At 31.5% G+C, this 72,089-nt stretch overlaps 5 protein-coding genes, 1 long non-coding RNA gene and 1 other non-coding gene across 26 annotated transcripts in view; 5 read left to right on the plus strand and 2 right to left on the minus strand.

Annotated features, from left to right (window-relative positions):
* Window positions 1–16,321: 16,321 nt before the first annotated feature.
* Window positions 16,322–16,395, plus strand: TRNAI-AAU. The gene has a single exon. It is a non-coding gene; the product is annotated as a tRNA-Ile (tRNA).
* Window positions 16,396–24,271: 7,876 nt separating this feature from the next.
* On the plus strand, window positions 24,272–29,789 carry LOC114178113 (zinc finger BED domain-containing protein DAYSLEEPER-like). Of its 2 annotated transcripts, none has more exons than XM_028063830.1 (2): window positions 24,272–24,554; window positions 25,615–29,789. In XM_028063830.1, the coding sequence occupies exon 2, from the start codon at window positions 25,647–25,649 to the stop codon at window positions 29,337–29,339; it is 3,693 nt and encodes a 1,230-aa protein (XP_027919631.1). In that variant the 5' UTR covers window positions 24,272–24,554; window positions 25,615–25,646; the 3' UTR covers window positions 29,340–29,789. The 2 variants fall into 2 exon arrangements, with proteins under 2 accessions (XP_027919631.1, XP_027919632.1); XM_028063831.1 differs by having other exon boundaries at window positions 24,274–24,554; window positions 25,624–29,789.
* A 2,398-nt stretch (window positions 29,790–32,187) lies between these two features.
* Window positions 32,188–40,662, plus strand: LOC114178419. 11 transcript variants are annotated; one of them, XM_028064306.1, is made up of 10 exons: window positions 32,193–32,284; window positions 32,387–32,452; window positions 34,900–35,169; window positions 35,537–35,628; window positions 35,752–35,878; window positions 36,144–36,257; window positions 38,559–38,757; window positions 38,871–38,916; window positions 39,709–39,784; window positions 40,289–40,662. In XM_028064306.1, exons 4-10 carry the CDS (start codon window positions 35,566–35,568, stop codon window positions 40,504–40,506), a joined length of 843 nt encoding a protein of 280 aa, XP_027920107.1. In that variant the 5' UTR covers window positions 32,193–32,284; window positions 32,387–32,452; window positions 34,900–35,169; window positions 35,537–35,565; the 3' UTR covers window positions 40,507–40,662. The 11 variants fall into 11 exon arrangements, with proteins under 11 accessions (XP_027920109.1, XP_027920102.1, XP_027920107.1 ...); XM_028064302.1 differs by having other exon boundaries at window positions 34,900–34,998; window positions 35,544–35,628; XM_028064301.1 differs by having other exon boundaries at window positions 32,189–32,452; window positions 34,900–34,998; window positions 35,544–35,628.
* Window positions 40,663–41,212: 550 nt separating this feature from the next.
* LOC114178417 (probable galactinol--sucrose galactosyltransferase 6) lies at window positions 41,213–44,148 on the minus strand. Of its 2 annotated transcripts, none has more exons than XM_028064300.1 (3): window positions 43,949–44,148; window positions 43,788–43,827; window positions 41,213–43,704 (listed from the first exon to the last, which is right to left on the minus strand). In XM_028064300.1, exon 3 carries the CDS (start codon window positions 43,678–43,680, stop codon window positions 41,428–41,430), a length of 2,253 nt encoding a protein of 750 aa, XP_027920101.1. In that variant the 5' UTR covers window positions 43,681–43,704; window positions 43,788–43,827; window positions 43,949–44,148; the 3' UTR covers window positions 41,213–41,427. The 2 variants fall into 2 exon arrangements, with proteins under 2 accessions (XP_027920101.1, XP_027920100.1); XM_028064299.1 differs by having other exon boundaries at window positions 43,788–43,843; window positions 43,949–44,143.
* Window positions 44,149–44,816: 668 nt separating this feature from the next.
* Window positions 44,817–46,602, plus strand: LOC114178420. Of its 2 annotated transcripts, XR_003603322.1 has the most exons (3): window positions 44,899–44,913; window positions 45,001–45,113; window positions 46,257–46,602. It is a non-coding gene; the product is annotated as an uncharacterized LOC114178420 (long non-coding RNA). The 2 variants fall into 2 exon arrangements; XR_003603321.1 differs by having other exon boundaries at window positions 44,817–45,113.
* A 2,188-nt stretch (window positions 46,603–48,790) lies between these two features.
* Window positions 48,791–56,491, minus strand: LOC114176218. Of its 5 annotated transcripts, none has more exons than XM_028061175.1 (10): window positions 56,138–56,491; window positions 55,962–56,029; window positions 55,825–55,886; window positions 55,569–55,718; window positions 54,717–54,893; window positions 52,846–53,058; window positions 50,785–52,475; window positions 50,197–50,271; window positions 50,039–50,108; window positions 48,793–49,698 (listed from the first exon to the last, which is right to left on the minus strand). In XM_028061175.1, exons 1-10 carry the CDS (start codon window positions 56,335–56,337, stop codon window positions 49,015–49,017), a joined length of 3,390 nt encoding a protein of 1,129 aa, XP_027916976.1. In that variant the 5' UTR covers window positions 56,338–56,491; the 3' UTR covers window positions 48,793–49,014. The 5 variants fall into 5 exon arrangements, 4 of the variants coding, with proteins under 4 accessions (XP_027916977.1, XP_027916976.1, XP_027916978.1 ...); XR_003602979.1 differs by having other exon boundaries at window positions 49,491–49,698; window positions 49,828–50,108; XM_028061176.1 differs by lacking the exon at window positions 52,846–53,058 and having other exon boundaries at window positions 48,791–49,698.
* Window positions 56,492–67,376: 10,885 nt separating this feature from the next.
* The window catches only part of LOC114177591 (CCR4-NOT transcription complex subunit 10), a 6,678-nt gene continuing 1,965 nt past the window's right edge, over window positions 67,377–72,089 (plus strand). For 2 of the 3 annotated variants that reach the window (XR_003603153.1, XM_028062995.1), the window contains exons 1-6: window positions 67,377–67,891; window positions 68,845–68,931; window positions 69,791–69,982; window positions 70,094–70,180; window positions 70,278–70,349; window positions 71,587–72,089. The exon at window positions 71,587–72,089 is cut by the window's right edge. Coding sequence is in view for 2 of the 3 variants with exons in the window: in XM_028062995.1 (XP_027918796.1) it covers window positions 67,688–67,891; window positions 68,845–68,931; window positions 69,791–69,982; window positions 70,094–70,180; window positions 70,278–70,349; window positions 71,587–72,089 (1,145 nt within the window). In the remaining variant the exon portion in view is untranslated. The remainder of the gene's footprint in view (window positions 67,892–68,844; window positions 68,932–69,790; window positions 69,983–70,093; window positions 70,181–70,277; window positions 70,350–71,586) is intronic. The other variant, XM_028062996.1, reaches the window with a different exon arrangement.

Below are 72,089 nucleotides of genomic sequence, written 5' to 3' on the forward strand. Positions count from 1 at the left end.
AATTCTTTTGTATAAAATTTTGTTCGAATGAGTTTTAAACTTAAATAATGAATCTATTTTATGATTTGTTAGCAAAAAGAAAGGCGGGACAAAAATATTTTAATTTTCATAAAAATAAAAATTTGAGTTAACATCAATAAAATATATATAATTAATTTTTAAAATAGTTGTTAAATGTAAAATTAGAAAAATAAAATATTTATAAAATAATAATTAAAGATGAAATTAAAATAATAAAATATTAATATAAAAAAAAATATATATATATATATATATATATATATTATAGATAAAAAATATTCACTTTGAGATACGGTAGATTGTGATCATTGGTTACACAATACTTGAACTAAAAAAAATGAAGATAATATTTTGTCAACGTAAACTTAAATTAAACTAATTGAACAAAGGCTAGAAAACTACATAAGAAAATAATGAGGGGAAATACTGAGAAGAAAATTACCTTGGGTTTTCTTCTCTCTTGAGCTAAAATATGTGAAGCTCATTTAACCCTTGGCTGAAAATGAGTGAGAGAGTGAGAAGAAAGATGAGAAAAGTTTGGACTTGTATTGTATAGGCGTGTGCATAGCAGACCCATTTCTTGCTAATTGTTACACCAAACTACAAACTTACTCTTACAACTTGCCGTCATTATTTTCTGACCGTCTCTACTAATGCTTCATTTGCATGCTAGTTAACCATTCATTTTTATTTTTTTATGCCAATACTTTTTTATTTTTCCCTATTAACGTAAATATATTTTATTCACATTTAAATAATATAATTTTACGTTCAAAATATCATTTGAAACAAAGAAATATATTTTTTTTTTTGCAAATTTGCTTACTCATACAGTTAACAAATTTTCCAAGTGACACATTATCGGACAATTAATATTAGTAAAAATACATACGTAAGCATGTTCACCTTTTGTTATGATGATTTATATAATTTTACTAAAATAAATTTAAAAAATTGTCAAATAAAAATATAATTAAATTTAAAAAAAATTACTTAAAAGAATAAAATTGATAAAGTAATTATTGTAATTTAAAAAAAAATTGTTATTTAAAGGATAAAAGTGGAAAAAGAATTGTGTGCATTATAGGTAATATAGATATAGTTAACGATATTAAATTTATATATATATATATATATATATAGTTAAATATGTTTTTTATTCTTTAACTCTCGGTGGAAATTGGAAATAATTCCTTCTCGAAATTGTAGACTGATTTAGTCCATCAACTTTGAAAATACTTGTATTTGGTCATTTTAACCAAACTTTTTTAAGTTTATTTAACGTTTTAAACGTATTTCATGATAGTATTTGAGTTGTTTACGTGGTTTAACTCACTTTCGCTTTATTGTTTACTTAAAAACGCGTTTAAAACGTCAAATGAACTTAACAAGATTTGGTTAAATTTGGTTAAAAGAATTAAATTCAACCATTTATTAAAGATAAGAGACTAAATTGGACTAAAATTTCGGATAAGTACTAAAATTTTATATATTTAATTATTATTATTAATAATATATATATATATATATATATATATAATTTAGTATTCAAATTCTTGAATGTTTTTCCTTATAAAAATTATAGTTTTAAAATTGTATTTGATATGAAACTGAGTTTAAATTAGTTTTTCTAATATCATCTCTTATAATAAGTTCTAAAAAATTAATATGAAATATTTCACCTATAATTTAAAAGAATTAATATGAAAACAAATGAAAAAGTAATTTTGTATTTTTGTTATCCTAAAGGATATATTTCCTTTTATCACTTTACAAAAACTGAATCTACTATTTTATTTTTCATCAATATATCTTTTTAAACAAAAATTAAGACCGAAAAATAATTTATCAAAATCTAATAAAAAATTAAGAGACATAATTACTAAAAAGAATATGATAATCAAGTAACAAATAAGAAATAGTTATGAAAAAACATATAATACATAATTTTTTTATATTCATAAAAAAATAAATATAAAAAAAACTCATAAGATGAAAAAAAATCTAAATATCAAACTAATATTTTTCTATCAGGAGAAGGTTGAGAGTTAATTTTTTTATCTTAGAAGACAACGGATAAGAACTAAGAGCGAGAGATTGAATTTATATATAACTTTCTATTTCTTTTTTAAAACAAAGAACAAAAAGAAGAGATGCAAGAATAATAAATGAATACAATATGTGAGAGACTTAAGATGAGAATACAACAAAAGTATCTCAATAAATTTTATTATTCTTTGTTTTTTATTAATATTATATTTTATAAAAAAATAAAAATCAATTTTAAAAATATTTCAAAAAAAATTAAAATAACTTAGGAGGGTCATGGCTTTTGCTGACCTTCTAAAGTCTGCCAATATATATGGTTTATTGGGTTCATATGATTTTACAACATAACTATTTGATTCTTTGATCGATAATCTTTATAGGAAATACATCATAGACATAGTTATTTTGAGTTTGAATAGGATTGGTGATAGGTCTAATCTTCTTCGGGAGTTCAAAAGATTCCACAGATTTGTGTGATAATGACCTAAACTTTAAGGTTCTACCAATTTTTGTAATCGATAAAACCTTCAACAAAATATGATTTATAGCTTTAATGTCCGACACTCTTCTTCACTTATCATAATAATTATTTTGTTTATTTTCTGAAGCATTGATTTTTTTCTCATATCATTCTAACTATTTTTTAACATTTTTGTATCACATTTAAAGTAAGTAAAATATATAGTTATTTTGCTTAAGCAATGGACACCTTGTCTTTAAAACTTCATTAGTCCATGTGTATCATAATGGAATTCCAAGTCATTTCTCCTTCCTTGTACGAACCAAAATTAATTAATTCATAACTTAAAATCTGATTACTTCAATAATGACTCAACTTAAGTCCTTTTGAAAGTGTTCATTTGTGCTTTCAAAGGATTGCTATAGTTCTTCCTTATTTGCTGAACTTTTTTTTTTTATCTTAAAAGAGTCATCCACACCCTATGTAGACTCTTCATCTTCCATCTACCATTCTTCTTGAACCCATTTAGGACTAATTAGCCCTTTGTTTAGCATCTTCAATTTACTTTCATAACTATTCATAACTATCCTTTGTTATAATTTAGGAGTGTGCCTAACATTATTCTCAGGTCACTACAAGAAATCATGTGATCATAGTTCCACTTAAATACACAAAAAATGAGAAGATCGACTCTAATGAGTCTAATGTGCATCAAATTTTAACCCATTCCATATACATTGAAGTTATCTAACTTTTGCGTGTACAAAAGCAACGGATTCAAAAAAATGATGGTTTAACCTATTTAAAGATGGACTTTTAAACACACAAAAAAACGGCGGTTTAACCCACCTAAAAAATGACATCTTTTAAAGTTATTTAAAAATAAATAAAATTATTGTATCGGTTCAGCTAACATTTTATAAGGTTAATAAAAAAAACACAAATTGATAAAGAAAATTACTTATCAGTTAGTGATAATCTAGTCTAGAGTTTCCAAACTCATCAATAATAATAAAATTACCCAAAATTGAAAAAAAAAACAGATTGAGTATGTTAGCTACACATTAAATACTTTAACAAAAGTATGTTGATAAATATTTTATTATAAATTTACAAAATCTTAAATTGTTTATTGTAGATTATTTTAAATCAGTTTTTTTCTTTTCGAAACTCTTTTTTCCTATCATATATTGTCTATTTAATTCTTATTTTATATCGTGCAAATAAAACAAAGTAACAACTTATGGTGCACCGATACTTTAAAATATTTTATCGATACTTATCAATAAAATATCTAATTTATGAAATCTCAATAGACTACAATTTTTATTTTGAATAATGACTAATTTTAATGACAAAAAATAATTAGTTACTATAGTGACAATTTTATAAACTAAACATTATCGACAACTAAAATAGTTGAAAAAATTATAATTGGTCCCTAAATTGATAACGATAATAATTTCTATTATGAATTGGTTTCTAGATTGTTCACTAACATTAGTTACAAAGATTTTAATTTGAATTCACAAAGTAACAATCATATATTTATCTTATTTTTAAAAATTATTATACACCTTTTAATATTCATATATCACGTGTCATATCATAATATTCTTAAAATAAATTCGATATCTGCGATACATGTATATGTATCGTATCCGTGTACTATTAGGAATGGCAACGGGGCGGGCGGGGACGGGTTTCACTATCCCATACCCATTCCCGTAAAAAATATTCATCCCCATCCCCATACCCAAACCCAACGGGTATCAAACTTTTGTCCTATCCTCATCCCCATCGGGTAGCGGGTGTAATCTCGTACCTATACCTATACCCCGTTTTCTTACTACTTTAATATTAATTTTAGTTAATTTTTATAAAATATTACGGTAAATGAAACATAATATTATTAAATATTTAATATTAGGAGTATGGTTGTTTCTTCGATATCAAACACTTTGAAATAAATTATAATTGTTTACATTTTAGATTATAATACCAAATAAAATTTGATGAGAATCAAAACATTTATTAAATTTGAAAACATTAATGAAACATAGTTGATAAATTTTAAAAATATAAAAGGAAAAAAATATTTTTAAAAAAATATAAAAGGAAAAAAATATTTAAATTAAAATATATTTTAAATGTTTGTTTACTTCAATTTTTTAAATTATAATGAATCTATTTTTTATACACTAATAAAAGTTATAATACATCACTTGATTAAAATGACGCAAAAAATAAATAATAAACATAATAATAAAATTTTAATATAGATATTGTATCTTTTGAATCACAATATATGTTGGATGGTGGTAAAAGAATATTCATGGCAATTACATTAAATTTGTATATTGTAGTAAATAAAAATTATTTATACAACTATAGTGAAAAAATTAAAGTATGATTGTAATGAGTTAGAAAATAAAAAATAATTAGATAAAATTTATCGAAATAATATTCTACATGATGAAAATAAACAAAAATAGAAATATTAAAAAAAATAACAAGTGTGTGTCTTATAAACAATTTGGAGACTATTGGAAGGAATTGCACAAAGAAAAACAAATGTATAATTAAGGGATGATAAGACGAAAAATATCTTAGAGATCTAAGAAAATTTTTCAAATATCAACATATATACTCAATGGTTGAGAAATAACAAAAATTGTTTTAGCGAAATAAAAGAGTTCTTCAAATGAAAACAAAAATTAATAATAATAAGTAAAGACTTTTTTTTCTATATTGCCTAGTAAATGAAATGTTTATCCTATTAAACACTTAAATTTAGAGTATTAAACATTCTCATGTGAAAGGAAAATATACAATAAATAAAAATATTAAAAAATAATAGAAATATTCAAATGTTAGACATAAATTTTTTTAATTGACATACATCATTTTAACATAATTACATAAAGGTTATGATAAGATAAAAAATATATTGGAGATGCGAATGAGTTTCATGACAAACCAAATATTTAGAAGAAATAAAAAAATAGAAAGAATATATATATATATATATATATATATATATATAGGGTTACTTAATTAATTGTGAATATTTTAATAATTTAAAGGAGGATGGAGATATAGCGGGGACGAGTATTATGGTGGGGATATATTCATCCTCATCCCCATCCCCATACCCAATCGAAAAAATCGGAGATTCCCCATACCCATACCCAGTTAATGCGGAATTCCCCGTCAAAATGGAGACGGGTTCGGGTAATACTCACGGGGACGGGTTTATTTGTCATCTCTATGTACTATCTTATAAGTAATAACACATACTACTTTATTTACCTTTGGTAACCGTTTCTTGTTCATATCTGCTATGCAATTACGCGATTTAAGGTGGGTGTGAAAGAAGCAACACATGATATTGTGTCATATTATTATTTATAAATATTAGTTCTTGAAAAACAAAAAAGATATTAAAAAAAATATCTTTAATTCTTTCCTTATTTTTATACTCTTTCAAAAGCTTTAATGTTCACAAGATTTAAAAATTATATTTTTCTATACTAAATTTGATGTGATGAGTTATTTTATCTTAGCATTATTACAAAACATACAAAACATGATTTTTACGTATATTTATGATTTTTTAGTAGTTCAATGTGAACGTAGGTACACGTAGATTCAAAACTTAAATTTATGATTCACATTAGATAAAATATCCAACTTAAATTTGTATATGCGATATCATTTTCGCATTATCTATCTATCTATATCTTCTATCTATAATAATAAAGAGGATTCCTCTTTTTTATCCACATTTCATAATATCCGTTTTATCCTTAATTATTTTATAAATAAAATAATTTTTTTTTTTGTCCATATTTCATAATACCCGTTTTACCCTTAATTATTTTAAAAAATAATTATTTTATAAATAATTTACTTTTGATCATTTTTCTAGAAATTTATTTTGTCTTAAACTATTATTTAAATTTTCTTTTTACATATCTTATTTTTTTAATTTTATATTTAACAACTATTTTAAAAATTATATATTTGTTATTGATCTTAACTTAAATTTCTTGAAAATTAAAAAATGTGAATATACAACGTCTGTGTATTCGTTAGTTTTTTAAAATTTAATTGACTTTGTTTTAATTTAAAACTTAAAATATAGCAAAATATTAGTGTTGATTTATATGTAATTAATTATGAGACATTCATGTATTATTGTGATTGAGATTCAAAAAATAATAACGTTTAATTTAAATGGTATTGTAAATATCTAACCACCTATCGACAAATGCATTTAAACCCAAAAAGTTTCAATACAATTGGAAAAAGATCACAATCACTGTCAAACACTCATAACCACTAATTCAAATCACAAAAATGATCTCATAAATGTTTACAAACACTCATACAACAACATCATCATAGTTGTCGTTGTCCTCAACAAAGAAATGAGAAAGAAAAGTAGGAGAAATCACAAGAAAAAAACTGTGAGAGTCCTAATTTAAACAATTTTATGTTAAAGTATAATAGATTTGACATAAAATTCAACATTTAATTATATTCTATGTTAATTCGATATAAATAACAAGTTTTATATTGAATTCCTAACAATTTGACATAAAAAAGAAATTGTTTACAAAAATAGTGCCGCACATGTTTTTTCATTATTTTTCTGTAAATATAATACAAAATGTAATTTTACACCAATGAAGAGTACAATAGACTCCTTTCTCTCTATAAGAATCATAATCTGCATGCATCAATCCTTAATGATATTAATTATTATTATTTTGTAACAAAGTCTATAAATTAATTCTGAAGACCATTGCTACTAATTTAGAATTCTTTCTTGACATGGAGATGTTGTTCTCCGGTGTCCCTCTCAAGATTACCTGAAAGATAAGACACCAGAAAGATATGAAATTTGAAGAGGCGCGTGGAAAAGACGTGAAGTGGGTGCGGGTATAGGAGGGGGAAGACAGTTATAAAGAAATGGAAAAGGAGAGGAAATAAGGCCTGAAACGAGGAACAAAAATTTCGGGATCATATGGCGGCACATGGGGTATAACCCCACTCCACTGCGTCTGCGTGTTGCTGCACACACCTCCACCAGCCATGACTCCGTCTCAGCCTAAAACAACCACCCAACCCCAACCCCAGGGAGAACTAAAATAAAACACAAGTACGCGTGTTTCTTTTTGGGACCCAAATCAACTTTTTTTTCATCTCTTTCCCTTGTTTTTGCCATATCTACCACACTCCACTTTTCCCGCACCTTCACACTCTCCTTTTTCTCTGTCTCTGCTCCTAACCGTCGACGGACAGCAAACAAAAAATAAAATTTTAAAAAATAGTCTGAATTTGTTATGATAGTTTATTTTGAATAATTACGGAAGAATCACAAAATAAGACGATGTATAAAAAAAATTAAATTTTGGATTCGAGGATCGGTTAACTATCAGTCAGGTAGGTATTAGCATCCAAAAAGTCCTTTTTAAAACATACCTTTTAGTAAAAGTGTAAAAAGGATGTGATTTTTTAAAATATTTATTTTTTTGAAAATAATAATAAATGAATTTACAAAAAAAATAATTTTTTTTATTCAATCAGGATTAATGATCGCTCCTACATATCTCCATTCACTAGGGATGGCAATGCGGGCCGGCCCGCCCCGTTTAGGCCCGCCCCGCATAAGGCCCGCACACCGCGGGCCGGCCCGCCCCGCCCCGCACATTTTATGCGGGCCACATACTCTGGCCCGCCCCGCATAAAGGTTGGCCCGCGGGCCCGCGGGCTGGCCCGCATTTTTTTTTTTTTAAATTTTTAAATTTATTTTTTTTTATGATAAAACTTTCAATGTTTAAAAATTGGGAAACTTTAAGAAGTTCACAAAATTAAGTAAAGACTTTGGGGAATTAGATGATAAATTGATAATTCAACATGTTCATCATATTCATACTATGACATACACAATGTATTCTTTAAATTTTAGCACATTAAGAATTACATAATACTTGTCTTTTCCAATTATACAAGAATTTGAAATGTTAATGCAAGAGTCCATAAAAGAAGTAATTAATATACACAAGTGCAAGTTTTTTTTTTTTTTTTTAAATTTTATGCGGGCTTGCGGGCCGGCCCGCGCGGGCCGCGGGCTAGCCCGTGCGGGCCGCGGGCCTATGCGGGCCGAGCCCGCGCGGGCCTGCGGGCTCATTATCCTGGCCCGCCCCGCGTTTTTTATGCGGGCCTGCGGGCCGGGCCCGCGGGCCAGGCCCAAATTGCCATCCCTACCATTCACAATGGAGAATCAGATTACGTAAAAAAAAAAAAAAAACTATTTGAGAACAGATTTGATTTTTATTTGGTGAATTTTAAAAAAATAAATTATGTTTTTTTGGTATTTTTAATTATTTAGAGATGACTGTCATGCGACGTAAGCGAACCTCATAGACACAAAAATGAAACAAAGAAAATATTTTTTTTTTAATTCTTTATATTTTTTTTATATTTTTTTAGAAAAAAAATTAAAAAATTGGTGTCACACGACGCGAGCGGTCGGACAAACACTACAAGAAATGAAGAAAATTATTCTTTATAATTTTTAGAATAAAATATTTATGTATAATAGAAAATCATATCGCTTAAGCAAAAGGCCATAGTTAGGTGTAAAACAAAAACGTGTTCAATATTAAAATATAATATAAGAAAAAAGGAATGAATAAATAAAAATAATAATGACACTGACATATCTTCTTCACCTCTCAAATCCTCTTCTCTTGTATCAATCTCACTCTCTCATTTTGTATTATAACTACCTTTTCTCTTCTTTTTTTCTTGCTTCCTTTTCTATTTTTATTTTTGTCAAAGGAGATAAAAAGGATGTGTGTTTGTGTGGGGGGTAACGAGAAGTAGAGAGGAAGTCTAGAGAATATTTTTTTTTTCAATCCTCTTTTTCGTATGACAAACTTTATATTTATATTCACACCTTGCAATATCAATACACAATATCAATCATCAATAGTACTATTGATTCTAATTATTAGAAAAAATATTACTTCTAATTATTAGAAGAGTGTGTGGTAATTAAAAATAAATTGGCTTTCCTTTCTTTCTTTTTTTCAACTATTCTTCTTCTTTTTTGCTAAAATTAAAGTTTGAAAATCTTGGAAGAAAATTTTATTTCATCTTTTTTTTAATTATCATTAACTAAAAATCATTTTTTTAAAAATTTTATTTTAAAATAAATTTATTCATTCAACGAACTTGTGTGTTGACACTAACTTTTAAATTATACATTTACTTATTCACAAATATTGTAACTTGTTAAAGTTTTTATATAAGAATATCTCTATTTGAAAGAGAGATGACAAGATCTCCCATTAAACACCAATTTTAATGTTTTTCCAATTCAACATAGCAAAAAAAAAAAAATTGATATATTTAATCAAGTGTTTATTCTTTTCTTCACCTATACCTTTGTTGCATAACAAAAAGAATCGAACACGATGACCGCATCATCAATGTATTCAAAATTGACTTATCATTGAGTTTTTAAAATTTTATGAAGAAAATACCTATGTCAGTGTTGAGTAGTTTAACGAAAGAAGAACATTTAGAAGTTAGCTTAACATATATAAATTTGCGACAACTTAATTTATAATGTCATAGTCAAATAAGCATACATGTCGAACTTAACTTTCTTTTCGTTCGTGATTAAATTTAAAATGGTCTCTTTACTTTAAAATACATAAGAACAAATATTTATATTTGAAAATTATATGTATAGTTGTCAATTTAACTCACTCCATATGACTTGACTCTGACTCACGTGAATTGGGACCAAAAAAGTTCAAGGGTTAAAAAGCTTCTCATTGAAGAGTCGACTCGATCGAATTTCGATCAAGGTTGACTTAGTCCAGACTGGTCTGTCATAACCTTTGGTTCGAGTTGACCTATATTGACCTTCAGTCATGGCCAACCTATTTTAACTTTTGGTTTGACTCGGGATGACCTTTCTTGACCTTAGACCCGATTCGACCTGTCTTAATTTTTGGCCCGTCTCCACCTTGGTCCCGGGTCAACCCAACTTGACCCTCAGTGCGAGACAGCCTGTCTTAAATTTTCATTCAAAACGTCTCGTCTTGACCTTTGACCTAGGCCAACCTGTCTTGACCTTTTGGCCCAAGACCGTCTGACTCGATATATGACCCAAGCTAAAGTTATTGTTTTTAAGAGTTAATTAAAGTATTGTAATGGAGCAAAACACACCTTAACTCCTCCTTCAATTGCCCCCCCCCCCCCCCTCTAAAAGGAGACCTATCTAAGTGTAGGTTAGAGATTACCCTTGTAAGTTGACAAGTCTAGATATATACTTCAACTTATTTACAATTTCTTAGACACTTTTACAAATACATGGGCAATCAATAATTTTGAAATTTACTCCACAAATTGGACATTGAAAATTTACATGTTTCAATTTGAAGGATGTTAGAAATAACTATACATTAGAAACCAAAACATCAATACATTTCATCAAATTTATAGTGTTGCCTTGAAATGTATTTGGTGGGGTAATTTTGGTTGAATAAACGTCTAATCATATATAGGACACTAAGAAGGAAAATGGAATTGTCATCATGGATAAGCTTATTTAAAATGGAGGTGTAATTATAGTACATAAGTTTCAACGTAACTCATTGAGTAAAAAAAAAGTATGACACATTAGATCTTAGTCTTTGAGTGAGCATTTGTGCACATTATTTTATGGTAAGATGGGTTCTAACTCATGCGTCAATCTCACATATTATAGGTTCGAATTGGGTTGGATTGAAAAAAAATCAATTTTTTAAAACGTGGGTTAAATTTAATTCAACTCAATTAACCTTCGGATTGAATAGGTTCGAATGAGGTTGATGGTAGGTGATTCGTACCTTATCAACAATAACTCTTTATTATTTTTTTACCATCTTTTATGAGTTTTTTTATTACATTTATTTAATATTTTTAATTATTTATTTTGACAATTTAATCTTTTTAAATATTATAATATTGTTAAATAATGTTTGAATAATTTAAATATTTAAGCTATTTGTTTGACAAGTTAAGTTATGTAGGTTGAGAGTTTAATTTTTAAGTATTATCTTATTATATTGTTTGGTGAAATAGATGGACTTTGATTGAACTATTATTAACAGATAAAATAAGTTAATTCTCCTTAATTGTAGTATAATAAACATGTAAGATAAGTTGATAGAAAAAAACATTCTTAAGTGAGTCAACATACTAATCTATCAAATGAATGGTCATGGGTTACAATATTTTACTAATTAAAAAGTATGACGTTTTGACTCATTTTAAGCTTATATGTGATGAGATAATTAACTCATTTTAGCGTTCCTAGTTAAAAAAATGTTCATTAATTTTTTCTTTAGAAAATATCTATTTTTTAATAGCTTTTAAACTCTTCTTTTTTATCTAGGGATTATTACTTAAAGATTCCGAAGTTAAATCCAATATAACCATCTTCGTTAATATTTAACATATATGATTGAGTAAATAAAAAACAGGATATAAATGCTTGTAAATAATATAATATATTTTAAAATACTAGGAATTTATTTTTTAATTGAGATTTAATATGGGGATCGAAATAAAGATAATATGTTGAAAGGGATTGACAATTAATTATACATGTAAATAAGAATTTATTAAATAGAAATGTATTTTAAAATACTAGGAATTCATTTTTTTAATTGAGATTTAATATGGGGATCGAAATAAAGATAATATGTTGAAAGGGATTGGCAATTAATTATACATGTAAATAAGAATTTATTAAATAGAAATGTATTTAACATATTACATTTTTATTATTATTAACTTAATTTTTCTTTCATGTCTAGGTAGCTAGTGGGAAAATAAATTGGAAAGATAATGTGGATCTACTAAACTATGCATGAAAAAAAAATGTAAGGAATATAAAGGCCCACTTAATCCCCAAAATATTATTCCCTCTCTGCATGATTTATAAAAGGACAATAATACTTTAATCCATTTTTTTTATCCACTTTTAATCTATCACTTCAATTATCATTAGATCATCACATCACATCACTAAAAAGAATCAAAATAAATGATCTAATGGTGATCAAAGTAATAGGTTAAAAGTGGTTCAAAAAAATGAGTTAAAATATCATTTTCCTTTAAAAAATATATATTAGTTAATTTTATAATTTTTGTGCAATTTAATTTTTCTTTATTTATTATTAGTGAAATATTATATATACTTATGATTTGATTAATGAATAACAAGAAAATAATTTAAAAGTTCAAAGTTAATTTAGTATATTAATAATATTTAAAAGACATAGTTTCATTTATTGGTATAGAAAATTCTTATAAGAATATACTACTATGATGGTAATATGTTATGCTTAACCAGTGTAGTCCGTCGCATTTTGAACTTATGATGTGCTTGAATAAGTAATTTCAAATTCAATCATTATTTTCTTCTCTTTTTTTTTTTCGCGTAAACAGTCAAATATTGACCATTTGACCTTTTATTCAAAACTATGTTATTATTATCATCCAAAAAGCATTTAGTCCTCGCTGACCTATTAAATAACAATTTTTTTCATCAACTCCAACATGTACGGCGAAATTATTTAAGTGAAATAGAACGGAAATAAAATTATATAATTAATTTATTTTTGAAATAAAAAATTATTTTATATACATTGTTTTTGTAAACTTAATAAATTTCATATAACTTAAAAGTCTAGATATTCCTTACTCCTTTTATTTTAAAATATGTGTGACAGAAATTTACGCTTTAAAATAAATAATATTTTAAGAACGCGATAGTCATTATTCATAATGATCTGTCGGAGTAACTTGAGTCTGATCGAAAATATATATATATATATATATATATATATATATATATATATATATATATATATGTGTGTGTGTGTGTGTGTGTTATACAAAATAAACCTACAACTTATATTTGTTATATTAAACGAATAAAATAATTTAAATTTTTTTAGAAAGGCATATAACTTTTTATCCGTTGTTCTCTATTACGGCATACCCTTCCTTCCATGTATATCTTCAAAAATTACAAACATTAGTCTCATACGTTGCAACAGACTAACCATGCTTTTAAATAATAGCTAATTGTAGTAAATTTTTACATAAAGAATAAGTTTAAATGTTTTTTTTTATTAAGTAAATATGAGAAAATTGAAAAATATATATAAAAAAAATTGACAAATTCTTAGGATTTTTGTTTAGAAATAGAATTATAATTTCTTATATAAATTATTTATAACCCATTGGTATTTTTTTTTTCTGATAAAGCTTTCAAAATATTCCACAATAAATTAGGAACGATAATTTATGTTAGTGACGAAATTTTTTTTTCTCCTCTTATTATAGTTACATATTTATTTTTAGGGTTAAATATGTTTTTAGTCCCTCAACTTTGATCCAAAATTGGAATTCGTACCTGGTTAAAACTTTAATAAATTTTGGTCCCTAAACTTTAAAAATGAATGAATATAGTCCTTTTAACCCAATTTTTTTGTTAACTATTCTTTAGGTTTCGAACGCATTTCTCAGTAAATATTGAACTGAGAATGTGTCAAACGGCGTAAACAACTACAATATTAACATGAAACACATTCTACATGTTGAAAGAAGTCAACATAATTGGGTTAAAAGGACTATATTCATTTATTTTTAAAGTGTAAGGACTAAAATTTTTCAAAGTTTCGACCAGGAACGAATTTCAATTTTTGACCAAAGTTCAAAGATTAAAAACATACTTAACCCTTATTTTTATCTACCCCATTCTTCGACGATTTTTAATTCTATCACTATAGGATGCTAATTCACTAATTTAACAAAAAATAAATAAAATAGACATGATAATAAAATGAGGCTAGACTCTCTTTGTTCCTATCCTCAAAAGATATCCGAAAGGTTTAAATTTAAAAATGATGAGAATTTATATATTCTTTTATTAAATTTCAATTTTTGTAAACCTATAATTTTTTGAATTAAAAATTTACATAAAATAAAATAAAAATGAATTTGAAGCTTAATTAATTTTGAGTGTGTTGAGTTGGCAGTGATTGATTAGATTAGAGATTTTGAATGAGAGTGGTTAGTGTGGTGGGTTCCTCTTGTTTGCTTAAGTACATCTAATTAGCTGGCAATCACTCCTTTTGCCCAATCTTACTTTCCCTGCTTTTCCTTTTCCTCCTTTCATCTCATAAATCTCATTATTATGCCATCCATTTACTTTACACTTTTTTTTCTCATTATCATTATTCTTCCACTTTCTCTCCTCTTATCACTACTTCACACTACTCAATTATTACTTCACTCATTCTAAACACTTTTGCTAATCCTAAATTAATCAACCATCTTTTTTTAAATCCAATATTTTTACAATTTCTTTATTTTATGTCGTAACAAAATGTTGGTTACATTACTTATCTTACGTTTCGATTATTATCCTCTTGACTAAAACATGCGTTTGATTTTTAACTAGGTAACGTTTGACAACATAAGTATTACATGACGGTATAAATTATAAGAAAAACTGATTCTTGCACTTTTGTTATTTATTTTAAAAATAAAATATTGGCTACAACTTGGTTAAAACTATGAATTTAAAATTAAAATCAGACGTATAAAAAATTAAAAGATGCAATTATAAGAATATACATCACGATGTATTTAAATGTCACTTTTTTTTTTCTAATTCTAAAACATTATTAATAAAATAACACTCAACATTATTAAAATTCTATTTCAATGTAATAATAAATTAATAAATTTAGTCGCATATTTTATTAGTATTTACTTAATTTTATATTAAGACAACGTTTTCTTAAGAAAATATTTTTATAGGACAATTTACAATTGAGTTAAAATAATATTTTTAATGATGGTACTATATAATAATAAAATCATTTAACTTTTATAAAAGAAAATTACCTATTTTGGGTTTTTAAAATTTTTATTTTTACTTTATATATTGAGAGAGGAAAATATTGTTTTATTAAAAATATAAAATACAGATATTACTTTAGTAAAAACATAATAGAAATGAATATAATTAACAAATTAAGGGGGGTATATTTTATTGAATTTTAAAAAAAAATAAGTGTATATTTTAAAAGTAAAGGAACATAGTTTTAACCAGTATAACATTAGATTAGACCAGTTTAACTTAAAAAAAAAACTTTCATGCGATAAAAGAAATGCATAATGATAAAAGTTGTTTAGTTTAGAGCTAATTCAAGCTACAAGCTTTTTTCTCTTTCAATTCAAATTAGAAGTTATCTTAGTTAATAAACGTAAATATCCCTTTAACATTGACTAGATTGAGTTTGCGCATATAAGTTTTATTTATTTATTTGTAGAAGTTCTACAAATTATTAGGACACATAGCTCTTTTTGCTAAAGTCCTTAGAAATTTCATATTGATATAATAGTTAGTTATTTTTTTATTAGTTGAATATGTAAAACCTATTGTACTTGTCACTTATTATACCTAGATATATTTAATTAATTAATAAAAACTAGTAATATTTTTTTATGAATTTAAATATATCTAATACAAATAAATATACATAACTAATAATATTATTTTCGTATAATATAAAACTCATATATTCTTACTCCTAATTCTGATTGTTTATAAATCATATTTTAAGGTATACAAGTTAAAATTAACAACATCGACAATGAACTTTACGTTTATAAAAATTCTATATGCTTATATATCAAACAGGCCTATTAGCTCAGCTGGTTAGAGCGTCGTGCTAATAACGCGAAGGTCGCAGGTTCGAGACCTGCATGGGCCAGAATTTTCACGTTTTATGTTATTTTTTATGGATTTACTGCTGCAATTAAGAAATGAGAAAAAAATGAAGTTGTATTCGAAATGAGAAGCATGAAAGCACATAAAGCCACAGTGATCCAGGTAGCAACATGTGAGATTAGCATAGAATAATGGAATAATGAATGAAAAGTGAAAGACATTACTGGTATTAATGTGAGGAGGAATAGGAAGACAGAAGAAGATTAGTTGTGTTTTGGTTGGAATTTAGCAACAGCGTTGTGGGTGGTTTTGTTTTGTCGAGGGTGAGAAGAGTGATGCACGTGTACAGTTTTTGCGACAATTGCATGGAAATGCATGTACTCTTTTGTCAGTGTATCACTGACACCTTCTACCAAACACACATGCCCGACACCATGAAAGAAAGTTTGTCAATTTGATTTAACCCACAACTTTGTCTTTCCCATTTCCCCATTATCCAATTACCCTTCTCTCTTCTTATTCCCACTCCTTCTCCCTCATTCATCATTTTTTATTAAACATTCGCAAACTTACTATAACTTCATTACTATCTTGTAATAACCATTGAAACTATGTTTTGTTCTGAGAAACCCAATGTTTCAATAAAATCAACTCACAACAAATATTTTTCACAGTAACTTTTGGACCAACACTCAAACATTGTTTTTTCAAATAAACTCTTTCAACTTTGTATACAATCCCAAGATTAGTGAAGAGTCATTACAAACCTAAACAAAACAATTTACTCAAGTTTCTTAACTAAAAATACCTAGCTAACAGAATGATACAAAATATAACATAGTTTGGATATCACTAAAGAGTTCACACATTGATCGATATTCTGATTGATTTTCTTTTTACTTGTGAGTGTTTATATATGAGTATTTCAAAAAATAGTAAGTGAAAGAGATTAAGAAAATGTTCACACATTGTGTTTGGTTTCATATCGGAAACGTTCTGAATCAATTTTAAAAATCAATTCATGTTAATAAATTGTTTAGAGAAAATCAGAATCAATTTTTAAAATCAATTGAAGATGAAAAGTTCACATCAAACATAAATAATTTTTTTTAGCTTCTCTATCGACCAAAATCGATTTTCTCACATAAAGTAGTAAAATAAGGAAAATTATTTTTTGACAAATTTTTTTAACAAACTTTTGACAAAGTTTCTATAAATAGAATTAAATAGATTATTTTTTTATTTTTTAATCAAAATAAAGTAATAATTGTAATACTTTTTTACTTCAAAAGGTAATTTGTCAAAAAGTTTGTCAAATTTTTTTGTTAAACTATCATCTTCCGTAAAATAATTCTCCCAAAGCGTTAAATGTCAACCGAATCCTTGATAAGATAATGTGATGTGATTTTAAAATGGAATATTAACCATATATATTCATATTTTTTTATTAGCTTGAATTTGAATACCTTTGTTTGAGATAATAATCAACTAGGGCTCTTGGAACTAGTTTTTTATGAACACCATATGTGATCACCTTCATTTTTACATTGATAATTTCAACATTGAGTCTTTAATCAATTTAAAATTAAAAAATAATTGATGTGAAAAGCCTTTTTTTATTGCAACATGGTTCAAAATTCCTACTATTTTCTTGAGTTTTTTTCCTTTTAATGGTTTCAGCAAAATAAAAAATCACAAATCAACAAAAAATCCTTCCAAGATCCAATCATGAGTTCTTCCTTAAAACTTGAGTTTGCATCACATTTGGTCGTCTATCTTTAGTTGGTAGGTTATCTCTAACCTTTCAAATTGAATTGATGCATGTTTAGAGTTCTTCTTTTGATAATCCTTGTGAATGATGACATGATCCATGGATAATTTTTACCTTTAAGACGATTATTAAAAAGTCGACTTATAAATCTAACTCAGTCTCATCAAATCGGTTCGTAAGGTGAGATTTGTATTCACTAATTATATATTGTAATATTGTATTTGTATCTAATAAATGTAGGAGTTCTAACACATATCAAGACCTTTTTTAATTCATATATTGGGTGAAAAACCCTACATTCTTTAATTGATAATTTTATAGGAGATTTTCAAGTAGCTTCATCTTAGGTAGAGGAGCCTTAGAAATGTGATGTAAAATCATACTTCAAAGTTAAATTGGCTTGCTCAATGGCTTAGCTGTCAGAATATTAAAAAAAAGAAAAAAGAAATGAATGGTGCACGTGTTGGTGAATTTTCATTGGTTGATCAACGGTAGTACCACGTTAAGTCCATGATCAACCTTGAGTCATGCATTGACCTAAGAACGAAAGTTGAAAATAATTTTCCAATCATTACCCATGATATTATTATTTTTTACTTCATATTTTAAAATAAAAACCTGCATATGCTTCTGCATATTTTCAAATACTCGATGGTTCAGCATAATGGAGGAACCCCAGTCTCTCATAACAAAAAGTTTAGGCATGAAATCGGAGAAGTTGGAGTTGGCTTTGGTTTTTCCTCTGTTTTTCTGTTAGAAGGATCTTAAAATTTAGATATAAATTTGCAAGTGCTATTTGAATTGTTCTTAAATTGGTATTACAAATTTATTTTGATAATTCACATAACAAAAAAATTATAAAGAAATATACAATATCAAAGCGAGACTTTATTTAATTAAAAATAAGATAAAAGCATCCAAGAAATTATATTCAAGTTTTATTTTAAAAAAAGAAAAATAATTTTATGGAATGTCTATTTTTTTAAACAAATTATACATTTATATATTATTAATTTTTAACTAAACTAATATACATTAAAATAGCTTTTTATTTAAAAAAGATTTTAATATTTTTCATTATAAATTTAATGGTGTCAAAATATGTCAGCTCAACTCAATATCAAAAAGAGATCCGTGCATACGTATTTTTTCTTATGAAATATTATGTCATTTATTTATTAATTTTGTATATAGATTTTTTGAATTAAATTTAAAAATAAAAGTTATGTAAATTTAATTATAATATTTGAATATAGTTGACATGATCCCTTTTTGTGTTTGTCTTTGAGATCCCATGTGAACCAAAATTTGCATGTTTTGGGTTTGTTTGATTGATCCTGCCAAATTTTGTAAAGAATAAAAATGAACTGATAGAGACTATTTTTGTTTTTCCTATATTAAAAAAATGTTTCAAAATTTGTTTATAGGGTCTGTCTTTGAAATCGTGAGGCCCAAAATCAACGAAGCCCAATTTCATATTCCTAGGCCAACTACAGACTTATTTTAATACAGCCCAGATATCAGATAGAAATCGTAAACAACTTCAATTCTACCCTTTCTCCTGTGAATATAACATGCTAGTGTTGAACCATATTTTCTTGATTTAAAATAATTTTTAATATTTGGTATTTATTTTTGCTTTATAATTTTTCTCTCTAATTTTAGTTTCTTAATTTCTTTAGTTTTTTTTCGTGAAATAGTTATAAGTTTATGAATTGGTCTTGTAAGAATTTTAGAGGATTTTAAATGTGGATGCACTAGGACTGTGTAATTACATACTGTTTTAATTTATTTGGATATTTTTCTCTAAATCAAACAGTTCGGATTTTTAATATGTAAGAGAAGCATGATTTAAAAGAAGGATCGCAACCAAAAATATTGTTATTATAAATTTACTAAATTTAAGCAACGCATATTTTTGCTATGATTTGAAATAAAAATAAAATAAGGTCATTTTTTTATATTTTTATTAGCAAAACAAATCTTGATATTATAAAAAGTGTGATAGATACATTTTTTTTAATAGTTTGTCCTGTGTCTTAAAATGATATTTCGAGTAACATTTTATAAAAAAAACATTGGCCGTTTATAACTTCTTATATTATGTGTTTCTCTGTGATACTTATAATAAATATAGTTAACCCTTTACAAATAAAGTATATTTTATTTTATTCAATTTTAAACATTACAAAATCCAGCACGATCACAATATTAGATTTACTTAAGTATGTTTTTCTTATGCTTGATTGAAATATTTGAAAATATCGCTCAATGAGATTAATACTAGAATATGCAATACGAATATCCTTGAGATTAAACAATGTAACTAAAGTATTGTCTATGAATGAGATTACAATAATTTAAAATGAAATAAGAAAACAAATAATAAATACTAAAACAAAAATTATTAACATTGTTTTATTTAGCAAGGTTTTTCTTATGTTTTAAACTTGATTGAAATATTTGAAGATATAAGATTAGTAGTAGATTATGCAATACCATAAAAATATAATATTGAAATTAATCAATATAATTAATATAATTTTCATATACGAGTATGAATAATAGGAGTTTAAAAATAAATGAAAAATAAATCATAAGCACTGAAATATAATTTTGATTAGTAAAATTCAATTTAATATATAATATATTTAGTTATTTAAAAAATTATTTTGATTAATATAAACAATTTTTTTTGTCAATTTAGTTATTTTAAACGATGATTTTACAAAAAAAAAAGAAAAACATTCAATTCAATAAACAGGCCCATAACTCTAAATTATCAACTATAATTTTTGTAGTGATAATTAGGCAGTTATAAGATTGGTCTATAGATAAAAATTGGAATAGAGATTGAAATAAGTTTGAAATTGGTTTGAAAATATGGAGTAATTAATGGAGGAATTTGAAGTAAAGGATATATTAAGAGTTTGAACATAAAGTTGAGTTATAGTTGTTTAAAATGATTGGACAATCATTTAACGACGAGGGGAGGATTGTGATTTCTAAGAGTATTAGATTTCATCAATGTGCATCAATTGAATCTTGGTGTTATGTACTCATTCTTTGTGACAATATTCATTTTTAATTGTAAATCATATTTTATATAGTTTATGTTGGTGAAATGACATGTTTATGAAAGTAAAATTTCAGTTTAATGAAGATAAACATTTAAAACTAGTTAAAATTGTAAGTTTTGGTACAATATATGAATATTTGCATAACTGGTTTCTACATAGTCAAGGGAATTTTTTTCACTAAGTAAATTTTGTTTACTTGTAAATTTAAGAGGTTTGGTCATTAAATGGTCATATAATCATTGGACAAACTTATTGTAGTGAAATATTCATAGTTTTGTTTATAGTATTATTGATGTGACTTATTATTGTTTGTGAGAATATCTTACTATAATATGTAATAAGATTCTACAGGTTTTCTTTGTTTATAACATCATTTTATAACTTCAAATAGTCTGACATTTATTTATTGTTTTGTTTAATGACCTATTATGATTGTACCATACACACAAGTAGATATTGAAAAAAATGCAGATGAACAAAAATGATATATTATTAGATTCTTCTTTTTAACATTTTTACACAAGAGTAGATATTGGAAAAATGCAGATGAACAATAATGATATATTATTAGATTCTTCTTTTTTACATTTTTGAGAAAAAGATAAACTTATATGCATAAGTTATAATATGTTTTGAAACACTTTAATATGTGATAATATATATCGAAAATTTGCATGGACCACAATTTTGTTAGTTCTACTACATGTTACAAATAATATTAATATGTTGATTTTTTTTATAGAATATATATTTCTATTTTTAATTTACTTTATTTTTATTTTATTTATTTGTGAAACCCCGTTTTAGCTCCTATGAATGTTTCTTTTAAAAAACAAGAGTTATAGTTATAGTTTTATTTTTATTTGAATATATAAAATATAGTTTTATTATTTAATTATCATTTTCTATATTTTAATATCTCTCTAAACCATTTATCTTTATTTTTTATTTCTTGACTTCTCTTAGAGTTCTTTGTAACAAATTATTATTCTTTTTCCGATCAAAGAGTGTTAGTGAATTGATAATACAATATCAATTATGACCAATAAATAAATACAGTCTTAAATAGTTTATGTAATTGTGTGTGAGATCAAAACCAAATAAATGAATATATATGGTAGAATAAATATTGGTTTGTGAATCAGATATCCTTAAAACAAATTACTTTTCTAACTTTTCTCAAGGTAAGAGGAGTCATCTTTGGAATGTTATTAAACTTTGGATTTATTGACAGTGAATTACTAGTGAAATAGTATATTGTTGAGATTTGATTGAATTAAGAAATTTCATGTATGAATGAGATAAAAGTTAGATGTTAGGTTTGAAGAAGAATGTTATTGAGTTAGAAGTGACGTCATTGCCTATAAAAGTAAAGTAATTTTTTTTATGGCCCAATTATGATACTTGAATTATAATTAGTCTTTTGATTCAAGATTGATCGAAAATGAAACAATAAGTTACTTTTAAAATGCCGTGAAAATAGTAAAAATATTAATTTAAGATATTGTATGTTATATTTAAAATTTTTCTTGAAAATCTCACAAAAACTTAAAATAAAATAAAATTATAAATATAAGTGAGAACAAACATCTTATAACTAAATAATTTTTATAAGGTCAACTTAAAATTGAATAGCAGGATATTTTGAATTTTGAGTGATCAAATTAAATTAAAAAATGACATTTATGCATTATTAATTAAAGTTATTTAAAATATTAAATTTGATAAAGTTCGTTAATTAATTTGTGTGCAGTTTTAAACGGCCGTGTACCGACAAATTTTAGTTATATAAAATAAGCATTAAAGCAAACAATAACATTTGAATATATAAAATATATTTAAAATTTAAAACGAATTATTCATCCTGTATCATTTAAATACTATCATTTCTAAAAATGACAGCTTTTGTTTCTAAAAAAATTAGCTTTTAATTGAAATTTAATTTAATTATACTATTATTTCCTTCTCACAATTTGATCACGTTGTTTAAATCACTCACATCCTCAAACAATATAATACACCACAAATTATTATATATTATTTATTACGTAACTACTATTTTTAAAAAAATAAATAAAAATGAAGACTGCCTATTATTTACTCAGAGCTAAATAAAATAAATGTAATTGATGAAAAAAATATTTTTAATAACCCAAGAGTAGTGTATGGAATAGTCATTTAAATGAGAAAAAGAGAAAATAATACTTTAACAAAGTTTTATTTGACAAATTTTGACAAATAATAATTTTTATGATAAAAAATATCTTAAAACTTTATTATTTTATTTTTATAACTTATAAAAAATAAAAAATATTCTATTAGATAATTTTATCAAAAAATTATTTGTCAAAAAATTATTTCTAAAAAAATTACCAAAAATGTTTAGTGAGAAAAGTTAGTTGTTGATCGTATCCCATCCACACCAGTTGCAAGGCCCATGTTTCTTTATCATCATCCCTCACCTATCTTTGGCAGCCTAACTTCTAAAGTGTTTCAGTTTCCAAAATCAAACTCAAAATTTAATTCAGAAATTAAAAATCAGATACATAAAAAAATAAAATTGAAATGAAGGAGTTGTTTGGTATTCCAAAAAGCACAATGGAAAAAAATAAGAATGCAATCCTAGTCAGATTGGTAGTTGGATCAAATTGAATTGGGATGATGAGTGCAAAGGAAATAAGATGAAGGGTGAGAAAAGATGATTGGGCTAAACCAAACAGAGGAGGGGCCCGCACCTGATTAATAGTCCACTTCGTTCGGTGGGCTATTCACTCGCACTCACGCCCTACACGTACGGTCCTATCTCATCAAAACCCCAATAACCAAGTAAATATAAAAACAACTTTTTCTCTTATTCTTTAAGGGGTGGGCTACGACCTTTAGCCAACCCTTTTGTGGTCCGTTCCCATTCTCATATTTTATATCAAACGGGGTGGTGTGGTGTGTGTGGCGTGGTGACATGATCAGAAAGTAAGTAACAAAGGAAAGAGAATCTCCAAAAAAAAAAAATAATAAAATGAATTGAATTCGATAAATAATAATAATGGACCTCAAGGTCCAAACTCCAAATCCAACAGATTTGCCCTATTTTAAATGTGTTTGAGAAAAACCTTATCTCCCGAACCTGTACGAACTACGTTCCAAATATCAGAAACCCTCGAACTCGAAGGTCCAATTAGCTCCTCGGGTTCGTTCCCAGGCCCAATCTCCATCTCTCTCTCCGGTGAGCCCTCCATCTTTCTCTCTCCTCTCTGCAAAGCCCTAGATCTCACTCCGGTGAGGCTCAGGCCTCGTTTTCCGCTTCGGATCCGCTTTTCACACTCCAATCCTCTTCACGTATATATATATCTGGTGCCTCCCAAACCCTAACTCTTTGATTTCTCCGTTTTTCTTAATTTTCTTCCGGTTAAACTCTTTTAATCTCGCTTTTATTGTTAGCAAGTTGTTTTTTTATCGTGATTAGGTTTCCTTTTTTGCGTTTTGTGCTTTGATTTGTCGATCTCGGTGGTCGCTCTTCAGTTTCGTGTCAGTGAATTGGCTGTTTGTGTGCTGGAATGCTTGATCTGGACTGTGTTTTTGTTTTTTGATTTTGTATGTTATCCTTAGCTGTTTTTGCAGTGGTATACCATTGAAGATCTGATTTCCCATCTTTGACTTTTGAGGTTGACCTTGTAAATAGTTTGTGAGCTCTGAGAGTTGTGGTTGATGGAGGGAATATTCTAGGAGCGTCTTTCACTGATGAATTTTGTTCACTTCACTTTGTACTGTTGTGATTGAGTGGGCTGATCTGACCCGTTTGTGGAGCCAGTGCCTTCTTTGAGTTTGTGGACAGTTGTTGATTTAGCCTTGGCCTAAAGGCTCACTGAATATTAAAGGGTTGTATGTACTAGGATGGCCGAGGACAGCCTGTTGGGTCTTTGATTCATAAAAAAAGTAGGATGCAAACCAATAGTAAGGTGAAGGGTCTAACAGAAAGTCTTAAACCATGATCCTGCCAGCAAAATAGGATGCTGGTTGCAATACTGACATGCTGGTCCATCCATTCTGATGTTACTGGCACTAGTCTACAACCCTCTTTTCAATATTCACTTTGAAAGTTAGTTCTTTATACCATGTCTTGTATCCACAACTCAATCTTATATGCACAAATTTCTGTTAAACAGGTGTTTGATTTGGTCTTCACTTCTCTCTTTCATAACTGCGCTACCTAAAAGAATGCTATATACTTTATTGTCTTCTAATTCTTTTTTCTTGCTCTTTGGCTCTCTAAGATGTCACTTATGCATACAATTGTAATGTATATTTTGTTTTATTGTTTATATCCTGTATATTTGAACGAGAGTGTTAATGTATCTGTTTGGAGGACATTTCCTGGTGGGAAGTTACCATTAATTAGCAATTTTATTTCTAGGTGAAGCAGGAAGGTACATATCAAAATAAAATATGGTGGTTACTGTTGAAGAAGATAAAGTGGTTGCGACCCCTGATGTGAAAAATGCGCCTGTCAGTACTGGTTTTCAACCCAGCAATGATCTGGTAAATTCGGAAAATCAGTCCGACCATAGTGTGGAAATATCCGAGCCTCAGCCTGATAACGATCTCTCCAATTTCCAGGCAGAGCCTAACAAAGTACTTGCAGCATCTGAAGTCCAGGATCCCAGTGGAAATAACACTGAAGGTACGTTGCCCAATGCCGAAGAACCTCCTAGCAGTGAGTTGGAGAATCTTGAGACACCACCCAACAACCAATCAAATAATGATGAGGGCCCACTCAACAATCAGCATGTTGATTCTGTGGCATCATTCAAGAATCCATCAGAAAGCTCTGAAGATGTAGCTGATGATAAGCTTGTTAGTTCCGGAGCTCCTCTTGACCAGAAGCCTGTGTCTGAGGCACCATCAAGCGATCAGTTGGTCAATTCCGAGACACTTCCAGATAATGGCGTGGTAGATTCTGAACATCAGACCAGTAATGATGTGGTTGTATCTGAAACGCAGCACAGCGATGAGGTGGTAGCAGAGCAAAACAATGAGGTGGTTTTACCTGCAACTGTCGAAAGCGAGGAGGTGGTTTTATCTGAAACACAGCAAAGAGATGAGACAGTTTTATCTGAAACACAACGAGGCGATGAGGCAGTTTTATCAGAAAAACAGCAAAGCCAGGAGGCAGTTTTATCTGAAACACAGCAAAGCCAGGAGACGGTTTTATCTGAAACACAGCAAAGCCAGGAGACGGTTTTATCTGAAACACAGCAAACCAACGGGGCAGTTTTATCTGAAAGACAGCAAATTAATGGGGTTGTTTTATCTGAAACGCAGCAAATCAATGGGGCAGATTTATCTGAAACACAGGAGGTGGTTTTATCTGAAACACAGGAGGTGGTTTTAACTGAAACACAGGAGGTGGTTTTATCGGAAACACAGGAGGTGGTTTTATCTGAAACACAGCAAAGTAATGAGGCATTTTTATCTGAAACACAGCAAAACAATGAGATGCTTACTTCTGAAACCCAGCCCAGCAATGATGTAGTCATGTCAGATGCACAACCCAACAGTGAGCCACTGGTGTCTGGCTCACTGCCCAGCAGTGATATAGTCGTGCCTGAGAGACAGCTCAGCAATGAGACTATTGTACATGAGTCACAGACCAGCAATGATGTGATAATGTCTGAAGCATTGCCTGAAAACGAGACTGTACATTCTGCAGCTGATCCTAATAATCAGCTCTCTAATTCTGACTCTCTTTCTCAGAATCATCATTATACTAATCTACACATGATTCCTGAAGATCAGCTGCCTCAACCTGAATCACTGCCCAATTCTGATCCACTGCCTGCTTCTGAACCACTGCCAGACAGTCATCTCACAGACATCAAACCAATATCTCATAATCATCTTGCACAGTATGATACACTACCCAACAGTCATATGCACCATTCCGAGGCAGTGGCCAACCATGAACTAGTACCTCACTCTGAGGCGTTGTCCCATGAACACATAGCCAACTCTCATTTGTTGCCACACTATGGGCTGCAAAACAGTGAAACGCTGCTCGACAATCAGTTAGTCAATTCTCAACCACACTATGAGATAGTCAACGCTAGCAACATTCCCAGCTATGAGATAGTCAATGCTGAAACTCCATTGAACAGTGAGGAACCTACTCCTGAAACTCAGCCAAGCAAGAGGAGAAAAAAGAAGTCTATCGTCTGGGAACACTTTACTATAGAAACAGTCAGTCCTGGATGTAGAAGAGCATGCTGCAAGCAATGCAAGCAAAGTTTCGCTTACAGTACTGGTTCAAAGGTTGCTGGTACTAGTCACCTCAAACGCCACATAGCCAAGGGGACATGCCCAGCTCTTTTGCGTAGCCAAGATCATAACCAGTTCAGTCCATATACTCCACGGTCAAGGGGAAGTGATGCTGGCAATGCTAGCAGTGCCCCCAAGCGACGCTATAGGTCCCCTAATACTCCTTACATAATATTTGATCAAGATCGTTGCCGTCACGAGATTGCTAGGATGATCATTATGCATGATTACCCCCTTCACATGGTTGAGCATCCGGGATTTGTTGCATTTGTCCAAAATCTGCAGCCCCAGTTCAATATGGTTACATTTAACACAGTTCAAGGAGATTGTGTTGCAACTTACCTGATGGAAAAGCAGTGTGTTATGAAGTATTTTGAGGGATTACCTGGACGTTTGTGTTTGACACTGGATGTTTGGACCTCAAGCCAGTCTGTAGGATATGTGTTTATAACTGGACATTTCGTCGATAGTGATTGGAAGTTGCAGAGAAGAGTTCTTAACGTTGTGATGGAACCATACCCTAATTCTGATTCTGCTCTCAGCCATGCTGTATCTGTTTGCATTTCTGATTGGAATTTGGAGGGCAGGGTGTTTTCTATCACTTGTGATCAGACTCCGAGTGAAGTTTCCCTTGGGAATCTCAGACCATTACTCTCTGTAAAGAATCCACTTATCCTTGATGGTCAGTTGCTGGTAGGAAATTGCATTGCCCGAACCTTCAGCAATGTTGCAAATGAACTATTGGGTTCGGTACATCTTGTTGTAAAAAAGATCAGAGACAGTGTAAAATATGTGAAGACTTCAGAATCACATGAGGAAAAATTCTTGGAGCTCAAGCAGCATCTTCAGGTCCCCAGCGAAAGGAACCTTTTTATTGATGACCAAACCCAGTGGAATACTACATATCAGATGCTGGTGGCAGCTTCTGAACTTAAGGAAGTGTTTTCTTGTTTGGACACTTCTGATCCTGATTACAAGGGAGCCCCATCAATGCAAGATTGGAAGTTGGTTGAGACCCTCTGCACGTACTTAAAGCCCCTTTTTGATGCAGCAAACATTCTTACCACGGCAACTCATCCCACTATTATCACCTTTTTCCATGAAGTTTGGAAACTGCAGTTGGATCTGTCTCGAGCTGTTGTGAATGAGGATCCTTTTATCAGCAACCTTACTAAACCCATGCAACATAAAATTGACAAATACTGGAAAGATTGTAGTCTGGTTTTGGCAATTGCAGTAGTTATGGATCCTCGTTTCAAGATGAAGCTTGTGGAGTTTAGTTTCACAAAAATATATGGCGAGGATGCCCATGTATATGTCAAGATTGTGGATGACGGGATTCATGAGCTGTTCCACGAGTACGTGACCCTTCCCCTGCCACTGACCCCTGCTTATGCAGATGAAGGAAGTGCTGGAAGCCATATGAAGACAGAGGGGTCTCCAGGAGGAACTCTGTTGTCAGATAATGGATTAACAGATTTTGATGTCTACATCATGGAAACTAGTAGCCATCAGACGAAGTCTGAACTGGACCAGTATCTGGAAGAATCACTGTTGCCACGTGTTCCGGACTTTGACGTTTTGGGCTGGTGGAAGCTAAACAAACTCAAGTACCCTACGCTTTCAAAAATGGCCAGGGATATATTGTCTGTTCCGGTCTCAAGCGTTCCTCCAGAATCTGTTTTTGATACAAAAGTGAAAGAGATGGATCAGTATCGAAGTTCCTTGCGGCCAGAGACAGTTGAGGCCATTGTATGTGCGAAAGACTGGATGCAGTATGGAGCAGCCGAAGCTTCCAACGCGCTGGTGAAAATGGAGTTCTAGATTTTATTCATGTAATTTTGGTTTACGTAGAGGGTGTGAAAGAAAGACCGCATCATGCATCGCGATATTTGATGAACCTACACGTTCTCATTTAGGTACTCTCTATGATGGTAGGTTCTTGTATTTTACTTGTAGTTCTTAGTTATATGTTAGGCTATGTTGATGACATTTGATGTGTAGATTTGGACGTGAATGCCTATATTCTAGTTTACTTCCCTGGACTAGATGCTAGAACAGATGCCCTCCTCAAGGTGATTTGTTGATGTAATAATTTAACTCAATATTCAATCACTGCTATTCAGGAGCTCCACTTGCTCTGGCCTGTCGCTTATAGTTAGATTCAATTTCACTTCTTAAGTATGTTCCTTTTTTTTTTCCTTTTCTGAAACATGTATTCGTCCAAGCCATTTATGAAAAGTGAAAAAGACCACTTGAAAATTGTCACTGTCAGTCAGCTGATGTATAATGTTATGTGATGGTATTAGAGATAAGCAAAGACGCGGGAACTGTGTAGTTCATCACAGCGTATGCACTACTCGATTGAACTCGGGAACCTTGGTGTCTGCAGGTAACGATTTTGGATCAAGTTAATGTTTTTGTGCGTATAACTTTTGCTTTGCTTTAGTCATCAAAAGCTGTAATGGTTTGCAACTCTTGTTTGTAAATATTTGTTTATTAATTTATGCAGAGAATAAATATGTAATATGATAATTGAAATACATGGTTAGAGACAGAAAAAGTAAAGCTGTGATATAATTTTGACTTAATGATTTTTTTGAATAAAGGTTTAATTTAAATAGTTTTAATGTTAATTACTTAGTATTTATCAGAAAAGAAAATAAACATATAAAATGAAATGAATATTATTCTGTAAGTTCAAAATATTTGATTTTATTTTACGTTTTGTGGAAGGCTTGTATACTTATATATAATTCTGATTTACAGGGCCAAACCATCTAATAGTACTTTTTTTTTCTTACGAGTAGGTGTTTATTGAAAAATTTATTCGAATTAGAATTAATTCTAAAACTGGCCCAAGGTAACTTAGAGTCACTTAGTACACTGATTTTTGTTTTTTTTTTTAAATTAATGATAAACTATAAAACTTCTTGATGAAAAGGGAAAGTTTGAATATGGGATAATTACATATTGAATATGATATTTTTTTAATATTGTAAATATAGTTCCATATGCAACACAAAATCAAAAACGACCAGACCCACACCGGAGAAATGCCCATTCAAATCAAATAAAAAATAATGGTTGTTTCTTCCTGCACCATGTCAAAATTTTCCTGCACCCATCATTTCAGATTTTATTTTCTGGTTCTAAATGAACTCCAGATATATTTTTTCTGAAGATACTGACACACTTTTTTTTTTTTTTTTTCTGAAAGACACTCACCAACTCTAGTTCTGGATAAAATTTTCCGAAATCTTTATTGAGGCGGGGGAAGAAAATAGATAGAGTATGGGAAGAAACAGCCAAAAAAAATTGATTAACCACAAACTGGACTCTAACCGGGCCATTACACTCCCCTTTTATTTACAGGTCCTTTCTTCCCCGTAGTTTTCGGTTCGGCTCTGTATTCCATCAAATTTCTCCTGCATTCCATTATTTTGGATTTTATTTTGCGAAAACATTCTTTTCGAAACACATTCACTCATTTTACAGAAGATACTAACCCACTTCAAATTCCAGATAAAATTTTCCAGAAACCTTCAGATAAAATTTTCCAGAAACCTTCATGGGGTGCGCGAAGAAAATTAACTGGGTGAGAACAGACTACTTTATATCGGGCTAGTGACATAATAACGAAGGCGGCCGTGATCAGGTGGAGTGAGAGAGATATTTTAGTAATAATAATAGTAGGAAAGAAGAAAAATCATGTTCACATTTTTTTACTTAAATACATATTTTACCTTTACAAAATAATTAAGTTTAAATAAATAATCATTTAAAAAGATAAAAATAATAAAATAATATTTTGATTTAGAAAACAATTATTTTAAAAAAAATAATTGTATCAAATAGAAATTTCTTTATTAATAGCATAAATATTAAAATTAAATATATCAAAATGAATTTTATCCTTTAAACCAATTCGGCTCACCAACGTGCTTCAATCGGATTAGATTGAGAAATTTTCAATTTTTGTAAGAGTGGATTGAACCGACTTACTTAGTACGTGAGCTTGAATGAGATGGGTTATCTATAACCCATTAACAACAACATTATTAATTTTTTTATTATATTTATTTACTACTTTTAGTTGTATAAGTTCATAATTTGATATTTTTAAATATTAGAATGTTAATCAATAATACTTAAATAATTTGAATGATTGATATTTTGATCTTTATTATTTTTATAATAATATTTTGAAAGTAGAAAAACACTTTAATTCCATTATTATAAAAAATAAAACAAATCAACTCACTTACATTATTATTATTATATAATAAATATATAAAAAATAAAAAAAATTGTAAGTCAATCCATTATTCTTTGGTAAGTTACGTTATATTATAAAATTTTCAATTCATCAAAAGATTAAACTAACTCTTTTTTTAACTTATAATAAATCAATTCGTACGAGCTAGATCGAGTAACTTTACACCCCTAATAATATAAGTGAATATAAAAACTCCTGACGATGTATACTATTTTTGATTTATTATTTATTTTTTAATACATAGTTCATTATTTGTAATGCTTGGATCAAAATATGGTAGTTTTAAATTTTAAATAAATAACTTTTCTTTTAGAGAACTGAAATTAAAACCTACATTTCGAGAATATTTTTACAGAGTATTTAAGATTTTGTTTGAACTTCTTTTTTCCAAACTACTTACTAAATAAACACATTTCAAGAAACTCGGGTCTCATTTTTGTCCAACTACAAGCACATGTAACAAGACCCAATTACCGAATTTGCAGAATCAGTTAGTGCATGCCTTTTTGCTGTGATTATTTTCCTTATATTGATTCTATAAAGGGAATATATATCGCAAGAGACCCCAAAGTTCTAAACTGAACTCTTTCAGAAGCGTTCGGTGGACGAGGACGAGTTCGGGGATGATCTTGATGCGATTGTAGTCATTTGCTCTCAGGTGAGTTTCGTTTTCCTATTCAAAATCTTAGCTTCATGATAGAACGTTTGTGGGCGTCGTTTCGTTCTTTTTTTCTTCAAAAGTTTCGTCATATTGAAATAAAATAAGAAAAGGACTCGTTGAAATGCTTGAAATCGTAGGTAGTGTTTAAGATGAGTTCAAATAATGGTATGGTTCACTCGGTCAAGATTGAGATTTGTTGGTTGTACACGAGTGCCAGGTGTTCGGGAAAAAGCTTGAACCGATATATTTATCGAAGCATAAGAAGAAAGTTCTGCAAATTTATTGGTGTAGGACATTTTCTGAAACATTGTATGTTCGTTTTGTACACTGTAGCTATCACTTATAAGTTATATTTCTCTGTATCGCACTGAAATTCACATATTGATTACGGAGCTCTCCTTTCATTTCTCTCCTGCACCTGCACTCGGAGAAGTTCCAAATCCAGATAAAGTTTATTTAAAAGCTGACTAATATTGAGAAATTATTTAATTGCTATTTCTAGAAGTTGTTAGTCACCGAATGCAGTCGATGCTACCGTATCCAGTTTTCTTTATTTTCAAACAGTGCCTTTTACATTTGAGCGGTCTGATTTTCATCAGTTGGGGGGTATGTTCAAGGTTAGGAGCTGATTTGAGGGGAAAATTAAAAAGAAATGGAGGGAGAGTTATAGGTAAAATGGATAGTGTTATAGTCGCTACCTTTTCTTAGATTCTTATCTTTGGTATCACGCAATTGGAAACCACACCCTTCCTCCATCACACTCACCTTGTTTCATATTCCCAAATCTCATTTGAAATCACAATCTTTGTTCGCTGAATCAGGATTCTAAACTCAAATAGGGTCCCTGATTTTTAGCCCTAAGTCTTTTATTATTTTGAAAATTCAACTAAATGCAAAACACTTCTTGGAATTCTTGTTAAATGAAAGTGCCATGGTGGAATGGCGGCTGGTTGCTTGCCAACCGCCATGGGCAATTTCTGAAGGGAGCCCCACTATGTTGGTGTCATAGACCACAATGGTGTGTTCATATGGAGGAGTTTTGGCCTTTCGCCAATATATATATGTATAGGTGTATAGGTGTTCACATTTAAACACAAACACAATCAAAGTAATCATAGAATACATAGCACATCAGAACAAATATATGCATAGCAACTGAATGAATAAGAAGCACTTTAGCAAACAATATCAGAGCGTACAAGAGAGTAAAGTTCTTAGAAGAAAATACATGAAAATCAAAATTCAAAAGCAAAGAAATCAACAAAAACAAAGCAAATAACAGGTATTAACAGAGCAGTGTACTTCTCCCCCTTTTTTTGTCAGCATCCAAAAAGGTGGAAATTAAAAGATAGCGCCATTGCTGTGAGGGAGGTGTAGGTGGTCTCGCAGATGAGGTTAGGAAGGGGTAAGCTGTTGCAGCAACTAAACAAAGGAGCTTTTAATTTGAGCAGCAAAGGTAGACGCTACCTGTTCAATTCGTTGAGCCTGTCATTCCTCCATAGCTCTAAGCAGTTCAGCAGTGGCAAGATGTTCTTCCCTGAGGCATCCTGTATCATTGCTTGTACTGTGTTCACAACATCAGAGAGTCTAATCAAAATTTCTAAAATTGAAGGATTAGACTCAGTCACTTGCCTAGAGGCGTCTAGAGAAACAGCTTCTGCTTCCTTTATCCTTGAGTCCTCTGATGCTTGTTGTTCTGCTTCAACTTCTTGTTGCTTAGCTTCAGCTTCTTCTCTCTTCTTAGCTACTGCTTCAAGTTTAAAGGTAATGGATGAAGAAAGACCTGTGGTTCTGTTGGGTCTAAGCCAACTAGACCTCCATTAAAAACGTATCAGAGAAGAAAGGGTAGAATGGTAAAAACTCCAAAGGAGAAGTGTGGTTTAGCAATTTCTTTCTGGAGCTGCAAACCACTTACCCGTAACTCATCAAAAAAATTCTGAAGTAATGCCAAGGTACTGAAGAAAAATACCATCTCTTCAAAAGTTTTAGGGTGAGAAGTAGTGTTGAATCAATTGGCCACCTCAAAAGCCATTGGTTGCAGCAGTATTTGTTTATGCTGATACGGGTGTGGTAGCCTGTAAGTTTAGATGAACCAGTATAAAATTTTCTCTATGCTTGTTCTTGGTGAACTAAACGGTCTAGTCTAGTGTTGTGCAAAAAGTGTCTATAGCCTCTATTCAACCCCCTTCTAGAGCCCAATTGTTCTATCAAACATAGGTACCAATTTTTATTATAAATTCATGAAAAGTTCTATGTGGCATGTAAAATCAATGATTGAAATCTTTAATCTAAATACTGAGTCTTTTGTGTAAATGCATTTTGTACTGTATGTTGAGTCGTTTTTAAAACCACATAGTTATGATTATTTTATTTTTTTTAAATTTGATACTTGTATTTTTAGGATTAATTTTAATTTTTTTGGTTTGTCAACCTCTACCTTCTAGGTTTGGCTCTGTCTTCAGATGGGGCTGCCACATTCGATCTACACCCACACAGTATCACTTTATATTGGTTATGTTTGGACGAATAAGAAATGGGAGAAGGTATGGTGACATTGCTCGCTACCTATAAACACTGACTGGCCACAGATGCTCACTCAGTACAAACTACTGAATCAGTTAGTCTTAGTCGGGTCATGGTTTAAAGTATTAGGTTGGGTTTGGATAAAACCAAATCTAGATTATCCCCCATGTATTAAGCCAGGATTGGAAAAGGTACGTACATAGGTGTGTTGCCTGTATGTTTTTGATTCAATTGTCATCCTTCTGTTCCTCGGTTTGAGTTTTCTTATTCATATCTGAAATTTTAAATCCATCTATCTCCTTGCCCTGAGGTTATCACTCCCGAATCAAAATTCCATGAATTCATTACTGTGAATCATTTGAAGAAATAAGGAAATAAAATTGAATGGGTCTTATTTGTTCAATGACTTTGTGGTAAAATACTTGGGTTTTATTTTCTTCAGTTTTCATTAGAGAAATCTTGAATTATCCATATTTAGATTAATGTCCTTTTTTCTTGTTTTTTCATCGTTACGAGGTGAACTTTTATGTTTTCTTTGACAACTTGATTTGTCCCAAGTTCTCAGGTGCAAATTAGGGTTCTTAATCATGAATATCGATATTGATTATTTCAAGTTGGACATTGATGAACTTATTGGTGAATTCACTCAGGTATCAATAACATCGATGTCCAATGATTTTCCTCATTCTGTATTTTTTTAATTCAAGGAGCATGCTTGCCATTGTTTGGATATTAACAGTCCATATTTGATGTTCAATTTTGGTGACTGACAGAATGAGTCAACAACTTTGGCTGATATGAAAAGAGTATGGCTTTCGAGGAAGTTCTCCTACATTTATGAAGCTTGTCCTTCTACCAACCTGGCTTTCTTTATGCAATCAGTGTATGCTCATTGTATAGGTAATGTATAGCTGGTATATGCAGGTTTGATCATTACTCAATTGAGTTTAGATTTATTTTTTGTGGGCAATTTGCATGTTGAATGGTTTATTCATGCTAAAAAATATTTCCAAAATTATAGAAGCAGTGGTCCAATCTGAAAAGCTTATAATATTTTTTAAAATTTTCCTGTATCTGATGAGTATGTAGTATGCCATTGAAGTTTTATTTTACTGGCCTTTATATCTTTATTTCAGTATAAAAACTCCTTCATCTTCCTATGCAGGTTACATTGTTGGTACTGCTTCTTTATCACACAGATTAGGCGGCTTTTATTGCCTCTACTGTCTTTACGAGACTCAACCCTTTAATCCTTCTTTTAAGGTCTACCTATCTCTTGGTATAACAATTTTCCACTTGATAAAACAACTATGTTTAACTATACAGTTATTGGATAATTTTTGCATTGTCATGCTTACATCTTATCAATAGTTTGGGTGTGTGGAGGGAACTAGATTCATTGTTCATAATTGCTTTAATTTTGATTTTTCCTTGAATCAATTTAGCCTTTTAACCCTATACCTGTATATTTCTGTTTGAGTATGTGCTCCATCGGCGCACCTCACTAATTTGTGATTCAATAGTTGCAATCCATAATGTGCCCTTATCATACAATAAAGTAAGTATTCTTTCATGTTTTTAAAATTTAGATTTTATAGCTAGAATGGGTGTGCAAAAAATCTAATTATTCAAATCCAATTCTAAATCATACTAATCCAAATCACTTTTAAGTCTATTTAACGTATCTGTCTCAAATCCAATCTAATTAATGTATTGCATATGGATTAGTTATTTTTTTGGATTTAAAAAAAATTCAAAATCAATGTTCATCCTAAGAAATAGTTTGCACAACACAATTTTGTGTTGGTTTTGGCTGAGACATATTTTACTCTTATCTACAAAACACCTCTTTAGTTTGAACTATGGCCAGAGCATTGTTAGGTCAGCCTTGGCTTGGCTTTGGCTGAGGTGTCCTGGATTCGACCTTGATCAGAATACCATCGACACGTCCTGAGTTGGGATGTTGTTCGGCTTTTCGATGTTGTTTGGCTTCTAGCAAGCTGTCATTAGCCTACTTATCTATTATATATCTCTTCTAAGCCCAAGAATTACCGGTTTAAAATCCTAACCTAACCTGAAACTTGTTTACATGGCTTGATTTTTAGAAAGACCTAGAAACAAGTCAATCAGTTTAACTTGGCTAATGAGGCTAGAAAGGTCAATGAGTGTTGTTCATATCAAATAAATTATTCTTTGTTTTCTGAAGACTAATATTAAGGAAGTAAGCAACACACTATTATATTAAAAGTGGACAGACGCGTAGAGCATATAAGTGTTCATATTGCCACAGGGTAAAATAGTTAGAGAAAGTCATACAAAAAAGACACAATTTAGTATTGAAAAAATCATGCATAAAGGAAAAAATGGGAAAAACTTCAATTAGAATCATGGAACACTTCTATTCTCCTGTTGAACCATTATGCTATTAACCACTCTATATGATCACCTAAGAAGGAATGGACACATAGATACGAACACAAAGATGACAAAGATACATGTACGAAGATACGACTAAATTAAAAAATATAGGACATAGGACACTTTATATATATATATATATATATATATATATATATATATATATATATATATATTTATATATGGGTCTATTAGTAACTACTGACCTAAAAAATCAATAGAAACAATTATAAAAGTGTCTAACAAAAGAAAATTTTATGTAAAATGTCATGTTTCAAGAGATAAACTAGCTATCTCAAGAATCTCATTGTCATCCAATGAAAAGTCATATGTAATATCTCACAATTTAGTTGTTTCTTCATTGTTTTTTGAGGGGTTTCTTGAGAGAAAAGAAAGACTGTTATGAATAAATATTAGATGCTTCATCCTTTGAGGTGTTGTCTTATTAATTTTCAAAAAATGAATCACAATTTAGTTGTTTCTTCATTGTTTTTTGAGGGGTTTCTTGAGAGAAAAGAAAGACAGTTATGAACAAATATTAGGTGCTTCATCCTTTGAGGTGTTGTCTTATTAATTTTCAAAAATTGTATAAAGGAATTGGTACTTCAATGGTTTGTAGAATGGCATATACATGCCCATCTCTAATAGCTAGGTTGGTAGAATGGCATATACACGTTTTTTCTCTTGCATTTCCCGCGTAGGGAAACATCCTACATCATACAGAACTTAGATATTCCAGATTACAGCATTTGTACCTCAACAATGTTGTGCTTTAGTGACTGCATTTTTTTTTTCTGTCAACTTCTGTTTGGAAAATACGTGTTTTGCATGTGTTGGTTCTTCCAAATGTGGTGAAATAATATATTGGTCAAACATCTTCATGTTTATTGTTTAGTGCTTGGCACCAGACATGCATATGTTACGTAAACTGGCTTTTCAGAAGATAGTTACTATGATGCATGACAGAGGAAAACTTTATCTTGCTTAATGTGTTGTGCAGTGTTACTCCTTGACCTGCTTCATAGTGTGTCACTAGAGTAGTTATTCCTGAAAATATCTTCTTTTTTATTTTCATTTTATGTTTCATCCCACTTTGATGCTTCATATTTGTCCGAATGTAATGATGGTCCACATGAAAACCTAAATTTATGTGTTCGTACAGAGGAATTAAAGAAACTTAGAATCCTTGTTGCTGATGCCAAAGCCAATGATATTAAAGTGGTACCTGCTTTAGTGAAGAGAATGCTTGAAAGAAATGTTTTCCTTTTTGGCTCTGTCGACTTGATTGAAGGCTGTGTTGCAGAGACTGTAAACCAACTCCAACAATTACAGAATGCCCGTATTCAAGTTGCATACGAAAAGTAAACCACCAAATTACATTTATATCCAAGATCCTTCTTTCCTTCACATGTTGCCATGATAATGTAGTTTGCTCAACAGCTTATTGTTTTCATCTGTTCACTGTGAATGACAGGTTATTTGAGAGCTCTTCAATTGATAAATATATTCAGATGGACCTTGTAAGCACCTTAATGCTCTGTGACTTACAAAATGATTTGTTTATTCTGCTAATTACACTAATTTGCCGTCAGATTTCTTAATGATAAGTTTATATGAAAAATATATTACTCTTTTGCATTTACAAGGGCTCTGATGATGGTATTATAAACATGAAGGTTGTTATGTAAATTATAACATGCCTTCTGGAACCACCTAAAGGCTCCAATAAAAAATATTTTACGTATTACTCAATTTTATGTTTCTAGTTATCATATTTCTTTGTTTTCTTTTTTAGCGGGGGAAGGCCGCTTGGGGCTTATATCTCGTGCCTATTAACTTGGAGGGGTTTTGGTACTTTATATTATTTGCTTATTTTGAATATGAAGGAATGCCTGTAAGATCCACGCAACTTCTGTAAATTAAACACTCGTGCAAAATGCCATTCAATCCTTGCTTTCGTCTGGCTCTGGGTATATTTTGATATCTATACTTTCAGATGCTAATATCTTTCTTGAGATGTATTTCACGCAAACTCCTACTATAGACTGTATATTATTTTTAGGAGTGATAAGGTGACTTATGATTAGATGGAAGGGAGGGAAAGGTACGTGGGTTGGATCTCCTTGCTAACAATTTAAAGAAATATGGTTGGTTTGCTGAGTTTAGAAAGGAGGGTGAGAGAGGTTATGGGTTCAACTCTCCTTATTAACAAAGAACTAACAACTAACATTTGTTGATAGAAAAAAAGACTGTATTTTTAATTGTTTGTGATTTTGTTGCATTTAACTCCCTTTCTCTTTTCCACATGCCAGGGCTTGGAAGTTGAACTCGATTTGCTCAAGAACAAGTCATTGGGATATGCTGCAGCCAAGAATATGGCCATTCAAGGTATTTATTCCTATCCTATTTTACATAACGAGGTGCCTGCCGGTTAAAATACTTTTCAATTTTTGGAGTGGTTGCTGGTGTAAAGCAAGTTTTTTTTTTTTTTTGCCTTTTTCTTGTTATCCGAAAAGACTAGTGCGGGGCAACCAAGAAGAACGCTTGTCCTGAGTTTTTTTTTGTTTTTTTCTTTTTACCACGACTTGTTAAGCTGTTGGTTTTTCTGATTTTTAAAACTAGAAAGATCCTGTCTTCCTATTTTAAGTGCAGTCATATTTTTTTAAAGAATGACCACTTATATCATTGGGGGGTTCACGGTTTTCCAAATTGTGAATTGCTTCCCATTTTTTATACAAGGACAAAATGCTGCCCTCAAGACTTGTGGAATTCTTGACCTTAAGGGGAGGCTGGGGATGTTTTGGTTGTTATTGTCTGGCTGTTTGAATTTGGCAATACATGATATCATTAATGCTGTCAATTATCTAATTCTATGTCCTCGTTTTTCATTAGAGGCAAGCAGTATTTTAGACGTTGAAAACATAAAGCACATACAAGAAGATAAGCAACTGATTGGAGATGTAGTAGAGAAGGTTGCTAATGACTGGCATGCCCAGAAACAAGCATTTTATAAACAAACAGGATTGGGGGAGGACGATGAATATGAGAAGGAACTGGAGCAATTACTTCTAGATCATCATCCACATAATGGAGATTCTAACCAAGATTGAACACAACAATCTGAGTCGTAAGAGGAGTTACTTATGGTTAGGGGATTCATAGGGACTCTCAAAGAAGTGATGTGTTTTACTTTTTCCTGTAATCGAATGAAACAAAATTTGATAATATAATGTTTCATTTCATTATTCCATGTTTATTTGGAGATTGATCACTGGTTTGATTTCGTCCGCTCCCTTCTCAAATGATTTCACAAAGAGCTACTTACATTATGAAATGTCCATATAGTAGGAATACACTAGATTGATTTATTATTAAATTAAATATCCTAACGTTGCCTATATGCGCTGTGCAATATATGATCCGTCGAATACACTGGCATGAGCTCAGGCACTGGTTTCGGCAGAAATGACCTTTTACATGGAGGAAACTCTTCTGTTAAAGTGTTCTATCTTGAACGCACATATGCAGATCCTGTTCAATTAGTAATAAACAAACAAGTGCCAGGCATACACGGAAAAGGTCATTTGATAGCTTCTTATCTTAATTCATCTAAAAAAACGACCTCTGCAATGGCAAAGCGAACTTCAATCTCGAGAAGAAGAGGTAACGTGACTCGCCACAATTTTGGAAAGTGCATGGACTTGTATCAATTCGGTTTTGGTTATGGTAAACATACCGTATACTAATAATAATATTTATATTTTATATTATTGTAAGCAACAAAAGATTGAAACGTGTTTAAATAACTCTAAAACGAAAGGGAAAATGGTAGAAACGTGTATTCATTTTGCAGTCAAATTTCAAAAACAAGTAGCTGGCTGGTATAATAAACGTTAAATCTAGTACAAAGGGAAAGTTTTCAAGACCACCCTCTACTCTATCTAAAGAAATACCACAATATGCCCATTTTCTTGTCCCCTTTCCCTCTGATTCAAATTCAATGAGGTATTATGTAATAACTAACTAACTAACTAACTAGATAGACTATAAAGTAACTCAATCACGTGAAACCTGTGTCCCTCTGACGGCAAATGATCTATGTTGAAGGTTAGCAAGCCAGAATTGACATCGTGATTGAAATCAACCTCGTTATTTTGCAGCAGACACCTAGTTGGTCTTGCCGACGAATAAGCCCCGAACTTGCCACACCCCTTGATCTCAACACGAACCAACCCCTGGGTATCCCCCACTTCATACACCAGCCCTTCAACGGCACCACCAGCATTGAACATGTTCAAAAGTCCAAGAGGGGAAAAGCTGTACCCAGGACCCAAAACCTTCACAGGCGCAACAGCAAACACCTCGTGTTCCAACACCTTAAGGGACACCGGCAGAGCCACATTGCGCGGAAGCACAATGAGCTGCCCAGAGTGATGCGCGTAGAGCGCGCAATCACCGTTCCAATCGTCATCACCAGCAGCCTCCGCAATGAGATGCACATCACCACCTCTCACAAACCCTGTTATGGCACCGGAAACCGTGTCATGAAACGCATTCTTCCTCTCAGCGGCACTCCACGCAGCCCCTTGGCAGTTATAAACTCCCAACACCCCTCCGAACTTGTTCATGTTCCATATTTTCAACAAACTCACTCCGTCACGGGCCGGGTCACTGAACAAGCAGTCCTTAGTGGGCCTCCCGGGAAGACGGGCCCGAAGCACCGACCCATCGGGCAAAACCATCTTCTTAAGCAGATCAAAATCATGCTTCCCCGGCGCGTCGCTCACATAGAGCGGCCCACCGCTGATGGCCCTGGCAGAGCCGTGGTACTCGGCGGCAGGATGAAGCGAATGAAACATATCCCAATCGGGTAACATGATCTCCCCGAGGAAGACGCTATTGTACGCCACTGACGCAATGTGGATAGTGTGCGACACCGGATCACGCGGGTAGAAATCATCCGAAGCTCTCACCACCGCCGTCTGTTTGGAGCAGTAGAGCGCGTCCGTATTGTGGCTCATGCAGGCGATACACCCGTTGTCAGGGAAGTTTCTAGAAATCGAAGCGTCAAGTGCCTGATGATACTGTCTGGTCAGTTCCACCCTTCCCCCAAGACCCGCAGCCAGAGTCTCCAAAATGCACTGCACATCCACCTTAACGCCGTCTATACCCGCCGACGCCAGATAACTGTGCAACTCATCGTAAAACGTGAATACCTTCTTAGGGTTCACAAGTCCCAAACCCTGAACCGCCAGAATGTCGCTTTTCCACGTAGGCTCGTTCTCCGTCACTCCACTCGACACCTTCGGGTACTTCATCACCGAACCGTACTCCTCCATCTCCTTCACTCCTGGACGAACCCCGCCCCAGTAACCCGTGATTGCGTGCCACACATACACGTGCTTCACCTCGTGCTTCTTCTTCGCTATGTCCACGATATTCTTAATACCTAATCCCGGTTCCTCCTTCTGAAATTTCGCGTTCTCTTTTATCCCCGTCAGCCTCTGCAACGAGTTCGAGTATTCTTTCACCTTCCCGTCGTCGTCGTCGCCGCCGACGGATTGCCAACCGTCGTCGATGATGACGAACTTCGGCGGCGTGCCACCGCTGCGGAGTGATTGGATTCCGGTCTCCACTCCTTCCTGAGTAACTTGCTGGTAGAACGCGTCCCAAGTGCACCAGCCGAAGCAGTCCACGATGCCGGGGAGCTTCTTCTCATCGCGGAGGCGGAAGGTGTTGAGGTGGTTCCTGACGGCACGGAAAGCATGATGAATGGTGGCGAAGGGGTCGGTGCCGGCGCTAATGAAGATTGCATGGCTAAACGACGAGGCTTTGGTGTCTGCATCACCACTCTCGAGACATAGTTGAAGGTGATCGTTGGAATTCCCCTGTAGACACGCTCTGAAGGAGCCTTCTACAAGAGGGAGAAAAACTGTGTACACGATCTGATTCTGGCTGTTGGTGTCGTTTTCCGATTCGAGGTGGGACCCGTCTTTGGTTTCCACCAATAGAAACTGAGTCTCCAAAGGAATTTGGCTCCCTCTGTCCCCCATTTTCTGCGCCATCCACCACAGCTTGAACCGGAAGCACGCCATGAACCTCACATCCCTCAAGGTTCCCAACGAAACCACGTGCCTGCTATCTTCCTTCTCCATATCCACTCCCAGAAACAATCCTTCTACCGTGGATGTCTCCACCACGTTCTCCGGTATTCCTGTCAGAATCGTTCGCTCCTTCACCACCAGCTTCCCCTCCGAAACGCGAACACCAGGTTTTATCGTCATCTCTTCAGCTCCCTTTACGCTCCTCTGCAATTAAATCAAACCAATTTTTCATCAACCCAATCGAACTGAAATGAAATTTGGAATTTAGGGGTTTTATTAATTCATACCTTGAATGACACCACTGGAAACACTCGATTCAAGAAATGTCTGCGAATTCGAAAACATGGAGATGGAAACCATTGCCGTTAGCAACATAAAAAACAACTGAACAGATAAAACGGCATCAAAAAAAAAAAAAACAAGATTAATGTGACGATGAATCATATACCAGAAGTTGGGAGTTGCTTCTTATTTGGCGATCTTAGATGAATGCCTGAAAGAATAGTGTTTGGATGAGTTGGAAGAGATCGGGATTCGGTATTTATAGGAAAGGATGTAGTGTGACATAGATTGGAAACCATTGTTAACATCTTCTTCCTTATCACTCTCGTCAAATAACCAACGAACATCATCCTCTCTTTACTTATTGTTAACTATCTTAAATAATATAATATCTTTTTGCAAAAAAAAAAAAAAAAAACAGAAAAACAAAATAACTGTAGCTGGTCCAACTTGCTCTTTTTTGACATTGGATGGGGTCGCCACGTTGGATCCACGCCCTCACAATACCACTTAATAATTAAGAAATAAATAAAACCAAGTAAAACTGGAAAACGTGATACGACACGATGTTTCTTATGTTGCACACCTGTGCGATTTTCGTTGGGTAAAACTAAAATTTCCAAAAGAAAATGGTTTTTAGGGCTATTCATCTCTGTTGTTTACGCCTACCCTTTGTATTGTGAAGCTCAAATACACAACCGCGTTACTTGGCCTGATATGTTAGTGTTTAATTTATGGGTTAAGTATAAGAATTTTATAATTGGTTTTTAAATTTTCTTGTCTTGTCGTGGTAGTCAAGCTATTAGGTTTAATTTAACACACTAATTTGACATAAGTTCCCATATACTCCTATTATTGGAAAAAAATGATTGTAAGTGACCAATTCCTATTGGCTCAGTGTCCATAATTGGAGTATGTACGTCACGAGAGCCCATTGATTGTTACGTATTTTGGATTTAAAAAAGTACATTATCATAGTTTAGCTAGGTGGAACTGACGTGATTTTGCAGAACATAATTGCAAATAACTTGGGAAGATGGAAAAGGTCCATCCACTTGGCCAAGTGGCTAGTGGTTGGATATTGGATACGGGCACAAGTTCCACACTCACTAAACCATTTCATCGTTTTTAGTTATATAAAACGGGCTTTCGATTTTGTTATGATTTTTTTTTACTCAATCATTTGAATAAATTATTCCTGCATGTTGGATTTGCCAGGGAGGATAAGATTTTGTGGCTTGTTGATGAGAGTAGGTTCAAGCCATTTCTACATATTCTACTTCAAGGATCAATGGATGTGGGAGACAGTGTAGAAAATAACTAGATGCAAGGTACTTACTCTTTCATTTTCTAATCCACTGTTTTTTTTCTTTTAAAGAGTTTATATATTGTCCGCACACAATATATTTATTTGGTTCTTGTTGAAATCTTATATTTTTAATAATAAATTCTCAAAATAACTTAGTACAAGAGTTGTTCTGTATGGGTCAGTCATGGGTCTGTCGACAAAGATCAATTCGATCAATCAACTTAACAAAAATCAATTGTGGAGATTACTTCTGAAGAAGATTTTTAGATATAGTATTGAGTGTCCGACAACATCTTACCCAGTTTCTCACCACCCTTGGCTTAAATGGGAACTACAATGTGGGTTGTTCGACAACATCGAACGGCCTCCTCAGTTGATGTCAATTGATTGGTACACAAAATTTTACCTAGGTTTTTTATACAAATTATGTGGTTGAGTCAGTCGGTCGATGACTCTGAAACCTAACATTTAGTTAGCTTAAACAAGTTAGTAATTAAAATTAAAAGTGATTGAGTCTTGATTAGGTTAATTCTAATCACGGGTCAGGAAAAAAAAAATACAGGTTAAAGGTATCATTGTTAGAACTTTTCTATTGCATTAATTACAACATTTTCAACTTTATATCTAAAACAAAAGTATTCATTGAGTTGGTTAATTGAGTTGGTTATTTGATGACTTAATCAGATTTTAAATTATATTGACTTTATTTATGATTGAATCAAATTTGATTCAATTCAAATTAACATACTTTTATATAGGTTAGATAATATTTTTCATGAGTTACTCAAGATAAATCTAAGACACATTTTTATGTGAATTTGAATTTTCTCGAGTTCTTTTTTGTTTTGTATTGTTTCTTAAAATAAATTGATGGATGCTAATTTTGATGTTTTAAAATTTAAGAAGATTTTTAAAGTACCAATATCAAAGTATTTTAATGCTCTACAGGAAATAACAACAACAAATCCAGTAAAATATTTTAACTCTTCTTATGTTTGTTTGTCATTTACTTACAGTTAGCATAACCTAGACACTCTTAAATAGGTCATGACGGTGGTGCATCTTTTTCTATTTTATCTTCATCATTTATAGTCGTTATTCTTTATTTATCTTAACCCATTTCACTTATTTGTCTCTATTATTCACCGTTAATGTTTATCTATAGTTCTTAGTGAAATTCAACGTGTGGACCTTTGGACATGTGACAATATTTGAATGGATTGAAGAATCCTAATGTAAGCTCCTAAGGGCTGGAACACAGGGAAAATATCTACCTGCAAAAGACTATTCGACGCTCAGGTTAGTAAGAGAGTTTGAATCTTTAGATTAAGAGAGAATGAGTATGAGAGAGTGTCTATATTACTTGGGAATACTATATGTATTTATAGGTCTTTTGGACCTTGGATTGGATCCATGTGATAAAACAGTAATGTAATATTGACCGATTGGATCCATGTGACTTTTGATGGGTTTATATTTTATCACATGAGTTATGGTTCTGATACCACTAATTGGGTTTATATTTTATCATATGAGTTATGGTTATTGAGAGACTATGGTTCTAGATATATATGACATTAGTCTTACACATATAAGACATTTAACACCACTTTTAACTTTAAGGTAATGGTGTTATAAGACTTTATTCTTATATAGTGTTTAACTTTGTCTATTTTATCCAAGTGAGACTTCTGACTCATAATTGGACTATTCCCTGGCTAAATGATATTTATGCATAACTTTATTACAATCATCACTAATGAGATTTTATATCATTTTTTACATTATAAAACCAGTGAAATAAATATTTTAATATGCAATTTTCCTTATAAAAATGGAATAAATATAAACTAGCATTGTTTGTGGTGTCAAAAATTCTTTTTTTTCTTTGGACCTTTAATATTCAAATGCTCCTCCAATTTTTACCAGTTTTTTTTTTTTTTTTCTGAAAGAGGCTCACAACAAATTTAAGATAGAGGAATACAGGGGATTAAGTTCTTTAAAATTAATTTAATTTCATTAAAATAAAATGTTGCTATCTTGAACGTAAAATAATTTTCTTTTGTGGTCCAAAACTTTCATTTAGGACCTCATGGATTGATTGATGGTTGTGGAATTGTGGATAAGCCTAGAGTCGTGAGAGAGATAATGGTAACTTATACCTGGCCATAGCCAAAAGACATGTCAAGGGACATTAAATAATCATATAATGATATCTCCATCATAGGGTTTTTAATTTATTTTTTATGAATTGTAATGTTATATTATTTTTAAAATAAAGTTATACAATATAAAAATATTTAATATAATAATAGGCAAAGATTCTAACGCTTAAGTAAAAAGAGCATTATTTGTAAATAAAGATAATTATAAGATAATGTAATGCTTGTGATAATATGTTTTTGGAGACATACTGATATACATAGTATAAAACAGACATAATACATGATACATACATATTGTTAGTTATGAGTAAGGATGTCAACGGGACGAGTAGGGTACAGGTAGTAGCTCCCTCGTACCCGTACCCATATCCGTCGGGTATCTGTTATGCGGGTACCCGTATATTTTTTTCATATCCGCGAGTATCCGCGGGTATTTACAAAAATATTTAAAAAAATAAATATTTAACCATAATTAGTGCTTAGATCAACAAGTCCCCTTTCTCCGATTGATTCTAGAAAAACAAACAAATAAAAAATCACTACTAATTTATATTGTAGTTTATTTTTGAATAAAATATTAAAGAAATTACTAACTTCATCAATGTCCACCTCTTGCAACATTGTATAAAGTTTCATGTTGTCCAATTTTAATCTAGAAGAGCCTTAGAACATAAGAAGTTGAGTAAAAATTTCTAACAATCACTTAATTAAAATATCTAAGTAAAAGTATTAATTTCATTACCTTCCATGTTGGTCCATAACCAGTCTTAGAGACACATCAATACCTCCACAATATATGGAAGTAATTTACTCATTCGTGAAGTAAGAATCTGACCACCATTATTGGATGAAAACTCAAAATGTTGTTTACTAATATATATATATATATATATATATATATATATATATATATATATATATATATATATATATATATATATATATATATATATATATATAAGGTAAAGTTTAGCGGGTACTATGATACCCGTACCCGCCCCATTAACATACGGGTATCAAAAATACTCATACCCACGGGTAACGGGTATCCATTTTTAATATTCATTTCCTACCCGTTGCGGGTTTTATCCGCGAATACCCGCAAGTACAAATTTTTTTGTCATCCCCAATTATGAGTAGATTGTATTTATATCACATAAATATTATCATACATCTCATAAAATATATTAATGGATAATCAAAATATCATGTGGATGTTATTATTATATCTTTGTAAATTGAACATATTTTGATAGAAATATTTAATATAATAATGTTATTTTATTTTTGTGATCAATAATTTTCCTTTATGTTGTTTAATATAATAATCTTGTAATACAACATTTTTATAACGCGTAAGTTTTAGAATTACAATTCTTAGAATGAAAAAATTCTTAGTTATGACATTAATTAAACTAATTTCATGCATTTTTTTTCTAGTACGTGATGTGTTTTTCGATCGATAAAAACAAATTGTTAAATTAATTTTAGTTGATATAATAACATTTCCTTCATCGGTCTTTAAAGCCAACTACTCGGTATAGATATGTAAATATAAGAAAACTGATCCCTCGGAGTGGTGAATAGCCTAACTCCCACATATGTAATTGATTAGTTACTAGAAGTTATTATATTTTGACATTCCTAAATATTTTGCGATTTAGAATTTGGTAATCAAGACAGGTTAAAATAAATTTCACCTGATAATAATTCAGGCTTCGATGTATAATACCATCTATAAGCAGCATTCAAAGCAAGTCAAATAGTTTTTAGCAGCATCTGCAATATAGCTTCAGGATCTCTTACTATCTCCTCCTGGCTTTCTTGCGAATCATCGTTACCTTGTGTAAAGTCAGCACTAGTGTAAGTTCTAATACCTGGGCCATGTCCTCCAGTATCCCTCTCCCTTCCTAGCTGAGCTCGCCTAACTTCCCTTTGATGTTCGGTCAGCTCTAGCCTCCTCTTTTTACAACTTAAAGGAGGTGCCTCTTGTAGTGTATCCAACACTAGTTCCACCCTCTTAGAAGTGCTGTTATGTTTGGCAGAGACCTTATATCCCTGTGGAGCATCAATGGCTTCCTCAGGAGATTGACATTTCTCAAGACATGGTAGGCTTCTCTTCTGGAGCTTTAATCTTCCATTTCTGGATAACCTGTCCAAGACACAAAGAAGATTCGAGGGGAAATCCAAAATAATTTGCTCACCAAATGTAGAATTCCAAAAGTTGATGGTTGGTTCTGAAATAGAGGGATATGGGTGATTGAGAGTTTTTTCCAATAGAGGTTCATGAAGTTTGAGCAAAGCGGAACCAAAGTTTATAGGAGGTTGACTTCTTCTTAAGCAGCTTAGAATTTCGGTCCATAGAAGTTGGAGTTGGTTGTTTGTTTTATCATCCTGCATTCCCATATTTGATAGCCATTCAAGCAGTGGGAAGGAAACAATCTGCAGAAAAGTATAAGGAATATTAAAGGCTAGTTTGATGAAACGAAAATTATCATGTAATTGTCAATTTGGTATAATAAAGCATAATGAAAGTCATCAGCACAAACTAATTGTTTTTAAGGCATTCACCTTTGTGCAGTTTTCGGATGAAAATGCAAACAGAATGTGATAAGACTCTTTATTCTTTAGCCGGTATCATAACTGAGTTGAACCTTCTATCATGGACTAATTAGTAGTAGTAGTGAAGTAAACCCTCACCCTTCCAGTTGCAGCATATAAGTAAATACACATGTTTCATAAAAGCTACTTCAACGAACTAAGTAGGAATAGAAGGAACAACCTTTAGAAAATGAAGAATATCTTGCTTCCCGTGAAGGCAACTAATAAAGCATGCCAACGCAGAATATAGCCTGATATTTATGAAGTGAAAGTCAAGTAGAGTTAGTTACTAATTGAACAACAAAGAATGCATTACAGGAGACAACTTATATTACTTACCTTGAGGTCCCAACAAATCCAGGCAGTTCAGGCACCGGGTCTCGCACCATTTTTGTTCTCAATAAATTCATATACCTGAAATGTGACATAAAAATTATCAGTAGAAACTTAGATACACGAATCTTCATTTTGCACATGCTTGACACATCCATTTACAGCAATTAGAGTAGGTTAGGTAATACTCAAAGGTCGTGTTACAATCAAAATAATACTTATACAAGCTAAGTAAAGCAGCAAAATACAAATTAGCAAGTCAATTACTTGAATAAGTTATGACAATATCTAAAATTGCTAATAACTTCACGCAAGAAATAGAATAGATGCCTATTTATAAAATTAAAACAAAAACACTAGCATATGTCGAAATGCCAGTGATATTGCTTTTACATCCCCAACTCAACACAGAACGATAGAAATGTCAGGCTAATAAAAGACATCCATTCTGAAGATGCACTGTTTCTACCATTCAACTTTTATCATCTGAAGATATGAAACAGATACCCCACACAATCAAAAAGAGACATGGCAATCACGTATTAAACAACTAGAAAGGCTCATCATATCCTTACAAAGCATGTTGAAACTTACTTGGTAACAAATTTTAAGCAGTTCGTTATACAGAACAATATTTTCCTATCACGGTCAAATTTACTTCTGTCCAATTCAGAAACTAATTCCAAAGTCTGAATCTGTTCTAGAATGCAAATCAAGAAATTGCCAGATAAATGAAGGAAACCAAGATCCACATCATTGCGTGTTAAGTCAAAATCAGCACCACTCTCAACCATGCCACTATTTTCATCAAGGTAGCTGCTTAACAACAAACACAGGTCCCCAGAGAAATTGGTGGTTGATGAACATCGAATGAACAAAGTACAAAGAGATCCATGAAGTGCTTTCCACGTCTGAATAACCAGTTCAAATCTCGGCTTTCTTTCTGGTGATACAAAATATTTGTCCAAAGAGCCACTAGCTGTCACGGTCATTCTTGGAACTTCAGAAAGTGCCAGGATGGGGTAAATTAAAAGATGGCATATGGAGGAATATACAGTGCTGTCAGACAAGGCTTCCTGTAATGACTTGCAGTTTGGATCAGATACACAGTAGTTCAGACCTTGAGCTAATGCTACCCATATGTTCAAGTAAATTGGTTGAACGTGTCTATACAAGAAAATAATGCTGGTGAGGAGATCTTCCAGGGGATCACTTGAAGAAAACATAAATTTAAAATATTCACACATCCCTTGTGATACGTGATCAGTTTGATGGGATTTCATGGTTAACTGAACCATCATGTAGAAGTACAGTGCTATCAAATAAACCAATGGAGAAACCTTATCCATATAAGAAACACTAGTGACACTAAGAAATTTTAGATGTTTATTATTATCAACTGATTGCGTGTCTTCAAAGTACTTCAGATCTAAAGAAATTTTATACAGAGGAGATCCCAAGATAGAAGGACCTAACTCCTTTGTGATAGCATCTACGAACTGAACGGAAGTACAATAAATATCATAATTTTCTCCAACATCCGAGCACGAATCTTCACATACTTTCTTGATGAATGTTATTAATGAGGTCAAGCACTGCATAATACCTCCATAATTAGTAGATGGACTTTCAACATGCAGTTTGACTCCTTTCAGAGTATGTATAAATAACTTCAAAGCTGCATCATAAACATGACTTCTATGATCATAAGTGACAGTTGGCAGAGATGCTTGATGAAAAACATGAAAAATCGTACTCAGATAAAAGTCCAATTGATTAATATTCCAGGGCATCCATCTAATTTGGTGTTGCTTCCAAGAGCATTTTCCAGATTGAGAATGTCCGTTTTCAGAGTTTCTGTGGCTTACCAGGCCAGTTGACTGGAAGAGGACCTCCCTACTCTTCTGTGAAATACTATCAGTGAGCAGATCAAGGCCCAGGCTCCATAAGCAGATGTTCTTGCTATCAGGTCCATTCTGAAATATTGATTTAAGTATAGGCTCTAAAACTATTTTTATCATTGATGGTTCATTGACAGAGATATCAAGCTTATGCAGCAAATAACACCATGTGTTTAAGCAGGATGAATGAACTGATACATCACATTTACTGGACATGATGCCAATCAGTGGCGTCATTATTAGCTTTATGCTTTTCGAAAGGCCATTTGCTTGATCATCACAAATTTTCCTTCCTGATAGAGAATTCTCCTCTGCTGATGCGTTTTTCTCAGAAACCAACATTGGACCGTGAACAAGAGCGTCAATAAGACCTTCCCAAGCAACCTGCCCATAAGGTACATGAAAGGGTTACATAAGCAACAATAAGTAAATGACGTTAACACCTAGTAAGTGTTCTGTGCATTGGTAGAGTGAAGGGGGGAGCATGGAGAGGGAGAGAAGAGAAAAAATAATTCATTTCTACTCTATCAAACTAAATATTCAATTTTATTTCTTATTTATTTCCCTTTTCTCAACTTAATTCTTCTCTATTTTCATTTCCTCAAAAACAAATACAGCATGAATGTCAACCATAATTCTTTAAGCCACTTTCTATCATGTCCCTTTAAATATTGAACAGGTTTACACCCCAAATAATAGTTCATCTTTGTGAATCATGGATGAGATAAAAGCAAACCAGTAGCTCATATAATACCAGCGTAGCAATTTGAACTTGAGGGTCAAGATCTGTAAATGTACGTTCAGGAATTTTTAGCATATCATTAACGAGGTGCCTACTCTTCAAAGCATGGGATCCAAGCATTCGGACAAACCATCCCCATGCACAAACAGCTTGCGTCTTCATACCATTTTCTAGCAAAACCTTCATCCCACTGAGCAATTTTATCTTCATATCTTTGATAATAACCTAATGGAAAAAATAAGGTAAGTTGACAATGACACCAAAGACAACGACTTTAAACTTCAAACCACTATGTGAACCTTACAGACCAAGCATGATATGTCACGGACAATACAAATTTTATTTCCATTTTGCACTACCATAAAATAATCTATATAAAAATATCGTACGGATGGGCATTAGATTTAAAAAATAAATAAAAATAAAACTAATCTACATCCAATCCAAATCCAATAAAATTGATTGGATTGAAATCCAAATCTATTTAGTTGGACAAAATTGATTATGATTTATTTAATATAATTTATATTTGGATTTAAATTAATTTAAATTCATATCCATTTAATTTGAATAGAAGTGGCATCAAAACCAGGTAATTTAGTTCATGGATTCAATTTCAGTTTTATTTAAATTAATTTAGGTTTTCTTTTACTAAATAAAGAAGATATTTTTCAAAATTAAATTGGTAATTTTGGGAAAGAGAGTGATCATATAGAGGTGTTATTAGCACGATGACTCAACAAAAAGATACATGTATTTGGTGATTCTAATTGAAGTTTTTCATTTTTTTCCTGTGTTACTTTTTCTCACTGTTTAATTATTTTTACATTAAAAAATTTTCACATATTTTGATCATGTGGAAATATGATGAGCACTTATATATGCTCTATACGTCTATCTAATTTTAATATAATGACTTTTCCTTGCAGAAAATTTCTTATTCCCTTTAATATCAGTCTTTTGAAATATACAAATTTATCTGATGAACAAGAGCCAGAGGCCTTTATAAGTTGGTTGGCCTAATTCAGCTTATTTGCTCGGGTATAGGTTTTTCTATAACTCAGGTCATGTTAACAAACTTTAAAAAGAGCTTTCTAATTGGTAAATAAATCAATGATGTCCAGGTCAAGGTTGAGGACGCCTTGAATGAGACTGTCAACGATCATTCTTAGGCTTTGAAAGAGGCTTGCTATAGGTAAATAGGTCAATGATACCCTGGCCAAGGTTGAGGACATCTTCAATGAGACTGTGTCAATGATGCTTCAGTTGAGGCCGAGCCAATAATGTCCCAATGGAGGCCTGGCCAACAAAAGCCCACCTGAGGTGGTACCAATAATACTTCGGTCAAGGCTGAGTTAAGGACGTATTGGCCGAAACCGTGCCAAAGATGTCCCATCCAAGGTCAACTCATCAACACCCCAACTATGTTCTAAACCAAAGAAACAGTTTGCATAGAGTAAAAAAAATATCAGGCAAAACCAGCTTAAAATTATCTTGACCAAAGGATTTCTTAGGATGAACATTGATCTTAGTTCTTTTTAAATCCAAATCCAATTAACTGGAGTGAATTAAAAACCCAAAGATATGGATTTGAATTTGAATCAGATCCATTAATATTGACTTAAAGTGATTTATATCAGTGATATGAATTCAATTTCAATATTTGGATTTTTTGTACACACCTAAAATATAGGCTGCAGGGATTACAACTACCCACAACGAGACAAACTTGCCAAGATAAAACATTGTAGTTTGGCATCCTTTGCATAAGCACAAAAGCAACAGTAGTATTGACAGCTTAAATAGCTATAATATAATCATGGCCATGCCACTAGAGTACGAATCCATCACTTTATATTGAAATCACAAAATTGTTTTGGTACCTTAGAAAGATCCAGAGAGGGAGGAATGACTGTGGATCTGATCTTCAACAGGCACCTTTCTGAGGCATCCCTCTCCCTTTTATCTGTGCTGAGAAGTCTTCTGTATATTGGAGGAGCCCATACATGGGATGAGCCTTTCATTTGCTCGCTTAGTTGACCTGATAGCTTCATTATAGCCTGTAATTGAAAGGTTAAAATATCAGTTTCATTAGAAAACTGCTAACCTAAAGACGACTTTCAAGAATAAATATGCAACGAGAACCAGACCACTAAAATCACCAGGCATGCATAAAAGAACATCATCTCTTATTAAGTGAGTGTTTGAAAAAAATGATCAAGAAGCTAATATAACATTAAAAAATTTGAAATAAGGTACAAGGGCACAGTTTTGTTTTCAAGGTTGTAGTAACTTGTGATACTGACAAGATATATATTTAGCGCTGAGTAAAAACACTGATTATTTTTATCCTCGCTGCAATATATTTTAAGGGAAAAATGCTCATCAACTTGGTAAGCATTGTTGAAAAGCACAAGGGGGAATTGGTTGATCTATAAACATTTTAAAATCACTAAAAAGTGTGGAGTTCGTTTATTTTGTTCCTAATTTTATTTGACAAAAACCTAAAAGCAGTTCTTTAGGTTCGTTTAAAGCTATTCTATAAAACAAATTAAAGTTTCATCTTAGTGAATCATGCAACTGTGGTGACTTTAAATACAATTTTTATTATGGAATTATTGAAGTTTAAATATACTAATTGGGAAACAGCAAAAACAACTAAGGAACTACATATAAGTTATTTCAAATATTATTTGACCTCGTAAAGCACCAACAATAAAGAAAGGGAACTGTACCTGCGTAGCTTCAAATGTTGTGGACAAAGAACCCATGGGATTGTCCAGGGCATGAACAATTGCCCGTAACAAATAATGAAAGTGAGTAACAAGAAACGTTGCATCCAACTGTTGGACAGACAAGCACCATACCCCTAAATTACAAGCAGACTGTAGCAACAGTCAAGACAGATTATGTAAACAACTAAACATAATACATAAAAACCCAACTAAAACTGAAAACACTAATCAAGAGTAAAAAGAATATCATACGAGCCTTTAATTTTGTGGTTGTAATAAGTTTGGGCAATGTACTCAGAACCAAATTGACATCATCCACTGCAAAAGCAAGCAAAAATCAGCTTTGCACAAAACCAAATCGATAGATTGAAAAACAACAGCGAAACTAGATACCTCGAAGGACGGAAACAATGGATGGATGATAAAGCATGAACCCCAAACACTTCAACGCTTGAGTGGCACTGACAGATAAGTAAATAGATTAATTAATGGAAATCCTAATTCTACAGAGAGAACAAAGAAAGAAGTCAAAACGATTGAATGGTGAGAAAGTGGAAGTTGGTGCTCACATTTCTTCGTCGTGGTCGTCGACGATGTCGGAAACAATGGAGGAGATTATGGATTGGGCGGAGTGAGCGAGGAATTGGAGCGAAGAAGCGTTGACGCAAGAATGTTGCTGAAATTGCAAGAGGGAAGAATAGCCTGAGGATTTGTTGAACTTGTCATTTGAAGAAATTAAACTGCGGATTTCTTGAATCTCTTCTGACATCGTTTTCTTACAAAGATTTCTGAAGGAAGAAACAACTCAGTTGCAGTCTCACACTACCTCGTCGGCGCGACGGAGAAAGATGCCAGAAACCAATCCTTCGCGCCAAAACCCGGTTTCGCGGTAAACCCCTCGTGCGGGAAAAATGCTATCAGAATAATCAGTCTTCTGAGAGAATAAGTACTTTAAAAATGTGGTACTGACCCTCTTTTATTGATATTTTTAGTTTTTTATTATATAAATGAAGTGTGTAGTTCTATGTAATAAATATTTTTAAATGGATATTTGATTATCTGTTTCTTAAATTATGTAAAAAAATATGACTGATGAATAAAAATAATTTGAGAATTTTGGACGAGTTAATATGAATTGTTATTTTAAAAACGATTCTAAATATTTTTTTATTTATAGTATAAATTATTTGAAAGATTAATAAATTTTAATTTATTATTAAATATTTAAATTAATTAATATAGTGATTAATTTTTTTTCATATATTGTCATTTAATAGTTTATTTTAAGGGTTAAATATGTTTTTGGTCCCTTAACTTTCAGTAAATTTTGGAATTAGTTTATTTCGAAATTTTAGACCAACTTAGTCATTCATCTTTCGAAATACGTAGATTTAGTCATTTTAATTAAACTTTTTTAAATTTATTTGACATTTCAAGCGTGTTTCATAATAATATTTGACTCAACATTAAAGCAAAAATGGGTCAAAAAGTATAAACAATTCAAATACAATCTTGAAATGCGTACGAAACATCAAATAAACCTAATAAAATTGATTAAAAGACTAAATCCACGTATTTCGAAAAATAAATGACTAGATTGATCTAAAGTTTCGAAATGGACTAATTCTAAAATTCACTGAAAGTTAAGGTACTAAAAACATATTTAATCCTTATTTTAATAACAAATGACTTGTTGTAACATGGGTTTTGCTTTTCCAATACTTATAACCAGTGTTATTTTACTTCTCAAAAAGTAGACCCCATCGGTGAACTAAACTAAAAAGTATAAAATACATAATTCACAAAATATTTTGTATATGTTATGTGAATATCTTAACTTATGCAAGTAATGTTATTTAAAGGCACTCCATTACGATGACAAAAGTAATGGACATGGATTACAAAATATTAAATTGTTAGATATGTATAAGCAAGAAGAAATGATGCGTACAAAAATACGTATAGAAACACACAAGAAATGTTTGGTGAAAAACAATTCAGAAAGAGGCTGCTTACTTATTGATATATTACGACTTTTGTTTAATATATAGAATACAATGTCTCATCATATAAAGAGAAAAATAAAATCTAATAAAATAGAATATTTGATAATAATAAAAAAGAATCAAATATATGATATCTCTATCAATATAAATAAAAGCAGAATACATATAATATCTTTATCACCCCTCTCAAAGTGGGCATGAAGATAGGAAAGGCCCAACGTGAAAGTAGCAACAGGAAAGTAGAAGGATATAAGGACTTAGTAAACATATCAGCAAGTTGACTTGACTTCTAGAAGAAACATGGAGAAGATGAATAAGGTCATCAACAAGCTTTTATCAAATAATGTGGCAATCAAGTTCTATATGTTTGGTTCTCTCATGAAAAGTGAGATTCTTGACAATGTGAATAGAAGAATTGTTGTCACAAAAAGCAATGTAGGGAGTGGGAACAAAAAAATGCAAATCCTAAAGAAGGTATTGAATCCATTGTAGTTCACATGTCAGGGATGCCAAGGCGCGATACTCAGCCTCAAAAGAAGATCGTGAAACAAGGGTTTATTTCTTAGACTTCCAAGCAACCAAAGAGGTGCTTAAGAAAACACAATATTTAGAAACAGAACCTCGGGTAGTGGCACATGTTGCCCAATCAGAATCAGAAAACGCCTGAATTTTAAGAAAGAAGAAAGGTGTTTGATTTATACAAAAGACCATATCTATGAGCATTTTTCAAGTATCGAATGATTCGTAAAACCTGTTGCATGTGTGGTTCACGAGAGAAGAAACAAATTGACTGAGTTGTTGGACAGCAAAAGAAATATCAGGCTTGGTGTTAGTCATGTAAAGTAATCGTCCAATCAGATGCTGAAATGAAGAAGGATTTGGTAGAAGAGCTTCCTTGTCAGCATGAAGTTTTATAGAAGGATCAGATGGCATTAGTGCAGGTTTACATCAGAGCATTTTTGCCTCTGAAATGAGGTCCAAACAATATTTCCTTTTATTCAAAACTAATTCATCAAGAGAACAAGAAACTTAAAGGCCCAAAAAATATTCGATAGGGCCAAGATCTTTAATATGAAATCTATAATGAAGATGAGTTTCTATAACATTAATTTCAACAATGTTATTGCCATTGAGAACCACATCATCGACATAAACCAATAAAACAATAATAACAGAGGCAAATTTCTTCACAACAAGAGAGTGGTTAGCAGAGCTTTGTGTGTAACCAAGAAGAAGTAGCTCTGAAGTTAATTTTTTATTCTAATTACGACTGATTTGTTTTAAACCATGTAGAGACTATTTAAGCTTACAAACAAGATTTGGCCAAGGAAGAGAAAGTCAGGTGGAGGCTTAATACAGATCTCTTCATGTAAGTCTTTATAAAGGAAAGCATTATCAACATCCAACTGATGAATAATCCAATCAATAGCAGTGGTAGTGGCCAAGGCTATAAGGATGCAAACAGTAGTAGGTTTGACAATAGGAGATAAAGTTTTGAAATAATCAAGCCCTTCGGTTTGAGTAAAACCCTTAGCTATCAACCATGCTTTAAACCTATCAATTGTGCCATCTGGTTTATGTTTGATTTTGTAAACCCAACGACAACCAATTGGCTTGATGCTAGAAGGAGGAGGAACTAAAGTCCAATTTTAGTTTCTATCAAGAGCATGTAACTCAGCATCCATAGCATGTTTCCAGTAGTCATGTTGAGCAACTTCTTCAAAGGAGAAAAGTTAAGCTTGGGCAGAAATATTATGACAAAAAGCAGTATGGTCAAAAGAACAATTATCATGAGAAACAAAATGAATGTATTGGATAAGGTGTGGAAAAAGTAGAACATGAAGTGGAAGCAACACTACAATAATATTGATATAAGTATGAAGGCCTGTTTTTCACTCTATGAGAAGTTCTAAGATCAAGATCAATAACTTCAATGACATGGTCCGTAGTAAGGTCAGTGGCATGTGAAACTTCAGCATTATCAGAAACAATGTTAGTAACAAGGTCCATAGTAAGGTTAGTGGCATGTGAAACAGGTAAAGCTAGAAAATCATACAGACTAATATCACAGTTAGGAGAATCATCAATTGAAGCACTAGAGTATCAGATGACAAAGAGAATGAGTAAAGGAAAAATATTTTCATGAAAGCTAACATTCCTAGTCACAAAATAGACTTTGAGTGAAGATCACACAAAATATATCCTTTTGTTCTAGATTCATAACCAAGGAAAACACATTTTAAGCTTCGAGAATACAATTTAGTTCTTCCAGTAATGGCAGAACTGACGTAAACCAAACAACAAAAAACTTTTAGATTGGAAAAATCGGGTTTAGTAGAATTGACCAATTCATAAGGAAATTGATGGGAGTGGGTAACCTATTAATTAGATGAACAACCAATTTAAGGGAATAGAACAAGAAAATGTTTGGTATTTTTGCTTGAAAAAGAAGAGCATGACACACATTAAGGAGATGTTGAAGCTTCCTCTCAACAATCTCGTTTTGTTGAGGAGTTGCAATACAAAAGTTTCATGAAAAATACCCTTACTAATATAAGAATCATTAAGAAGAAACTTTTTGCCATTATCAAAACGTATTTTTTTAAGCTTGCAATAAAACTGGTTTTTTGTCAAATTAATAAAGTCTTGAAGAAGAGATTTGACTTCAATTTTATTTAAAAAGAAAAAGAAACCAAGTAAATATGTTATAATCATCAACCATAGTAAAAAAAAAAAACAATTGTATCCATCAATGGAAGAGACTAAAATCAGGCCCTAAATATCAACATGGATAAGTTCAAAAAATTGAAGATATTTACTAGTGATGGAAGAATATTTCAGACATTTTTGTTGACAAAAGCACAAGCATCACAAGCAATAACATAAGGAAAAAAATATCAGAATGATCAGAAATAAGAAGTTGTAAAATTTTATTAGATGGATGACCACATTTCATATGCCACAAGTTACAAGGACTAACATTATTAATGAGAGCAAAATGTGGTAAAGAAATATGTGTGTCAGATATACTCAAGTTATGTTTGTCTTGAGAACTATCTAAGAGATAAAACATGTCTTGATGTTTTCTAATTGTTCCAATTGTCTGGAAGGTATCTGTCTGCATAATAAGACAAGTATTTTAAGAGAAAACCATAAGATAATTAGTAGAATTAAGCAATTTAGGAATAGAGATGAGTTGAACAGAAAATTTAGGAACAAAAAGGGTGTTGTTAAGGATAAGATTGGCCAAGACAATGGTACTCGAGAATTTAACAATGACAGAATTTTGGTTGGTAATCATATAGAAATAGGAGAAATAGGTTTGAGATTTTGAAATAAAGATTTAAAAGGACAAATATGGTCAGTAGCACCACTATCTAAAATCCTATAAGAAAAAGGAAAAACAAAATATGTGGGTTTGGTAGTAAATTGATGAATAACAGTAGTTGTGGGAGAAGAATCATTTTGAAATTTTTAGATCAAGGCGAGAAGAGCTTCATACTGCTCTTTAGAGAAACCAAACTGAACTTCAGCTTTGTCATCCTTCCCAACACAGATCGATAGTAGAGGAGACGATATCAATCATACTAGCACGAGTAGAGGGCTTGGAAGGAGGAGGTGGACTTTAGTGTGTAGGTTAGAGCCTTGAAGTAGACCATGCTTAATCTAACAAGAATTATAGGTGTGATTGGTTCGGTGAAAATGGTCACAATATCTGGGATTACGGCCACCAGACCGAGGAAAGCGTCCTCGTCTACGATTGCCAGAGAAACCACTGCGAAAATTTTTATCATGTCCCTCGTGAAAGACAATATTGGCCATAGAATCTTGAGAATTATAATGAAAAGTAGCCTTAAATTCCCGTTATTATTGAAGAATCAAAGATAAAGTTTTCACCATAATAGGCATAGGTTCCATAAGCATAATTTGGGACTGAACTTGAGAGAATTCATCATTCAGGCCACGAAGAAATTTGATGACACAATCATCATTATGCTCTTTTTGAATCTTAGAAATCAAGCCATATGTGCAAGGAGAAGCACAGGTACAGACAAGAATTGTGCAATACAAAAAGAGTTATTTCCAAAGGATCTGAAGTCGTGTGGAATATTGAGAAATTGTGGAATCACCTTGTCGACAACTCTAAATTTCCTCCTGTAAATCGACAATGCGAAACTTATCCCCATGAGAGAACCGTTGAAGAAGATCGATCCATATATCAGACGCAAACTCCATCCACATAACGGATTGTTTAATAGCGAGCATCATTTAGCGAGTGAGCCACAAAATTACCATCTTGTTACAGTGTTTCCAAGCTTCATGCAAGGGATCATTAAAAGGTGGACATGGAAGGGTGCTGATAACAAAACAATTATTGTTTTTGGTTTCCAACACAACGAGCATATCATGTCGCCATTGCGGATAGTTGTTATCGAAAATAAGAGGCGACACCAAGACAAGAGCAGGATTCTCACCGAAATGAAGAAACAGGGGATGGGCGGGGTTTGTGAGATGATCAAAACATGGGTTATGGTGCACGAGATTTGCGGGAGAACAAGAGGATAATGTAGTATTGGCCATGGCAGGAAATCAACAAGAAAGGAGAAAACATTGAAGGCGATTTAAATCTAATACCATGTTAGATATGTATAAGCCATGAGAGAAAGAAGAAATTATGCATACAAGAATGCGTACATAAATGCACAATAAATGTTTGGTGAAAAACAACTCAAAGAGAGTTTGCTTACTTATTGATTTATTAGAACTTTTGTTCAATATATAGAGTACAATACCTCATCATATAAAGGGAAAACTAAAACCTACTAAAACAAAATATTTGATAATAATAAAAGAGAATTAAATATATGATATATCTATCAATATAAATAAAAGCAAAAGATATATAATATCTTTATCATAAACTTTACACATTCTACGATACAAGGTTAATCATATACCTAAAAACTAAAATATGCATAGATCGAGTCAAATCAACACTGAATGACAATTAAATCGGTCTAGTCTAGAGGTCGAACCAAGTAAGCTCTGGTCGAAGGTCGAGACGAGATGGTTATAAACTAAGTCAGTTTGGACCAAAGGTTAAGTCTAATCGACCTGTATCGCAAGTCGATTCAAGTCAATTTGAACCGTAGGTCGAGTCTAGTTAGTTCAGGTTGAAGATCCATACAATGATTTTGAGCTGAGTCACCCCTAACTGAAGATAAAGTTGAGTTCACCGTAAAATAAAAATTAAATTATTTTATCCAAACAAAAAAAAATAAAAATAAAAATATTTAAATTACTCCATCATGACTATTGTTTAAGAAATTAAGATAATTCATTTACTAAGTATTCTAATTTTTTGACATTATGGAAATCTTTCATCCAAATACAAGGTAACAATAAATACAAACACATGTCATAAAAGTTAGGACAACCTATGATGTAACACCCTATTCTAAAACAACAACGAGTACATCCACGTACTTTTAAAAGGTCAAAGATGACTTCTAAAGTTTACATGTTTTGTTCGAGTGAAAAAATAGAAGGAAAAAGATTTTTTTACTCCGACCATTTAATAATTCTTATAAAAATAAAATAGTCTTAACAAAAAATATTTTTTATATTATAAAAGAAATAAAAAGTGAATAGTAATGAAGAGCCATGTTAAATGATAGTAAAAATAAGTGTGATGTCGAGAATAAAAAAATATCAAAGGTTTTAAGTTAAAATTTGTGATTTAAAAATTATACATAACAAATGAAATGTTTTCGTGAACTAATATTAAATATACTAGTGTCGCGCATGTGTGTACGCATTTTAATATGTATGATATTATATTAGTAAATGATGATAATGTAATGTAATTAAGTTAATATATAAAATAAAATAATATTTATTAAAATAAAGTGAATTATATAAGAAAATATGAGAGAATAATTGTTGATAAATAGAGAAAAAAAGAAGAAGCAAAGATAAACAATTTTATAAAAAACTTGTAAATATAATGGTCAATTTTAAAAAATTTAATAAATAATTATATTTTAAAAGGTAAAATTAGTATTTTGAAATGTAGACACAAAAGAAAAAATCATTTTTATATATCGTTATAGATTATATTTAATAAATTCAAAACATTTATAAAAAATTCACTTATTATATTACAATTATTATAATCGTATATATTTGTTGTTATACGTTTTTTTTTTATAGTTAGTCTTCTTCTTTCGTATCATACTAAACTATCCTCGTACTCTATATATTTTCAAATAAAATATTATCTTTGGGTTTTTTTTTAAGGGCTGGTATTTTTCCGTCCCGGTGAAAACGTTTCAAAATAAAATAAATAATGATATTTATGTTTCAAATTTTGATTTTTTTAAATCAAAGAATTTTGATATATATATATATAAAACTAAAGTTTTTTCTTACTTCTTATAAATTTTACTTACATAATTCAGTAAGAACATTTTTTTGGGATATTTCTTTTTTCCTAAAATTTCAAGCTCTTTTCTTCCTACTAAGACTTGCATAGTGGAAAATTTTCCATGTGAGTTCGAGTTTGCTATGGTGTGTTTGTATGTTAGGTTTAGATTATTTTAAGTGATATATTGTCATTCCCTATTCTTTCCTCCATATATTTTCTTTCAAAGTATAAATACCTTTCATGATAGGAAAACTTAAGGTAAAGAAAAAAATAACGTTTGTCTTAATTAAATTATTCGTGTTTGCAATAATTTAAGAGGTAAATATATCCATTTATTTATCTTTGTACCTACTATAAATTCTTTCAGATTGATAATATGTCTTCCACACAAAATTCATCATTTACTTGGTAAAACTTGAGATTTGATGTTTAAGTAATTTATTTTGGTTGAGTATATATGTTAATGAATTTAAATTTTTGAAACTTAGTTTTAAGTTGGTTGAAAACAACAAAGGCAAAGGTTATTTTTGGAGTGAAAATGATGAGTTTTATAGGTTGACTTTTCTTTCCCAATTTCTAATGGAACAAATTTGAGGTAGTGAGCACAGATACTACTTTCTCCAAAGGAAAATAGAGATAGAATATAATAAATTTAATTTCATAAAAAAATGATATTTTTTTGATTTTGATATTACTAAAAGTCTTATATTACTTAAAAGTTTTAAAGACAAAATCATTACAAAATTTCGATCTTAAAATGAACAATACCTCTTCAATAATTTTTAATTAAGATAATGAAACACAAACATAATGACAATCAATATCAGACCTTGAACATGATATAGGGGACGGTTCCCACATTTTTTATTTATTCAATTTTTTTTATTTAAAATTTATTTTTATATATTATATTATTCATATTAACTTTTTAATTTCTTTTTAAATTTCATACAAAGTTTTTTTTCTTTCTTATTTACTTTCACTTCTTTTCTCTTTTTCCCTTTTTATTTTAATTTTCACTCTTAATCTCGTATCATTTTTAAAATAAAATTACATTAAGGTGGAATCGAGAAGTTAATAAACATTTTTGACCGATTAATTTTTTCTGTTGAATAAATTCATTCTCTACTTTTTTTAAAGTAACATGTTTTTTTCTTGTATGTGGTAAATTTGTATATTGTGTATCACTTAAAAGTGATAAATTTACCTCTTTCTAATTAGGTGAATAGTAATAAAATTTATATTATAAAGATTATAATAAAGAGTAAAAGAATTGATTATTTATTTTTCAAAAAGAAGACTTGGGATGAAGATGAGAAAAATACAATTAAACTTTAAATATTTAATGTGAATCCACTGATCAAAGATAGTGAACAACAACTTTCAAAAATTATTATAATTAGATATAATAAATTTAAAAAAAAAATCTAATTTAACATCTGAACTTTTTTTCTAAGTTCCAGCAACGATGTTATCTCAAGTAACTTACGATTAATGATATTGAAAATTTATTATTCTTTAAAAAATCCAGTTATCATATTTTTTATAAAAAACTTAATTTAATTATTTAGTTTTGAAATTAAACGAGTTGTATTTTACAAAGTTTTTAATAGTTTGGGTTAATAAAAATATTATACCTATACAAAACAAAACAATCAAAACTCAAGGTGATAAGCTGAATAATATAGTCGTAAGAAAATATTAAAATGGAAATATAGGAATAAAAATGTGTTTTAATCTAAAATATATGGAAATTTTTTAATTAATATTTTTAGATTTTTAGATAATGTTTCTATAAGGTCGAATCAACCTCACAAAACCAATATACTGTCATTTACTCTGATTTTCGGTTGTCAACCTCAGTTGCTGTGTCCATAGTTTGCTGTGTCCATAGTTTGTCATCAGATAGATAAATATATATGATTTATAATTATATATATATAAACCACTTTAATCTCAAAATTTTAAAATAATAATTTTATGAGTCTTAATTCTTATATAGTATTTAATTTTATCTATTTTATTTAATGTGAGACATTAACTCACACTTTAACCATTTTTAATAAATTATTTACCTATTTATAGAGTTTTTTATTGAACTTTTGTCATTTAGGTGATTAGGGATAACTCGATCACAACTAAATTAAACCATGTTGTGTTCCTTTCGAATGATTTCCTGTGTGAGGGGAATAGAAAACATGGATTTGAAGGGATTTAGTGTGTTATCTTTCAGGGATTTGAACATAAGAGGGATGATGGATTTGCAGGATTTGGTTCATTTTTCATCCCAACGAGGAGAAGAGATTTGTGAGGGTGAAGTGTTTATTTACTTTGATATCCCTCCATGAAGCGTTGCTTTTGACGTGAAACATTTATTTACCACTATTTTTAACGTGATTGAATATATATACATAGATATAGTAATAAATAAAAATAATAATAAATAATAACCATATTAATAATATATAATAATAATTAGTAAAAATAAATAATAATAATAATAATAACAGTAATAATATATTAAATTTAAATATAAAGGTAAAATAGTAATTTTATATTTTAATCTATTAAAATTTTATTTTTTATCTATCACATAAGTAAAATTACTTCTAAATCTACCCACTCTCACCTCCAAATCATTTAAAAGAAACATAAAAGTTTTATTTCCAAATTAACTCAAATTCATTCAATCATCTTCTTCAAATTCATCTTTATAAAAGAACAAACTCTTAGATTTTGCTTTGTGTTTAATATCTATTTAGTTATGTTTAATATCCATTTAGTTATGTTAAGTGATGATTTGGTTTTCGATAAAAATGTAAAAAGGTTGAGAAGATAAAATCGAGAAATTTGATTGATAAGAAAATATTAAAAAGACAATAGCGAGAAAATAATACCAATAAATTGCGTCAAGAAAACATGATCGAGAAGATTATTTTTTTGTATTTAACTTGTAAAAGACTTTTAAAAATCAATAAAATAAAAAAATAATATGATGTGTAAGATCATAATCATTGCACTTTTCAAATTAATAGAATCAACTTAATAGTAATTAATTAGGATAATTTATAAATTTATTATGTTATAACTATTTTTTTCTTACTTTCTTCGAGTTATTGATGAAAATAATTTGTTGTGAGAGTTCTGTAGTTTGTTCTTGAAGATAAAAGTTCTTAAACATTGTATACTATATTAATACAAAATATTAGGTATAAAAAAACAAAATATTAAGTATAAGAAAAAACTTTTTACTTTTATCTACGTTTTAGAAAAAAGAAGTAAAATAGTCCATTAGGGATTGGGGACGTCAGTTGAAGAAGATAAACGGATATGATGATGTGCTGATTTTAATTTAACCCATTTATATGTCACAAGAAAAAAATGTTAAAAAAACCTTCCACTCTCTTTCTATCTGAACCTCCCCCGATTCGGCGAATAGGTTTTCATTTCCTTGTATCACTCTTTCCTCTCTCTATCACAGCAAAACCAGATACCATCGAAGCAAGCAAATCCTAGGGTTTCTCACTTCAAAATTGTCAACTATAGTTCTCTCTTTACTTTGATTTTGAATGTAATTCAGATTCATCTCACTTCGCATCTCTTCACTCAACTTTAGGGCTTTTCATCTCTTTCTTCCCCAAAACCCTCTCCCATAACGATTTGCAATCCGATTACTCGATCTCGACATGGAATCCCGAGATTTACCGTCGTCTTCCCCGTCGTCCACCGCCAACCGCGACGCCTCCTCCGGCACCGAGACCGAGGACGGCGTTTTCACCGTCGCCGTGGCACTCGCCAAAGATGCCGCGTTGCATTTCCAGTCTGGCAAGTTCGCCGAGTGCGCCGAGGTCTTGAACCAGCTCCTGCAGAAGAAGCAGGATGATCCCAAGGTACTTGAATTTTCTTTACCATTTCCCCCTCGATAGTGATCTAACCGGCATCTTTTCATTTCTTTATCTGCTGCTCCGTGCTCGTAGTTATTGATTGACGCTCCTTCTTTGGTGTTTGTTTTTTCTTGCTTCTTTGCTCGGTGCTACTGTTTACTTTACACTAATTAATATGCGTCAGGTGATTGATCTGTTTGTTCGGTTCTTTATTTTATGAGCTGAATTTCAATTTCGGTACCTAGCTGGAACTATAGCTAGTGAGCACTTGCAGATGCAGTGTAACGACTGTGATTGTAGATGTGAATTTGCGTCCTGGTTTGTTTGGATTTCCTCTATTAGAAAGTGAATGAGCTGATTAAGTTGTGTTGCGAGCTTCTTGCAGTGGACGTTGATGAGAATGCATTTGCGCTATGTGATGTGTGTATCTACTTAGAGTGCCGGGCGTTTGGAGAAATTTGTAAGGCTTGTAGAAGGAATTGTTGTAGTGGTTCCAACATGGGAAGTTTGAACGGAGATAGGGGTTTTTAGCTCATTTTATGGATAAGGAAATATTTCTTTGTTCAACATTTGTTTGTCACTTTGTTAACTTTGGTTTGGTTTCTTTGGTGGTAACCTGATTTGCCGGATAGATACCAGTAGCATGATGTGTAATTTTGGTTCTTAACGGTAACATGATAAGCGGGATAGCTACTGGTGGTACAAACGACACTAAGTCAACGCATATTGTTATTTTGTGGATTGCATTTGAGAATGCAATAATGTTTGTTGAGCAATAAAATTCTCTGCTAACCCTATTGAGGCCTGTTATGAGCAAGGGAAGACTTGCTTTGGTGGGTTAACAACTTAATGTAACCTGCCAAATGCTGTCTTATCTTTATGTTGTTTTTTTGATACTGTGTAAGGCAACCTTTATTTCCACATCTTAGTGTTTAAGGTTTTAAATCCTAATATTTCAGGTACTTCATAATATTGCAATTGCGGAATTCTTCCGAGACGGTTGTTCAGATCCCAAACGGTTGCTTGAAGTAATAAATGGTGTCAAGGTATGCTATTTTAAATTCGACATTGTTTTTTATTTCTGCTAACTGACATTTTTTATGGTCAGTAGCTTTTATTTTTCATGGATGTATTTGAAGGAAACCATTTCCACTTCTTTTTACCTTTATGGATTTAAAAACTGGAATTGCATGACACTAACCCCAATATTAAGTTTGCAATATTAAAATGAAGTTGGGTCTAAATAGTTTGGGCTCTTTTATATTTTTTTTCTGAGCCTTTATGCTGGCTCATTTAAGTATTTCTGGGTCAGTGAAATGCTGTCTTGGCATTTGGCTTGAATCAGTGAAATGAGTGTTTAAGATCGTGGAGGCCCTATTGGATACTGATAATTTCAGATGAATTTTCTGAACGAAAGAAGTCTCCATTGGAATAAGGATGTGGGCAAGATTTAACTTCCTTTCGAACCTGGTATGTATAGTTGGGGATAGTTTTGTTTCCTAACTTCCTTCTTTTGGGTATCTTATTTATGATATTCTTAAAGGAGGAAACTGGACATACATATCACCCACCACCTCAACAATAATATTACGAGTTAGGAAACGGTGGTGCAAAGTGTTTGGATATTGAATAGGTTTTCCTTGTTGAATAACTTTATCGGATGAAGTTCAGTGTAGAAATCAGGAGTGTTGTTTAAGCTTCAGACTTTTTTTATGTTGGCTTTAAGTTCTCATTTCTCTCGTGTTTGCCCCCTGGTGAAGTGGTCAGGTGGGGATCACGTTGAAACAGAAGGTTTTATTTTTACTCTCAAAATTGATTTATTTTGTTTTCGATCAAGTAATTGTAGCTCGAAGCCTTAGCTCAACTTATTTGTAATTTTATACTTATTCTTTTTTATTGCTGGAGTTGATTCAGAGGAAAAATGATGAGCTTGCTCTAGCTTTGGGAGATCAAGGGGAGTCAGTTAACAATGTTGGAAATAAAGTTGTTTTGGGATCCAAAGGAAGTAATGCTTCAGCACATCAGTTTTCAGGTTCAAACAGCACTGGCACCATCTATTCAGATGAATTTGACTCTTCCGTGGCAATGCTAAATATTGTATGTTCATTTTTCTCCTTATATTAATTTTATTTATTTCCCATTTTGTTTCTTTTAATGTATGCTTTTAATTACCTATGTTAACGTATTTTTTTATTTCATTATCTTTAGGCCATCATTTGGTTCCATCTCCATGACTATGCAAAGACATTGTCTGTGTTGGAACCTCTCTTTCAAAATATTGAACCTATAGATGAGGTATGTCATAGATGATTTGATTTGATTTTGGTTTTAATTTTACCCTGATATGTTGATTGCTTTGTTTTTCTCTACTGTGTTTTCTTTTCTAAAGCAGACAACGGCTCTTCATATTTGTCTTCTGCTGCTTGATGCTAGCCTTGCTTGCCATGATGCATCAAAATCAGCTGTAAGTTCTATTTGATACTGTGATTAGTTTGTTTACTTTTTAACTATTGCAAGTCTTGTTGCCTAATGCATTGTTCTCTATCATGTCGCATGAATGTATTATTCTTTTTCACTTACATATTAGTGCTGCTAGTTACTTGTTAACCGAATATTGTGAGTGTTATTACATATTTTATAATTGGTCAGTTCAACCATGAACCTCTCGTTTCTCTGTTGATAACTAAATCTTTCTTCTCAAGTCAGTGTTGGGTATGCCCACTGAATGTTTTCAATGGTCATCTGTCCATTTGATCTGTCTCAATCCTTTATCTGTAGCTATTTCGATGTTTTCTTTATTATGCTTGAATATATACTTAAATGTGTAATGCTTGGTCATCTGAGGTAGGAAATTAATTTACAGATTGCAAAATTAACCATAACATCGGTTATTAGGATTTCAGTTTGTAACATAACACCTCTATCACTCTAGGCATGGCTGACATGACATTTGGTCCTTATGTAGAAAATGTGCATTTCATGTAGGTGGTGGTATATTTTACTGCTTATCTCAACCAGTGTTAAAAAGCCACTACGGTGGCACTATTGTGTAGCCGCTAGTGTGTAGTGGAATTTCTTGAATCCATAATTGCAACACTGGGTGCTCTTGTGGCCACTATAGTTGTTGTGGTTGTAACATTTGTCCTGATCCTATTGTCATCTTTGACAAGTCTTCAATGAAGTGAACTTTTGAGTTAATGTTATACCAATTTCTTCTATGCATGTTATCTTTATTTGCATACAACTTAGTGTTTTGTACATATATAATTGATATGTGTGTGTATATCATATATTTAAACCATTATGTTACTTATGCTATATGATATAGCAGATTATTAACATTCTGCCATATTTAACAATCTGCAATTGATAACATTGGTCACAATAAGGAGGTCGTATTTTGAACTAAACTGAGATGATCTAATTTTAATTCGAGAGCCATACCCCATTATCTCTATTTAACTTGGGTCAAACTGAAAAAATTAAGATTTAGTTTACTTGCTTTTGATGGTTTTCTTTTATAAAATACTATGTTAAACTTTCTTGGCATAATTTATTGAACTCTTACCCTGCTAGTTGTAGTATATGTTTATCCTGAATGATTTGTTTTGTGAGCGGCCTAAAAATTTGACGTAAGCATCTTTTTAGTTTCTCTAATTGTACAAGTGCACTATTCTGAGCTGGAATCTGTTATTGTTTAGGATGTGTTGACTTATCTGGAAAAAGCATTTGGTGTTAGTAGTGTGAGTCAAGGTGACAGTGGGAACACAGCACAGCAACAAGCTGCAAATTTAGTTACCAAGTCTGCACCTGTTGCCATTAGTGCGTCAGCTACTGATGCATCCAGTTCTGACTTAGGGTCAAGTGCAAATGCATCTGAAAATCATCTATCCAGAGCTTTGTCTGAGGATACACTTGATTATGAAGCCATGATTTTGGATATGGGTGGACAAAATTTAGCAAGGCCAATGGGCCCATCTTCAAATGACATTTCAAGGGCTTTGGTTGACAGGTTTTCTACTGTTGATTTAAAGCTTAAATTGCAACTTTACAAGGTTAGGTTTCTACTTCTTACTAGGAACTTGAAGCTGGCAAAACGAGAAGTCAAGCTGGCCATGAACATTGCACGTGGAAGAGATTCATCAATGGCTCTTCTTTTGAAATCCCAGCTTGAATATGCCCGTGGTAACCACCGCAAAGCTGT

Source organism: Vigna unguiculata, chromosome 3 (genome assembly GCF_004118075.2).
Source record: "Vigna unguiculata cultivar IT97K-499-35 chromosome 3, ASM411807v1, whole genome shotgun sequence".
Lineage (NCBI taxonomy): Eukaryota > Viridiplantae > Streptophyta > Magnoliopsida > Fabales > Fabaceae > Vigna > Vigna unguiculata.

Coding starts and splice junctions, on each gene's coding strand:
- LOC114178113 (XM_028063830.1), top strand. CDS start 25,647: ATGGTGGTTACTGTTGAAGAAGATAAAGTGGTTGCGACCCCTGATGTG.
- LOC114178419 (XM_028064301.1), top strand. CDS start 34,970: ATGTTTGGACGAATAAGAAATGGGAGAAG. Junction 35,629..35,751: donor TTATTGGTGAATTCACTCAG/GTATCAATAACA, acceptor GGTGACTGACAG/AATGAGTCAACAACTTTGGC. Junction 38,758..38,870: donor ATTCAAGTTGCATACGAAAA/GTAAACCACCAA, acceptor TGTGAATGACAG/GTTATTTGAGAGCTCTTCAA.
- LOC114178417 (XM_028064299.1), bottom strand. CDS start 44,132: ATGATGTTCGTTGGTTATTTGACGAGAGTGATAAGGAAGAAGATGTTA. Junction 43,844..43,948: donor GAAGCAACTCCCAACTTCTG/GTATATGATTCA, acceptor TTCCATCTCCAT/GTTTTCGAATTCGCAGACAT. Junction 43,705..43,787: donor TTCCAGTGGTGTCATTCAAG/GTATGAATTAAT, acceptor ATTTAATTGCAG/AGGAGCGTAAAGGGAGCTGA.
- LOC114176218 (XM_028061175.1), bottom strand. CDS start 56,337: ATGTCAGAAGAGATTCAAGAAATCCGCAGTTTAATTTCTTCAAATGAC. Junction 53,059..54,716: donor CCTCTCTGGATCTTTCTAAG/GTACCAAAACAA, acceptor TTTTTCCATTAG/GTTATTATCAAAGATATGAA. Junction 52,476..52,845: donor AAGTTCAAATTGCTACGCTG/GTATTATATGAG, acceptor CCTTATGGGCAG/GTTGCTTGGGAAGGTCTTAT.